Source organism: Magnolia sinica, chromosome 6 (assembly GCF_029962835.1).
Source record: "Magnolia sinica isolate HGM2019 chromosome 6, MsV1, whole genome shotgun sequence".
Classification (NCBI taxonomy): Eukaryota; Viridiplantae; Streptophyta; class Magnoliopsida; order Magnoliales; family Magnoliaceae; genus Magnolia; species Magnolia sinica.
In genome coordinates this window covers 7,136,246-7,186,881 of record NC_080578.1, presented here as the reverse complement: position 1 = coordinate 7,186,881, position 50,636 = coordinate 7,136,246, and the positions used below count along the sequence as shown (strand labels likewise).

Here is a 50,636-nt window from a genome sequence, read left to right as displayed (position 1 = left end):
ATATTTATGTTTTCCTTTCACCCATCTAGGTTTCACCCATCTAGGATTCACCTTATGAACGGTTTAACAATTTTATATATCGAAACTAATTTATTTGGTCAACTCGAATACAAAAGTTTAATTAGTAATTTTGCATTAAAAAGGCAAGAAGTAAATTTATAGTTTAATTTTATATTTATTATTTTTTTTATTTTTTAAATTAAAAAGCCTCATTTTTAAGACTTGCCTAAAGCCCCCAAAAATGTTGGGCCGCCCCTGGCCATGGTAAGGGTTGCACCATGCTATGTTATCAGGGGCAACCTTCGTATATATATTCCTGATTCACGCCGTCCATCCATTTTTTCGGATAATTTTATAGCATGGGTCGTTAGGTGCGCCTTAGCCTTATGTAAGATGGTGTGGCCTTACTGTGGGGCCCACCTTGATATATGCATCGTACATCAAAACTGCCTATCTGTTGTGTGAGATCATTTTAGGCATGTGCCAAAAAAATGATGTAGATCTAAATGTTAATGAACCATAATATATGAAAAAGCGGTGATTGTATGTTTCACTGTTAAAAACTTCCTAAGGCCCACAGCAATGTTTATTTTTCATCCAACCTGTTGTTAAGTTCACAAACACTTGGATGAAGGAAAAAAATAAATATCAGCAGGATACAAGACTTTAGTGGCCCACATAAGTTTTTAATGGCGGATCACCACTGTTTCGTATGCTATGGTGCATCCGAGAGCTGTATCTATTCTGTTTTAAGCCTTATGTCCTAAAATGAACTACCAAAACGGATGGACGGCGTGGATATAGAATACATGTATCATAGCTGGACTCAACGGTCAGTGCCGCACCACCTTAGGTGAACCTGTGGTCGCACCTAAACCGTTACGCCTGAGGGGCGGCCCTGACGTGGCTGTCCTACGTAATCGAATGACGTCACATGAACTGATTCAATCAAATCTCGCCACGTCAGCTCTCACGGAATTCCTATTGAGAAATGCTTTTGAAATGTCTTTTGAAATTAAAGAAATGACCAGATACAGCAGCTGCACCGTTAGCTACATTACAGTTATTGTTTTCGTGCCAATATGTCTTATATTCAGAATATCTAATCCGTTGAAAATGTGGAAGACAACACGAAGATCATTTTCAAGAACAATCAGCCCGTTCCATTCATTGATCACGACACATCTTCATAATCAATGGAAAATCAATGGTACGACTCAGAGAACTAGCGCGGTCCAATCAATGAGTAAATCGTCTGATTTTCATATCAGCCGACAATCATGGTTATGTCCACTATTTTCATGGATTAGATGTTCTTTACATATGCCACGTTAGCAGAAAAATGGCTCAGTATCCGTTCGTTTCTCTTTGAAAAACTTCATGAAATGCTGGTTGGGGGGAGGAGATTAGGTGTTACCCTGGTAATACCTTAGTGGGTGTTACGCTTACCTTGTGGGGGTGACATTGATGGATTTATTGTACATCTACGCCGTCCATCCGTTTTAATCAGATCATTTTAGGACGTTATTCCAAAAATCAATTAGATATAACTCTTCAGTGGACCACACCACTGAAAAAAGTTGTGAATGGTTATTAAAAACTTTTTGTAGTCCACAAATTTTTTGGATCAAACTGATCTTTGTATTTAAACTTCATCCACAAATGTTTGATCTTATTAACAGGTTGGATGGAAAAAAATTACGGATCTTCTTACAGTGGGCCTTGGGAGTTTTTTAATGGTGAACGTTCAATCATCACTGTTTCCTCATGTGCGGTCCACCTGAGATTTGGATCTTCTCAATTTTCTTGATGAGTACTAAAATGAGTTGAAAAAACGGATGGACAGTGTAGATATAAAACACATCATCAAGGTAGGCTTCACGGTAAGGGAAACACCCAACTAAGGTGCTACCAGGGTAACACCTGATCCGCTCCCGCTGGTTGGATTCCTACAAACGGTCAGATATGATAGCGAGAAATAATAGCCGTTGGATTTCACCTACTGAAACGGACCACTGACCATCCTTAACTCTCCATTTGATAGTGCTAATTGGATGGTCAAGATCGCCTGGTCAGAGTGATTTTTTTGGGCCATATCCCATCTACAATGAACTAAACGATTTGGACGGTCAGATTGGACTGAATATATTCCTCAAAATGCATGTGAGCCCATTCGCGTTCGATATCATTCTCATCCCACGTGTACCCAACGGCCACTTAATTTGGAGCCGAAGACCACCGACATTCAATGGTCTCGAGACTGAGTCAACTCGGTTGTTGTAGACTTAGGCAAGCGGGCAAATCGAAGACCGACTCTCGTCAACTGTTCTCATAGAAAGAAACGAGCTGCTAACCCCTGGCACCCAGCGTGTACAATACCGAACTTCGTGGGGTCCACCACGTCTTTGATGTAAAATCTACTCCGTCCATCAGGTGAGGCCCGTCATTATCACCGTACATCTGAAAAATCATCCTGACCCAAGTCTAAGTCAGTCCACCACAGGGAACAATGTAAATCATACCCAAGATTTTTATGTTCACACGGTGTGACCCGCATGAGTATAGAGTCAGGATGGTCAGGCGCACTAGATGAACGGGTTGGATGGAGCATACACGCGATGGTAGGTCCCAGACACCGACCTATGTTTGCCATCCCCTTCTCATTGTTTCCTGCAGTGTGGCCCACCTTAGTTGTGAATCGAGATGATACTGGGCTTAACACCGAGAGGATAACCTTATGGACGGAGGAGATTTCACACAAGCAACACAGTGGGCCCCACAGATCTCAGGTCTTGTACCGGGTGCATACGACAGGTCCAGCAGATGAACGCGGTCCGGAAGAACCCTGGCTTGCCGACTTCCACAAAGCCAGCCAAAAAGAAGTATCTTGCCAGCTGTGGAGGAGTGTTGAATGTAGAAGGCCAAACAGACTTATAAAGCCATAGAAAAAAACGAGGTAAGAGCTACCGAAGGAATTGGTCTGTTTGGGTGACCAAACGAAGATCTAAATCAGACAATTGGGTTTATTGCATTTTACTCATTTGGGGTAAGTCATTCAAACTTTGGGGCTCTTTTCCTTGCATCTGGCCTCCTTACTATTGGATTGTTACTGCTGCTGTTGTGAAATTTGTTTTTATGGGAATTGGGATGTTGAAATCTTCAATGGTTGGCATTAAGAAGGGCATTAGATTTTCAGATGGTTCTGTGATTGATTTGTTGTTCGGTGGACGGTGGGCCTTCCTCGCAACGCCAGTAGCAGGTGGAAGAACGTCTGAAGATGGTTTGGAAATGATTTTGGGGTGTTTATTTCTATGGCATGGATGGTGTCGGAAAATAATGTCATCAACAAGCGCATCAATCATCGACCCAGAGAGAAATTCTGACTCCTAACTAATTGTTCTTGTTTTTTATTTTTATGTTAAAGATTAGAAGTTGGAGAGATCATAAAAGAATATCTCCAATTTAATGTATTTATATCTTTTTATCGATAGAAATTAAATATATAGGGCATGTAGTTAGTAGAGATTTTAAATTTTATAAAGAAAATATAAACTCGTTTTGGATAATAAAGACTAGAAATAGTAATGACTGAAAGATAGTATTGACAACTAATTTGTTACAACTTTTTTGAAATTTAGGGTTAGGATTGGAGATCCATCCTTTTCCAGAAAGGAATCAATGGATCTGTTTATAAATCAACTTCATTAAACATGGTGCGTGGGTCTAGAATAGATTTTATTACAGTGGTAGTTGTTATAGAGTATGACGATCTCGTTCTTCCCGTTACTGTTGTCATTATATGTAATATTGTTGTATAGACTATTGCATTAACTGAATTGAAAGGCTCAACTATAAAAATTAGAGGTGTAAGATATCAAATTTGTGCTTCTAAAGTTCAATTACAAATGCTTAAAAACCAACTTCTTTTGTTAGTATGTTTTGCTACAAAGATTTTGAAATATAACACATAATATTTTTCACTGAAGGAATGAAGTAGTTGGAAAATAATATAAAATGGTGATTAAATAAATAAAAGCTTACATTTTTATTAGCATTTAATAGTAAAGTACATGACTTAGGAAGAGATCTAGCTATCAGCTTCATATTAACAATTATTTAAGTGGTGAAAACTTTAAAAAAAAAAGAAGAAGAAAAAGAAATGAGGAAGACTGAGTGGGTACTATTTAGAATAAACAACAAAGAGTTGTCTTTGTCAAGCCTACTCCATCCACTCATCAATGCTAGTCATGGCTAATCTGCGTTAAGTCTGGGTAGTTGATCAAATCATTATTAGACATTCCTTGTAAGGGATGATAGATTGAAGAAGCCGGTGGAGGTCTTGCAATCGATATTCAACTATAGCTGGAGACTCGCCTCAAGGAGTTGAAGGATTGATCAAGCTTCGTGCAATGTATTGTCAATGTGATTGCTTCTTAATGGAGATGGCATTGCTTGGTATCAGACGTATACAATCTCAAAACTCAATGCTGATTTACGGGTGTTCCTTGTTTTGGGGAAATAATTAGGGCAAGTCACAACCAGTTTGCCTTGCTTTGTAACTTGTTTTAGCAGCATTTATTTCAGTCATCAAAATGTACACTTGTTTTTATATATAAAAGCAGTGTTTTTTGTAATGTTAAGATTTTGTATGCAATGAACAATTCCTCTCATAGTGAAGGGTGGAACTTTGATATAAACCATTTGATTTGTTTTTCATTGTTCAAATGCGTGTGCTCCTATTGCAAGCGAATTCTTGATTGAATTGAACGATGAAGAAAACAAAAGGCGAAAGATGTATTGCAAGCATTGTTTGGAACAATGCAGGGTATACATTGCATTGGGTGTTCTGGTCACTTGGGTCACTTACCCTAGGGACTTTCAGAAGTCCTTATGCTTGCAACAGCATTTCAGTTGAACATGATGTAGGCCAGGAGATGTATGGAGAACCTAAGGTTCTTCTTGTAAAATGCTCATTTAAAATGGTGTCTGGGCTCTCTTGGCTGAAGTGATGTGCCCCACCTGTGTGAAATGATAGGTCGACTTGTACAACGCTTGGACCCTAACTGAAAATAGGTACAACGCATCATTTCAGCTGATGGGGCACCTGAAGGACCTTCCACTGCTAGCTGGAAATGTTTCATATCCAAATAAAATATGTAAGATTTCCATAGAAAACAAGACCAAAACACAAGTTCTTAGAGACTTAGTTACAGTATCTGCAGCTCGTTTCCAGGTGATAGTTTGAAGGACTGCTTAAGGCGGGCCTGGGCTGATGATTTTGCTATTTCACAAGATCAATGCCGACCCATGGATTTAGATAACAGCCAGCATTTGTCAATGCCGACCCATGGATTTAGATAATAGCCAGCATTTGTCAAATTTATTTATTTTAATATGCCAGCAATATTTTTATTGAACTAGTTGAAGTTTTGATTTTGTGTTTGTAAATCTAATTTAATGTCAATCTGGGTTCTCATCTGTTGGATTTAAATCATTATTCTAATCTTATATGCATTTTGTTTTTATTTTGCCATGTTTACCATGCTACCCAATATAGATGTGTATTGAATGCAGCAAGGATTGGTTTACGTAGATATTTGAAATTCAAATTCTAAGGATACAACCGATCACATGGATCGGTCACCACCCATGGTTGCAGATGTATTGGAATACTTCCCTAACAATATCACAAGTTGAATTTGATGTATGGTTGAAAATTGCTATAGTTTCATAATGCAATTGAATTTGGATTCCAAAATACTTGGAATATCCTTTTTCATTACACTTTTAGCGGTATATCTTGTTTGATCATAAAAGAATATCTCCAATTTAATAAATTTATATATCTCAACTAATAGAAATTTAAATATTTAGTCCATTTTGCTCCTTTCTGGCGCTGGTATCCCAGAAACCATGAGAGTTGCATTCCACCTTTTTTTGACTTCTAAGAGTAACAGTTCTCATTAAATGAGGGATCTAGAGAATTTATATAGTAGGGGACCATACTCCAAAATCTCCTCACCTAATGACCTTAGTTGTCCAATTAGTGAACTTGCAAATGGATGGTTAGAAACTATAAAGCCAACAACTTGTGGCTCCATCGACCGGACGGCCTTGATCATCCAATGGTGATATGATTTTAAGTATATCGGTTCGACTCTCTTGAATTTTGGTTATGGAAAGTGAAAGTCGTTTCATTTAGTACGAGATCACTTCACACCTCGCGGTGCTTACTCCTCTCATAAATGATTGTTTGTAATAACATTATATTGATAGAATGATTGCTGTAGATATATTTAGGGTGGCCATTTGAGTCAAGGGAAACAATCTAGGGACTTTAGAGTACCAAGTTATAATTCTTCTAGGGTAGTGTTCATAGTACTGGTATTGTTATAAGTATCGTTGGCTGGGGATACGGAAACATGCATTGATATCATCAATATTGTTGATACCCGAAATTGTATTATTGACTCAGAGAAACATTAAGGAAACATGGGGAAAATGGTGAAATTTTCCAGTGAAACTTCAGAAAATGCTAAAGTGCATATATTTACATATTTAGGAATTAAAAAAATTACAAAAAAGATGCGTACATAATAAATTTTCAATTAATGAAAGCCTCAAAGAATACACTATCATAAGAAATCAATGTAATAGTAACCAAAATGAGTTCATTTCATATCAATAATATTATTAGAAACACAATAATGACTTAAAAGTTGTTTCTAAATAAATAAATAAATAATCATACATCCATGTACACTGTTATGGGGAAAATAAATTGTAACGCCCTGAAATTCGGGGGTCGAGCATAACTCAGCTTCCGAGTTTCAAAACATCACTTATGCAACATATTTAATGATGGATGTATGTTGTCTATATGAGTGCATAAAACATGAAATAGATTAAGCCAAACTGTAAACATAATCCAGGGATAAGTGAAAGATGCAAGTGGAAGACTTAAAGAAATATATGTGTACATGTGCAAGTCCCTGTAATATGTATACTTTGCCAGGTCATAATTACATTCATGTGTGTCTCAAAATGCAAGTATCAAATGAAATAAACCATTATAAAATAAACCCTGTATCCCTGTAGATCAGGACACGGCTCACATGAACCCGCCTGAGAATTGCATAAAAGAAAACGCGTCCTCATCATCCTCATACTCCTGCTCTGCCTCAGGGGTCGCGTCATCATCTGCATCTAAGACAGAGCCTGGTTGGTGTTGAAACACCGTCCCAGAATGTGGGAGTGAGTGATCAACTCAGTGGAACTATACAGTAAAAGTTAACATGATATCAAATCAATCAAGCAGTAATGATAAAACAATACAATCAATCACATCCTAATTACTCTTGTTAATGCAAGGATGTATGTAGAAATGATGCATGCCCTCGCCTGCACTCCCTCAGCGTCTTCATCTTACGGTACGCATGATAACCTCCCGCAATGCCAACGACGCCAACGCACATGCAATGTGATGCATGAACATGATTACCAAGTTGTCATTAGTCCTTTTCATACAGCAGGATTGGGAAGCTAAGGTACTTTCCTCATATCAATTTCCAAACAATAATCCATTCTAGGGTCGTTAGTCATAGACAATCTCATACGATCATACGGTTCTAGGTTGCTGCAAAGGGCCCGTCACCAATCAATGCATGCCTATCATACCTTAGTTACTACCCTAAGACTCGTCGCCTCAATGCAGTATCAAGGTATGCTCGAGGTCACTACAAAGGGCTCGTCACCAATCAATGTAGGCCGATAGCACGAATATAGTGTCCCATACTACCATAATAGGCTCACGAGTCTGGTGCGCTCACTGGTCACTACGGGGAGGTTCGTCACCCCAGCATAGGCCGACAGCTGGACCATGGTGTCCCATACCACCATGTCCGGCTCATGAGTCTTAGCGAATCACGGTACAACGGTTAATGGAATTGCATCGGTAAGTTTGGTACCCTAGATTCAAACGATAGCGTCTATACATGGTATACATCCACCGGGACAATCGGGTTACTTGACGAGTTCGACTAGCACGAGCGCACGTTTAGTTGAACGACATAAAGTGCACAAACACCCCGTGTGGCCAAACCACTGCCGTCAACCTTAATACGACTCGAGTTCGTCCAACATGTTCTACGTGGCGAAAACAACCTCGGCCACGAACTCAAGGTCTGTTACCGATTCCCTGGACTATTTCATAGTCCCAAACACATTCAATCATAATAGATATTCATACTAATAATTGAGAACAATAATGGATCAACAATTCTATCCATACAATATGTGAGCATTTAACGAATATCAACTTAACATGGATTTACACATAAGTAGTGCTTGAATTTAAACAATAAAGAATGTAAATCACATGTAGGAAATCATACACACCAATAGGATAGTTGAGAATCTCTTCTCAACGTCCGTAAACAGGATAATATATTACACACTTGATCATTCAGACATTTCTACAAACACTTAGACTACATATTCCAACATACATGACATATGTTGATGATAACACACATTTAGACAGTTCCTTTCGCCAAGGAGTTGACACACATACAACTAACACAAATATACGACAAATAATCATGACAAACACATGTTCGTATTTCACACATATACGATACTTTCTACACGTACAAGGAATACACAAATCTCAATATAGCTTATATATATCAGGAACGCAATATAAACATCGCATTTGGCATGTGAAATTACATCCACAACAATAATAAATCATTAACCAACATTGAAAGTCTTGAAAACCATATAGTCCGCACCTTAAACCAGAAAAAGCGTACTGATCTAATTCAGATGATAAGTCTTCGTCAACGGCGACTAGATAACCTAAGGCATGAATAGAAATGAGCTACATCAACACTTAGACTATTCTAAGCTCCCAAACAGGTTAGGGTTTGATTGACATACCCAAGAATGAACTTAGAATTGCCGGAATAATGATTCAAAAGTGATAGTTTAGGGATACAAAGCAACAAGGAAGAATCTCAAGATGATTCACCAACTTCTCTCTCACTTTCTCTCTCTTTTCCTCTCTCTCTCTCTTAGCTAGGGTTAGAAAATTCGTATGGAATAGAGAGTGAGGGTTTTAAGGTCTTTATATAGGCCTAAAATGAATGAAAATAGCCCCAGGGCCAAGGTATACTTAGGTTATAACCAAATCGTGTCTATTTCGATCCAACGGAGCACTTCCGGTGGTCCTTTTTTCACGTGCGGTCGGACTTAAGCTCACTGACCATGGATCTAGGTCAGACTGAGTTTTCGTACTGATCGGATTTACAGATCAGCCGTGGCGGACCAATCTCAATTCAACGGTCACCGAAATTCGATCAGGTCCACCGGCACTATGACATGCTAGGGCCATCTTCCCTGATCCGAGGGTGAAATTGGGTCAGAATCCAACGGTCAGAAAGCTTAGAATCGGCGCGCAAGCGACACGACTCAGATTTCACAAATTTATATTTAATTTCTCAGCTTTCTCACACTCTTTACTCCGGACTCAAGCAAATCGACCCAGGACATCATCTGGACTTGATTTTTGAGGTGATGGTCAAGCCCAACCAGGAGATCATAAATGTCTAAGATCATCGCTATCGGACTTTCGACGCGCGGTCCAGGTCCGATACAAAGTTTCCAAGTACTCCCGAGAGCAACTGGATATAGCGTTGAATCCTAGATTTCAGAGCAACATAGCGCTAAAGATTCTACAGGTTTTGAGTCCTGCAGATCAAATTTAAAGTGATTGATGCTAATTTCATAAGCAATCGAGTTTAGCGCTAAATAACCCACATTAAACTTCTAAAGAATTTAAGGTAGTACTTGGGTCTTTGCACGAAATTTTTCGGGTCATTACATAAACCTACCTACTCAGTGATTTAAATAGCAATTAGTGCGATCCAGTGGCCCGACCTTCATCTCTTCGACTAAGGAGAGAGGTCGAGCTTGACCTCCTCGACCAAGCATAGGGAAAGGCCGAGCTTGACCTCAAGGCACAGAGTCGAGATAGTTATTAATCAATTGCGATCTGAAGAAAGCGAGCTAACTCACCTTAGGTCGGCAAGACCCATCCTTAGACGAATGTAACACTGACCTCGGTTGTGAACCAGGTCAAACTACTTCAGAACAGTTGAATCCGCTCCATCTAGGATCCGACCTGACCTCAATCAGGTCTATCCGCATTCTCAACCGAAGTTCGTGGAAACTGACTCCAAACGGATCACCCGGAGATTCTACCTAAGGATCAAGAAAGATCCGTCGCGCAAGAAGTCCGAATCTTACTATAATCAATTTTTGCCAAACAAGGATAAGTGCTCTCTACGACACCGCCTCTCCTCATCTATAAATAAGAAAGCCCTTAAAAGTGAAAGGTATACACAATCTTTAACCTTAAATCTCAATATTCAACTAGACCCAAATTCCTTTCTTGACTTAAGCATCGAAGGGACCTTGCCTGTCCTTTGTGAGGTTGGCTGGTCAGAATGGCAAACCATATTTCTGCATCAACATACACTATCTCAAAGGAAGCTTGGACTTGTATCAGCCATAGCAACTCCAAGTACTTGCATTGAATACTAAGGAGATTTTGTTGATATTTTAATATGATTGCCTATGTATCAATACATAGTGAAGTATAGCCGAACATTGCTCCGGGGTGCATTGGGACACTTGAACATTCCACTTGATCAATCTGGCTAGTCCATAACAGCCGGCTCTTGGGCCACCATTTAAGATTCCTTCGGATTACCGGATTCTAACCATCCAATCGATATACTATAAAATGGACGATCAAGATGACTTATAGAAAGATAGGTCAGACCAACAATTTGAGCCATCCCGTTGTTGGGCCCATCATGGATTGCTTACGGTTCTAAATAATCATGAGGATCTTAACCGTCCCATACATGGGTTGGAAAATGGATAGCTATATGAAAAGGCCAACATATGAATGAATTCGATCAAATCGGTTGTAGCCATATGAAGTGAATGATGAAATCCATTGGACATCCTACGTCCGTTGATTGTACTATCTAGTGTCCCAATTGATCTGGGCTGAACATTGGCTTCATTTGGACATGGTAAAAGTAGATGGGCTTCCATCACCATTTTCAAATGAGTGGTGATCGTAGATGGGCCCCACATGTACGGGTGTCAGATCTATCATCCGAATTTGTGGATGGTCAAGATCCAAATTCAACTGGGAAAATCACACCCAGATCCTTAGCTCAACTGGCACACTGAGGGGGGGATAACTCGTTTCAACACTTCTGAGGTCTTGGTATCGATTCCGCAGCGGGGGCTAAGCTTGATTTTTAGCATCAAACATGCATCATGTACGACCACCCTATCAAAGTCCCACATGCTGCACACATGTGCAAATTTTGGCATGTGTACTGCGTTTGTATCTGGCGCTTGAAGATGGGGCTTACACGGATTAAGTGCGGTCCCCATCTCACTGAAGACGGTGCAGCCCATACCTTGGGGCCCACCTTGATGTATTTATTCTATATCCATGCCGTCCATCCTTTTGAAAGATCATTTTAGTCCCTGGTCACAAAAATAAAGCACATAAAAATCTCAGGTGGACCACATTATAAGAAAGAGTAGTGATTGAAGGCCCCCATTAAAAAATTCCAAGGGCCCACCGTAATGTTTGGTAATGTTTATTTCCCATCTAATCTGTTAAGAAGGTCAAGAAATCTTCGATGAAATGGAAGTTTTCTTGAAATGGAAGTTTTCTTGACCTTATTAACAAATTAGATGGGAAATAAACATTACCAAACATTACCAAACATTACGGTCTAAAACTTGACCTTATTAACAGATTAGATGGGAAATAAACATTACCAAACATTACGGTCTAAAACTTTTGTTGCCTCCCATAAGAAGTATTTTAGGATCAATCACCATCTTTACCATGGTATGGTCCACTTGAGACTGGAACTGTTTCATTTTTGTGTTTGTACTATAAAATAATCTAGAAAAACGGATAGACGGAGTGGATATAGAATACATGCATCAAGGTAGGCCACGTGGTAAGGGCCGCACCGTCTCCCCTCCCTTACAGAATTATCATTCCTTGAGCACTCCAGCTAGCAAAAGTGGCTTGCATTTAGCGTTACTTGATACTTTGGCCTGCATAAAGCGTTACTTGAACAATTCTAATATTTTATTAATGGAACTTGTTTATTGAATTTAGACTATTAGATGGTTTTCATTTTTAAGCGTCCAATTAATATATGCATTTATACTATTAGATGGTTTTCATTTTTAACTGTCCAATTAATATATGCTAATCTAATGTTAATATAAGTCAAATAAGCTTAACACTTGATTCATTGTACATCTAAACCGCTACTCAGAACTTGGACGGCTTAATTTGAATTACTTCCATGTAGTATACAAATTTTGTAAATATTAATAGATACATGTAAACGAGTAGATCTGTACACGAACCGAGTTAGCTCGATTAGCTCGCTCAACTCAACTCAAAAAAGATCGATTTCATGCCAAGTTCGAGCTTGCCTGAGCTTGACTTGGATTGAACCCCAACTCGAATCGAACTTGGATCGAACCAATTTGGTGACTCGGTTATTTTGATATAGATGTTCATCGGCAATTTTTTGATGAAATGATTCAACAAAGTGCCGGCTAGTGGCGAGGAAGGTATGTATATGAAATAAATACCCTTATATCTTAATTTTTATGTTGACCATTGAGTATCCGATGAAATACCTGTAAACTGAAAGCTGGGCATCAGTCCGGGTCGGACCGGATTCAGCCTAATCCGATCAGATCCGAAATTCTAACAGGTGGACCCGAAATCGATCCGATCCGAGACCAAGTCCAGGTCACTGGACTTGGACAGATCCGATGCTTAATTCATTTGACCTGATCTGAGTCTGACTCGGTGAGGGAAACCGAGTCGGATCGGGTTGGACACTATTCGGATCATTTCATATGGTGTGGTCCACTTTAATCTTCAATGTATCATAATTTTTTGTTCAACGTCTAAATTGATATGTCACAATGGATGAACGGCTTAGATAACATATATACATCAAGGTGGGCCCCACATGACTATAAACAATTTGTATAAATGCATGCTGCATGTGTTGTCCCATCGGGTAGGCTACTGAAGTAACGTTACCAAGTTCTGTGGGCCCCACTATGCTGTATGTGTTATATCCACACCGTCCATCAATTTTGAGATATCATTTTAGGGCATGAGCCAAATAATGATGTAGATAAAAATCTGTAGTAAACCATATCACAGAAAAAAGTGGGGAGAATGATTCCCACCGTTGAAACTATCCTAAGGCCCACCATAATGTTTATTTGAAATCCAACCTATTCAAAAGTTGAAAAATAAAGAAATAAGGGAAAACACAAATACTAGGTTAATCTAAAACTTTTGTAGCCTTTAAAAGTTTTTAATGGTGGGCATCGCTATCCATAAAACCTTCTATATTGGGGTCTACTGGAGCTTTGGATTTCATTCATTCTTTGGATATTGCCCTGAAATGATCTCTCCAAATGGATGGAAGGTTGGATACAAAACATACATCATGGTGGGGCCCAAGTAACTTGGTTAAGTTACTTTAATGCATACTCTCACAACCTACCATATTGACGTGCAAAGCAAGTAAACAGCCGTTGCCCGCCTGTTGACGTGCCGTGCAAGTAACCCATTCTCATATGTGAGTGAACTCTGTTGGGGCCCACCGTGAATGCATGTGGTGTATCCATGCCGTCCATTTGTTTTTTCAGATTATTTTAGCTGTTGAACTCAAAATTGATGAATATTCAAAGCTCAAGTGGACCACACCATAAGAAAAAGTAAAAATATTGATTTTTACTCCGAATCTGGCCGGATCGGAACGGTCCGAATCTATTTGGATTGGGTTTTCGGATCGGAACGGTCCGGATTAACCACTATCCGATCTCGATCCGAAAACTAGTCGGATCTAAATGATCTTACCCGATCCTACCCGATCCAGGCCGTCGGTTCGGTTCGGAACGGGTCGGATCGGGTCTGATCGGGTCGGATCCACCGGATCGGTTCAAAAATGCCCACCTCTATGTAAACCAATGCCATTGTTTTACATTCCATGAGAAATCGAAGTTGCACTCCATGTGTTTGAAAAAATGCCGTAGAGGCTTGATCTTGGCTCGAACTGGCCCGAGCTGTTGACTAAACTGAGCCAAGCTGGCCAGTCAGGCTCGAGGACCGAGCCGAGTTCAAGCTGAGGTCAGCTAGTGGCCAAGCCGAGTCGAGCTTCGATTCAACTCATGTACACCTCTATAAATGAGTAGGGGTGTTAACCAGCTAGGCTTCCTTAGGGCCGGGTTAAGCTCTACCGGGATTAGTTCAAATTGTTGAATGTAAGTCCAAACTCAGTTTAAGTACTAAAGGTTGGGCCAGACGGTATGTTCACGGCCAATCCAAGCCCGGTCAAACATCAAACCAAAAGAGGATATGCCTATGTATGCCTGCTCTAATCCAAATAAAACATATATTAGCATTATTAGAGGGAAAGGTATCAATGGCATCCTGTATCTTTATACAGTCTCCCCCTTGTAGAGAAGGGTTGAAGAGGATGAGCCACACCTTTGTAGGTAAGGCATTTCAAAGCAATGTTGCTTTTTCTGCTCGGAAACCAAGTGAGTTTATGAGGTAATCAAAAGTGAAATTGGTGTTTGAAGGTGAGTTTTCAATTAGAGTAGTGGATAATCAAAGAAAATGTTAGAAATAGAGGAAGGATAAGAGAGTTTAGGACTCAATTTTAAAATAAAAGCTATTGTAGCAAAGGCCAGATATTTGTATGTTTGAATGAGGTAGGTTTGAATTTTTTTTTATTTTTTATACCACCTTATTTTAAGGTGAGACTAGTCTTGATGAGCGCATGTAATCACCTGCAAACCATCGTGCGTTAAATAATTTCATAAAGTAAAATCAACCTTACTATTGAAAATTTTTGTTTAGAAAAAAGAAAAAAGAAAAAAAGAAGAAGCTTTCAATTAATGTGTGTACGAAGAGAAAAGGAGAAGTGGAGGCAAACCTTAATAGGCGAGGCTGAGCTTACAAGCTTTCAGACATCTATATCCAAGTTTAGAACAATTTTAAAATGAGCCTCAGTTTAAAGCCCAAGCCCAACCTTAGGTGGGCCAGGACTGAAAGCCCAAAAGCACATTTACACTCAGCTTCTGTTCTTGCGGAGCACGGGAGATTTCATACTCTGTGGCCGTAGGTCACTTAGTATGCGGGCACTCAAAAATTGTAAACGTACCATATATTAGCTCGAGTTAGACCGACTAAATTCTGGAACTAACTGTAGAATCTGATCTGGCGACGTTAAAATAGGACCATTAGATATTTCTCATTTGTAACCGTCCAATAAATGTCCACCAATCCAATGGTCAGTTATGCAAATAAATCTGATTTTTTGTTCATGTTGCATCTAAATCAGGACCCATTTAATGGGCAGTTCAATTTGAGTTACCAAATTTTCGTTAATTTCTAACCGCCTACGTATCATCTGTCTCCCTCCGCCAGAGTATCAAACGGCCTGCAGCTGCGGTCCTTTCCGCATCACGTGATGTGATGTACGACAAAAGAGAATCCGACGGACGAAATTTGTTACTCCAGCGGAATACATCACTTTGTAGGGTGAAGATTAGGGCGAGTCACAGGTCTGCCCGACAAGGTATATAAATACCCTCTTTGCCGTTGTCAAGACAGAAAGAAACCAAAAAAAAAAAAACCCTAGATGCGACGATTAGGGCTGCATTTCTCCTCTTTCTATGTAAGTATAGATAATTCATTTTCATTAGTGATTTCATTAGTTCTGATATTGCATAGGTTAGATAGAGAAGATTGATGATTGGCTCTATTTGGAAGGTTTTAAGTTTTGATCTTTTGAATGGATTTTGTTTTTTTGTTTGCTCAGATGGAAAAGTCTCTACTAATTAAGTTCAAGAAGAAGATGCTGGTTTCAGATGGATTGATGGTGGATTCGTCTTTAGATGATGAAATAACTCTATTAGTAAGACATTTGTTTGTTAAAAGAATAACAGAAGAATTTTTTAAAATGATTTTGACTTGTTTTGTAAATTTAAAGATCGGATTTGCTGGTGTTTATGGCATGAGCGGCATCGGAAAAAGAATTTGTGTTTTTTATGCTAAAAAAATAAAATAAGATCAAATTAATGTTTTAATTATAGAAAGAAAGAATGTGAAGGTCTACCACTTGCAACGTCTTTCTATAAAAAAAAATAAAAAAAATTAAAAGTATTGAAGACGTTTTTATTACCTCTAAAAAATCATTAATTAAAATCAAATGATAGGATATGATTTCGGCATATAGAGATTTAAAGGCAACAAACATTCTCATCATTAATGATGATTATCATACGAAACTTACAGACTTTTCAGTTTCAAAAGAATGTAAAAAACAGGGTATGATAAAAAAGAATATGAAGATAAAGTAAACCAATGTATGAATCTTTAAAGTTGGAATGAGAAAATTAGCTAGTACGAGTGAATTGCATGAGCCAATAAAATCAAATGTTTAATCAAATATGGTAATATCAAATGTTTAATTAAATATACTAGAAAGTGAAACGAATAAGACCATGAGCATATGATTTGACTTTTGATTGAAAAAAAAAAAAAAAAAAACACCATCCCATTTACCAAGATTGATTAGTTGGGGTCAAAGATATGCATTCATCGGGTTAAAACTCCCATTCCAGAAGATTGTGCTATGCTTCCGAAGATTTTGCAATCCTGAATATTGTGTTTTGCTTCTGAAGATTTTGCAATGCATGGGTGTGTCGTTATCATCTACAAAGTCATGGAAACAGAGCTTCTTGAGTAGAAGGTAAAAAAGAAAAAGAAAAAAGAAGAGGAGAAACAATGCATGGAGTATACAAAGTCACCGAAACAGGAGTTTCTTGGGTAGAGAGAGAGAGAGAGAGAGAGAGAGAGAGAGAGAGACTATTTGATGCATTTTGTTTGTATTCTTCTGTCTTATTAGAGAAACAGTATATGAAATATTGTTATTGGAGGAGTTTGTTTATTTCCCTATTGCCAAAACTCATAGCACTTTATTCTCATTCCAACAATCCTTCTTTGCAGCTTCCAAGATTGTTTCACTTTTTACATTCAATGTTCATCTTTTGGTTGTGTGTGTATCATGAATTTGTGTTTCCATTTAACCTAACATCTGTTTTGCACAGCCACCTATTGTTCTAATGGTGGAATGCAAGCTATTTCCATTGCAGGATCTATTGGAAATTCTTTAATGCAACCTTTGGTCCATAAATTTTTTGATTATGAGCTGACGACTCAATAAGCAGTTTGGATGATCTGTATGTGGATGGGTAGGCATCATCTTATTGGTCCATCTATTCGCAAGTTTGTCCCACTACAGCAGGTGCTGCTCATGGCAGGAGGGAAATAGAATATATGTGGATGCTACTTTTCCTACCTATACCATCTCCCATCGCACTTGGTATCACTTATGGCCCAAAAATCTGATTCTGTGATACTAACGAAGAGCATGCAAATGGGTGGTAAAAGGGATTAGTTGATAGCCTTAGTCTGACCATAGAAGGGCAACTAGTTGGATGGTTAGGATCACACCCACACTCACATCACATAGGCACTTGAACCCATGATCTTTAAATAAAGCGGCTACCACTGACCCATGGAGCTGAAGAAGAAGAAAAGGCTTGTCCACATTTTTTGGTTGATTTTTACACTTCCCGGGAATTCCTTCTCCCAAAAAAAAAGCCAGCTAAAATATGGGGAATTTAAATAGAAGTTTAGACAAACCTGGTATATGCTTCCAGTTAATAATTGAATTCATTTTAGTGTGTTTGGTTGCACCAAATATCATGAAATTTCGATTTAGGTGCAATGAAACACCCCCATAATCATAATATCGCAAATGTTTGTACTTGTGATCTTGCTTTCAATATTGATAAAAAAAAAAGAAATATGATCTCTAATACATAATTACAATTAACTAAAATGCAATTTGACATATTTAGGTGGCACCCAAACGGGATCTAACATACCCCATTAAACATAAAAACCAGGGAATGAATTTCCTCAGTTCTTTGATAACAACCGCCCCCCCCCCCCCCCAACCTTTTTTTTGTCTCAATTACCCATTACAGAAACCCGCCACCTTATGATCATTGTTTTCTCCGGTGTGGCCCACCTTGTGACTGGATTGGCTTGATTATGTTAGCAGGTACTCTTCATGGTGAAACCCAGTTTTTAGAATGGCTTGGATGCTGTGTAGACTAGACACTTTTGGCACTTAAACACAAATTGGACTGAATGAAAAGTGTCCTGCTTCATATATGATAAAACATCTCCAAGGCAAATCCAACCATGTTCTTTTCCGTCTGAGAAGCATAGAACCATTTGGTTAAACTGTTGGGGCTCACTTGTAGTATGTATCTGCAATCCAGGCCATTCAAACCCTGCCTGAATGAAAGGTCAGGCAAAAAATCAGGCTGTTTTGAAACTCAGATGAGCCCTGGTTCATATCAAGGGTGGGCTTTCCCTCCCATCTTGTTCCCTGTTTTGTGGTCCACCTGATTGTTGGATTGGGCTGATTTTTCATACTTCAAGGCTAACATGATCTCACTCGACTGATTCGACAATCCAGACCATCAATCTGATGCCTGGCTTTCTTGTACACGAAAGTAATGTTTGGCAAAATTGTTTGTTGAGATCAGTACGGACTCTGTTTCAACACTGAGATCATGAGATCCCATGGTGCGGCCGGCCTGAGCATTGGATCATTGTGATTTTTGGGTTCTATATTTGATAATGAGGCAGAATTCATATAATCACATGATTGTTCATAAAATTCAAAATTTTATTATTTAACACCTTTTATTCTTAATTCATACATTGATCATTACCATAACAGGAGATCTAGACCGTTAAATATAAAAATGGACCGTACCATCACAGGAGATCTAGACTGTTAAATATAAAAATGGACCGTACCATCACAGGAGATGATGGCCGATTAAAGCCCCTTTAAAAGATTCTCAGAATATTTATTTAAGAGAGACAATGGGGTTGCAATCAGGCCTACCAACTTTTATGTACAAATGTGCTGTCCATGTGTCTATTTATAGCCCATGATGGTCCCCACATTATAACACAAGAGGTGAAAAATGGTTTCACAAAAACAATTAAAATGTCTTGAAAAGAGTTAATAGGCCTAGCTCATATTTGGGCCCACTTGATTAATAGTGTTGTGGACAGCCAATTTAGTGGGTCCCATCCCATACCAAAATTTTGGGCCAAATGATGGGTTAAAACCCACTTCCTCAAGCTAAAAAACAAGCCAGGCCCACTCTGCCCATCTCCCAACAAGGTTCCAATGGTGACCGTTGAATCTCCACTGTTTCTGCGTTGCCCACTCAAGTCTTGAATCTACCTCATTTTTGGAGTCTTATCTTTACATGATAAGGTGAAATGGATGGACGAATGGGTGTCGCATAATCATCACAGTGGACCCCAATCACTGCAGGAGGGGATTGCAGGAAAAAGTAGCCTGGGTCCATACAACTCATGTACACGTTTGCCATCATGACACGTAAGTCCAAGATCCAATCCATCCATTAGAAAGGCACCACCATATTGATGCCCCAACCAAAGATTTAGGTTGATCCAACTACTCAGTTGGGCCACAGTTTACAAAACAAACATATGGTTCTTAAACATGGCTGATATTTTCTAACCCATCCACCTGTTTTGAATATCGGGCCCACCTTCTAAGTGGACCAAATTAATCTCAGGCCTAAAAAACCTGTTTTGAGTATTGGGCCTAATCCCAGGCGTGGAAAAAATAAAAAATAAAAAATGGTGGAGATGCGGGGTATCGATCCCCGTACCTCTCGCATGCTAAGCGAGCGCTCTACCATCTGAGCTACATCCCCATTGATGGTAGATCTAACGGTTGGATGTTAAAGAAGAAAGAAGTATGGTGACCAAAGGTTAAGATTTTTCAATCAACCATTTGTGGATGATGATCCGTCCACGTTGGATCCACAATCTGGACATTGCACACGTATGAACCATCATACTCCGCCACTTAGACTTAAGTCCCACCATTTGGACGGTCCCGACTCACCCTTCAATCACACCTGTGCTAAGGAGTGGTACTAAACCGTGACTGGTTACAAAGGGAGCAGTAGCTTTTAATCCGCTGGGGTTTGGAAGGCCCACTCAGCATAAATTAAAATGTGCCATGCAACTTTAGTCATCTGATCTAAATATTGTTTTGTTTATTTTTATATTTCTTTAGCTTTGCTAAGTGCACATGCACGTGCGCCACACATGTACCAGCTACATGCCGGATTTATTCCATCCATCAGGTTGGTCTAACTCACACATGTATTTCCAAATATAAAATTTGATCCAATCAGCATGTGGGCCCCGGTATTGGAAACAAGTGGATGGGTTAGAAAACTTCGGCCAGCTTTGCAAACTGTGGGACCTGACCAGTGGATCAACCGGATTCTTGGGCAAGGTATTGATATAGTGGTCCTAATCTGATGGATGGATTGGATCTATCGTTCCATGCTGGCAAATGTCGCATGTAGACATGCTTTATGCACACACGTGTGGGCTCAGTAAAGCTCTATATGTTTAGGGGAACGACCATGCAAAAATAAGCTAATTCTCTATGTGAAAACTACGCGTAGGTGCACTAACTTATGGTATGGTACGATCATTCAGTACAACACTTGTGTAGGACATCAGTGCCCTGAAAACGTTGGCCCCACCTGCCAAAAAGATCAGGCCTGTCTTCTCATCAGGTGAGCCAAACAAAGATCAATGGACAACAACACATCTGGTGAGCAGATCAGCCTGATTTTCGACAAGGGCCGTCTTCATGGTGGGGTCCACCTCTGTTGCTCCTACGGAAGTGGAATGATGAAAGAAAAGATGGTACAGTGCCACAACCAGGCCATAACATCACCGGTAGGCATGGTTTTTAAAAAAAAAATCCCGCCCATACCCTGGCTAGGGTCCCTATCAGGGTAATATCAGTACATATCCCAGTAGACACTTGTATCAAACAATGTCCAACCATACCTATAGGTGATCATTTATCTCTATCTGCACGTACACATCACATTTCAAAAGAGGCCTGAAATTTTGAAATTTGAAACGCACGCTGCATTTCAAAAGCACCTTTCTTGAAAATGATTGGAGCTCCATAACAGGACTCTTTTCAGTGCTGCTGATGGGGCGCACTATAGTGGTGGGTGCTAAGGACACTGGGTTTTTTTCAGAGCTGACCGTGCACGCCGTAGTCACGGGTGCTAAAGCAGACATGCAAGTGTCACGCCTGTGCTAGAGCCGGAGGAGCACAGTGCGTACGTGTTGTCTAAAAGATAGACCCATCTGCAGAAACCAAAAAACCACATTCAATGTCTAGTGCATACCATCCGAGGAGCACATCCGTCTGATTTTCAAGTCCAGGCCACTACCTGACGGATGCAGCCATTAAACACCACGATCTATCAAACATGTTCCATGCATTTATAAAAAAATTTAAAAAAAAAAACAAACAAAAAAAAAAAACCGTGGATCTGAATAGGGTTCTGGTCCTGTCACATGCTCTGCAACCCATACCTCCTCACGCAGTTCTCACTAATTTCCACAACAGTTTTCTGAGTTGGAAAGCAAAAAGGAATGCCAATCATTTAGAGCGTGCTTGGATGCATTATTGAATTGAATTGTGATGTTAGGTTGCCTAATTAAGTGGAAATAAAGAAATTGTAATTACCTCAGCTTTGGTAGTTGAGGGTAGGGCCACCAAATTGCAATTGCAATACTTTTTTTGTTGGCCTAGAAACGGCTGTAACAGCAGCTTGTGGGCCGCTCAATCATTGTCAATAACATGGTTGAATTTTATTATCCCCTCTTGATTAAACTCAATGTCTGCAATTCGATTTGCTTGTCAAACAAAGGCTTAAGCAATCCATTACGAATTACAACGCATGAACAGTCTGTTGCCACAGATCGACGCAACATGAATGGTTTTCATCATTTTATCACTTGGGACTTTTGAAGCTGAATACAAGGTTCAATCATTTACTGCAGAAAGTTGCTAAAAGGACCCACAAAATTGTGGCACATCAGTACCATCTCTCTTTATGAAGGCAGGCTGGCAGTTAATGCCGAAAATCTATTCAACCACAGCCAGCAGATCGCCAGCTTTACAGAAACAGTGTTTCGCATCCGTCCCCAGGTCCACCTAACACATGAAACCAATACAAATTACAGAACAGTTTTTTACACTGTCATGACACTATCCTAATAAGCCATTAACAAAGTTAACACAATGACACTAAAAAGGGGATGGTATTGTATAAGCCTTAAATCACAGCACTTGTTAAATTCATGTAACCAAGTTATTTATCAGTGAATGGCGGGTGTATGGAAGTCCTGTGGAGACCTCCATAACACACGCCATGCCACATGTCATGGCAGTGATTCATAATAACTCAAAAGTAAAGAGCGACAACATTCTAAGATTTCTTGAAAGATGCAAATAGATAGATGGAAAGCCAATGCAATAAGGTATTGAGAACCTCTCACACTAGTTTTAGATGGGATTTTCATGCAACTAGCTGCATTTGGGGTCACCTTGGTGTTTGTATGGCATCCAACCTGTCCAGTACGTCACCCCACCATGAAAATGGGACACCCCAAAAATTAGGCCGATTCAATTGAAAGGTGAGCAGTAAGCGACACCATAGAAAAACAATGGATAACTGTAGAAAGACCTCCAAATTCGCAGAGGAGGTGCACCTGATAGATGGATCAGCCTGATTTTTTGGGCATCCCATTTTCATTGTGGGGCAAACTTGCTGGACAGTCAGATGCCATCACAGATGGTAGGCTCCACACACAACTGGTTGCACGAATATCTGCTTTACAACTTACTGCATGTGAGACATTCTCAATAAATAATACCCACAGTACGCCAAAAGAAAACAAGAAAATAAATAGCTTTCACCGCAGGCCAGAACCGCCAGGAAATTGGCTTTTTTTTTTTTTTTAGATTCCACGGGTAGATAGTAAGGTATGTAATATGATACTCCATCAATCCCTAACTTATCTAGCACATGCATAGGAATAGAAGTTTTGTTCTGGAGGAGCACCGTTACCTCGTATGCACTGATATCCGAGAAAAGAACCTGCAACAACAGTAGTAATATTAGCTTCTTTTGAATGATATAACCATGATATATCAAAACCACTTATTTATTAAAACAACTTTACTTTTGGCAAATGGACGGACACAAAACATGCATGCACTGATCTGTCCGGTAAATTTCAGTCATTTTTTTTACAAGTTACCCTACAACTAATCTGTATTTTTACCTTCTTCCCAGCTTCAACTCCACCAACTTCAGCACCAACTGAAAGAACCTGTTGGAGAAAAATATGCAATTTTATCAAGTATCATCCCCCTGCATCAGTAAAAGAAAACCGTCTTCTGATTTTTTTGGCTTACCTCACCCATTAGGTACCGCTCAAATTTAACAGCTGATTTCGGCAACAAAACTCCACCTGCTGATTTCTGTGCCACAATATTTCCTCTGTTAGCATGAGTGCTTATGGTAAGGAAAGCATCAACCATACAAAACAAAAAGGGAAACCATAGAGAAAATGTTGACTGGCATAGTTTAGACATCTAGTTCACATACAATAGCTTGAATTGGAAAATTGTACTCTTTCAGGTGCTGGAGAGACATAAACTACACTTTCTTTGGTCTGTTTGAAAGTGTCCAAGTAAAACCCAGTAACAAAAGGAATGAATTTCGCAAATATTATTTCTTACAAAATGAGTTCATCCCTAAAACCATATACAATCATTCATCTTAGTGAGTATATACACTCAAGACATGGTACCACCATAACAATTACTACAAAATGTTGGGATTAAACCATGCAGATTACAAAGAAAGTACTGTCCAAATGACTCAGTTGTTTCATGTGAGGAATTTTTACTCTTCTCCCACAGAAGGCCGATGAAAATAGTTTAGGCTTTCTTTGTAAGATGTGGGTCTACAGACTACAATCACCACTGCTTCTGAATTATCCATTGCAGTGTTTATAGCTTTGCAGCCCAATACAAAGCAATCTGCATTGGAGTTATGCTAACCAACATTGTGCTAACCGCATACAGTCAGATTTTAATTATTTAATCTAGCTTATCCCAACTCTTTGCCTGCATTTCATTTACTCTGCAAGGATTAAGCTATGTAATTCTTTAATCTAGCTTATCCCAACTCTTTGCCTGCATTTCATTTCCTCTGCGAGAATTAAACTATTCAACCACATCATCACGCAGCCCTCATTGCCTGCAGGCTGGGATGCAGGTTCTAGTAACCTATCAATCTTATTAAATTGTCAAGCTTTGATTTCTATGACATGTGTACCTAGCTAATGCTATTAAGGGCCTGTTTGGAAAGAACACAAACAGGGGAATGCAACCAGTTTGCGTCAACAAGACATTTGCACGTGTTCGGGAAGCAGCAGGTGCCACTACAAGGGAGTACAGCCTCTTTTTCAAGAAGTTTAATGGAAGGAAAAGAGTTTGCCTCTCATGTGAGGTTTTTAAATGGCAATTTTGGAGGGAAAAAAGGTTTCCCTTTGTGGGGTTGCAATCCAAGCAGTTTCAATGAAAAGGAAAAACATTTTCCAGGACAATGCTTTAGTCGAACAAATAGGTGTAAAGGGTTCGCTTGCCCTAGTACAGATGTCAGTTTACCTCCTGCTTATATGTTATATCACATTTTAGCTTTCCGTTGCATTCCCCTAATTTACCTTCAACCCAAACAAGCCCTAAAGGATATCAAATGAATGATTCCACATCCCAAAACAGATCTGCATACGTTTTGAATGGTTAGGATTTCTTATGCTTCCCCTTAGAATTTCTCAGTTCTGACATAAAGTACTTGTTAGATCGAATAAGTACATTGGATCTAATAGAATGATTTTGCCGTGTCCAAAATAGTACCAATCCAACCCATTTCATGAAGAAAATATGACCAATTAACCAACCAACAAAACTACTTGTTACACAACATCTTGGGTCCCAAGAATCAGGCGAACCTTATTTGATAAATAAGGAACAGGTTGAAGCTAACTCTGATCAACATGGATTCTCCTATTCATCCCTCACCATCAGCCCTTCATCCCTCACCATGAGAGAGAGAGAGAGAGAGATTCCAACGTCAATCCATGCGAGCACTCAGGATCATAGTTAGCAATTGAGCATATTGCAAAATTTTGGTGTGACAAACATTTGTGGATTATTCAGCATAGACACAGAAACATACGATTATAAATTTGGCCATAAATTGTGGAAACACCAAAAAGTCGGTGACAGATTTGTTCAGGTATAATCAAGGTATCCAATAATAGTAATGGTGGCCATAACCGTTATATTATGGGCCCCCGTACGGCCCTTTTTTAAAATAAAATTTGTATTGGCCCCTTAAAGCATAATGGTTACCAGCGTTATTGTCACATAACAGTCGTCACCTAAACATTTTACCTAGGGTAAAATATGATTTTACTCAAAAAGTTTGGGACCAAAAATTCAGATACAGAGACACACAGAGACCCGGTCTACTGCCAGCTGTACTGACACACACAGATGTATGTGTTTATGTATATATGTGTGTACATGCACGATTACACGTATGTATGTACACACACATATATGCATGTGTGTGCACATACAGATTATACATATGTATGCATGTGTACATACACGATTATACATATGTGTGTGTGTGATCGAAAATAAGCCATCTAAGTAGATAATCAACCCACATACTAATATGCCCACAAAGTATAAACTGTCAGTTCTAAAAGGTTTTAAAAGTACCAAAGAAAAGAAATTTCATAACCACATGACATTGGTTGAAGTTTGTGAAGAAGATCCAATGCCAAGCAAGTTGTCAAGCCATTAGATGTCACTACTGTCATCTATAGTACTTTCTTCATTCTCAAACTCATCACGACCACCGTTAATGACTTCGAGAAGTTTATCAACCTTCTCTGGATAGAATGCCTCACCTTCTCGCATTGTAAGGTTATGAGCATTGGCCATCATCAACAAACTCATCCTTACATAAACCAGATCTTCCCAAAAAAAAAAAAACTGGCAACTTGTATTTCTTTTTTTGGTCTATGCTGCTTCAAATGCACTCAATTTCTGCTTGCACAGTAATGAACTACATGGTTGGCTCAAAATACAAATGACAATTACTCATGGTAAAGGGATTTCACAACATTTAAATCCCACCACATTCCTACATTTAACCCCCGAAAAAATATAAAAAAAAATAGCACACATATTAGAATGTAAAACAAAAAATTAAGATTAATAAAAAATTAAACTTATGAGAATGGGCATTTGTCATCATTGCCAAGGAAAGATTGTTAAACAATTTCAAACTTTTGCTACTACAAAGCACCAATTGTGTGCCAAAATTGTTCATCTCATGTAAGGAAGCCATGCTTTCTGCCACATGATTCATACCATCTCTTACATCACCATGGTCATATCTAATCTTTCCATCATATTTGAAAGATGGATTAAGATGCAGCAGCTGCATGCATATTGTGAAGTACATTCACATATTGTCTTGAATCAAAGAGTCCCTGTAACTTCATGTACTTTGTTGGATCATTATTGGAACGTTGCTTAAATGCTACATTTGCCTTTTCCATCACCTCGTACAAGCACCCCATTGTTGACCCCTCCCCATCAACTAAACGAAGTACCATAATAAGTGGCTCTAAAACTGATATCACCTCCTTCCCTTGGTTCCAAAAAGCCTACATTTTGAATGATTTGAGTAACTTTTTGTGCCACTATTGACTATATTCTTATTAAGACTCATGCTTCTGCACTCAGGTGATGCTACCATTAACCTTTAATTATCTTCAACTTCAATGATAAACTGAAGCATTAAAAAGTGAGAGGCAAATTTGGTTTTACGAGGCTTATTAAATTCTTTGTCACTTGTATAACTCTCATTAGCTTCAAGACAATAATGCGTTTGTACATATAATCTGACATCAATTTTGCACCATCAAAAACTTTTTGTATCGATTCAACCTCTTTATAATATCTTTTAAAAGAAGTTGAATTCCATGAGCATCGAGTTTTTTAGACGAGGATATCTTCCAATAATCATTTCACCTGCAAGCTCATAACTGGAAGCATTATCTGAGAAAATCCGCACACCATTTGCTGGACCGATCTCCTCCATCAGAGATGAATTAAATCATTACAAAAATAACCAATTTTTATTTTTGCTGATCTTTCGAAAGGGGAGACAAAAAACCCTCTGGAGAAAAAGCAACCATGCCAATGAAAGAGCAATCCTTCATGTCTCAATTTTTTTTAGTAGCGCTCGTAGCATAGTGTACGCATGTGGTGCATTTCCCTGGTAGCGTATGCTACATGTAGCATAGCATGTAGTGCAAGTAGTGTATGCTACGTGAAATCTCCTTTTTTTTTTTTTTCTAATTGCTTCTTTGATGTTAGTTTAACACCTATTTGGAAATGGTAGTGGCTCATCCCCATCACACGTGGCACTGCATTATATCAATTTGGACCAGCCAAATTGTGGTCCATATCGTGGATAGAGCATATCTCTATTATCACACCCATAGGACAATCCTAGCCATCTCTATGTGTCCATGAAAATGTATATCTGGAGAGTTTTTCGCAATTTGAAATTGTGTCAAACTCACACAAACATAACCCCATAATAAAATTCATCTTTTGAGATAGGGGTTTTCATTTCAACCCGAAAAAAAAACATCCGCTCAATTCTTCCAATCCACTCAACCATTTGGGAATTTTTTAATGGGTTTGATCAGACCTGTGAGAGGACTGTACGGTTAGAATTTCATCCTGGAGCGTAGGCTATATGTGACTTGAGCTATTTTCCTGAGCTACATAGCATTAACGCTAAGCTAAGCTATTTTCCTGAGCTATTAGCAAAACTCAGCTCTTTGTACCTTTCCTTCCTCTTTAACAACTGACACTGTTAAAAAAAAAAAAAAGAGGATGGGAGAAGGAGGAGAGGAAAGAGACATTACCTGCTGGCAAGAGCAATCAAAGTTTTGGATCATTAGGGAAGGGGAACCAATGGCTAGTACCATCCAATTAGAAGTACGCGGAACTGGGAGATTGGAGGAAAAAGGAGGAAGAGAAATTGTAGAAAAAGGGAAAAGGGGTAGAATTTCTGTACAGGAAGTGTCGGTACTTGCTACTCAGAATTTCTAAACATAACATATGGGGATACATGTAAATCGTGTATTACATGCATTTTATACGACCTGTGCATGCTTGCGTCGGCGTGTGTGTGTGTGTGTGGAACGTTTTTGTAAAAAAAAAAAAAAAAATCAGCAAATATGCATATAATACACGTATTTAGTACCACCTATGCTCTGTATCCCCTGTGCCGCTCTAGTCAAACATAAGAGGTAAATTAGGGTGTTCTTCAAATTCTGTTTGGGTGGAATTGACTTCTTCCCCAAAACAACATTGCTCCCACTTGTTTCATCTACTGAACAAACTAAGCGAAATGGCAATTTCCCAGCCATTGACATAAAAACTATGTTCCTCTTAGTGGAGCCCTGGTGCTCAGGATCCCTGTGCCACTCCATTCAAACCTAAGAGGTGGCAGAGCTGATTTGTGCCCAAAAACAACATTCCACTTGCCTTGAAAAAACTACAAAACCTGAGTGGACCTGCAATTCCAAGCCATTCGACAGAAAGACTATATTCCTCTTAGTGGTCAACGCACTTGCAGCGCATTCACAAATAAAGCGCCTTTTCAAATGGGATGTGACAGGAAAAAACCCGTGGTTTCTCAAATGTTCCGGTATTAAGTGAGCAACTCATTATTATTACAATGTAGAAACAGGTCAATATAATCAACAAAGTTGCACAAGTCACATAGGACACAACCCTCATCACCCACATTATCCAATTCAAAAGCCTTGAATCCTATGAAGTTCTGTTACAAAAGCACGAATGCAATTGCTCGAGGAGCTATGACTATCTCTAAGACAAAGCCAACACTGAATAGATTAAAATCCAGGAACCCAATTCAGATTTTCTCAACAGAAAACCGATCCCTAATTCGCAATTATCAAAAAGCTCCAATCTCATGAAACCTTCAAGAGAACATAAAAATCATTCAAACAGAAAATCAACAACCGAAACTTCGAAAACCCCATTGACAATTCACAGCTAAAATCTTCATTAAAAAAAGGAGACATTTCAGGAATTTCTACTTTGACAGAACCATTAATAATAAAAACCCCAGTCATCAAAATCATATAGAGGGAAACGCAAGTACCTGAGGCAACTCCTCCAAACGAATCAACACTCTATCCGCTTGCGGCACCACCTAAAAAGAGAAATGAATAAATGAATTCAACAAGAATTTTCAAGAAAAGAGAGATTTTAAAAAACCCAGACATGGAAGTTCAAAGAAAACCTTGGAGGGCTCCCATTTTTGTGCCACCGCGTTGATTCTCAGGCCATGTCTCCGGAAACCTGTCAAAGACTCGAACACAGAAACTTACATGAGAGAGAAAGAGAGAGGTAAAGAAGAAGGAAATCAATGGAAGGAGATAAACAGGGGACACTGGCAGACCTGGGAGGGAGTTTTTGAGAGGAGGTGAGGAGAGAACGAAGGGTTTTGGTAGTGTGACGAAGGAAGCAGCCATGGATAAGAAGATGAATCCAGAAAGTAGTCTAAGCCCGTTTGCGTCTATCAGATGTTTGTGTGGAAGTGAGGTACATATAGGACAGGAATCGTGTACACCTCCCAAACCCTGTAGCCTGCGGCCTTCTCGTGGAAAATCCGGAAGCGGATTGGGCTCTGTCGGCCCCCTGCGATGTATGTGTTTTATCTGCACCGTCCATCATTTTGCAGATCGTTTTAGGTATTAGCGCAAGACGAGGCAGATCAGTGAACCACGCCACAGGAAGCAGATGGCCACCGTTAAATCTTCCAAGGGCCCCACCGGGATGTTTATCTACCATCCAACCTGTCATAAGTAGAGCTGGGCATGAGTCGAGTCGGACAAGTTAGGGCTGACTTGACTCGATCCGGTTTTGAAATAGGCTTAACCTGAATTCAATCTAACTCGATACAGAGTCCAGTGTGCCTGACTCAATTCGAGTTTGGCCTGGCTTGGATTGATTCGGACGGTCTTCGAACTGGCCAAAAGTACCGAGTCAGGTCAAGTTGGCACCAAGCCAGATTGAGAGATGAGAGAGAGAGAGAGACTGAGAGAGTGGAGAGTAGAGAGAGGAGGAGGAGGGTTAGGGGTGTACATTGAGTTGAACCGAGTCGAGCTGGCCTCAGCTCGACTTGGCTCGGCCATTCGCTGACCTCAGCTCAAACGCGGCGCGGCTTGGTTCGGTCAGCAGCTCGGGCCGAGTTCGAGCTGAGTTCGCCATTGAGGCATTTCCACAAACACCTAAACTGCAACTTCAAAATCTCATTGTTTTACAAACAGAGGAAATGGTTTTAAAGGTATTTTATTAAACATCTTCTAAGCAACATAAAAACCACGAAAAACAAAGAGAAAAAGGGTATTTGTTTTATGTACATACCTTTCTTGCCACCAGCTGCATTTCATCGAGTCATTTTATCAGACAGTTGGTGAGCAACATCAATAGCAAATTAATCGAGTCATCAAATTGGTTCGATCCAAGTTGAGTCGAGCTGGGGCTTGCTCGAACTCATTTTCGAGCTCAAAAAATCAGCTCGACTCGGCTTGAACTCTATTTTGAACTGAGTTGAATCGAGCTTTTTCGAATCGAGTCGAGCGAGCTAACCGAGCTAGCTCGTTTCGTGTACACCCCTAAGGAGGGTGATGGTGATGGGTGGTTATCAGGCTTGGAAGATGAGGAGGATGAGAGAGGAAGAGAGAGATTTTGGGATCGGGTCAGGGTAGGGTGCAGTGGGTAGGGTTAGAGAGTCGGGTCTAACTAGTTCAAGTTTCGGGTTGAGTCGGATCGAGGTACTAGGTAACTCGAACTCGACTCGGTTCTAGTAACTCGACCCGACTCGATTTGAGTTCAGATTGGGTGAAGCCTACTTGGTTCGGACCAACTCACCTATTCAATTTAGGTCGAGTTGAGTTAGCTGGATCGAGTCATCCCATGCCCACCTCTAGTCATAAAGTCACGGAGAGATGGTTAAAGGGATAGCACAAATATCAGCTTGATCACTCCCAAATCCATAGCTCAACTGGTAGACTGAGTGGAGATACCTCATTTCAACACTTGACTTTGCATCGATCCCTAGTGGGGGTGGCTAACATGGAGTGTGTGTACTGACATGGGCGTGTACTAACAAGCTAAACCATATATATATATATATATATAGCTTGATCAAAACTTGGTGGCTCCTTAGAAGTTTTTAATGGTGGAATTCAATCCGCACCGGGTGGTCAACATGAGCTCCAGATCTACCTTATTCTGGGGCTCATATTTTAGAATGGTCTGGCAAGATGGATGGAAGGCGTGGATAAAACCCATACATTACTGTGGGCCTCTCAGAACCATTGCTTAGACCGAATAGGCAAACCACTCCGTCCATTAGGTGCTTTCCTCAATTCTAGGACCTTGGGACAAGCCATCACGCTCTGCAGCAACTCGGATGGGCCACCATTTGGAAACGGTGGGGATGGATGCCAACTCTGGCCTTGTAGGTTGGGTCACAGAACACGAACCAAGTTTGCTCCGAGCCGAGCTGGGTAAAGATTAATTCAAATCAAGTCGAGCTGATTTCCTGAGCTAGAAAATTTTTTGAGTCGGAGACCAAGCTCGGTTTAGCTTGGACTCGGTTCAAATTGATTCAACTTGGATCAAATTTTTTTAAGATAAATATTTTGTGTGTGTGTGTGTGTGTGTGTGTATATATATATATATAGAGCCGTATGCTCAGCTGGTGCACGAGTTCACATGGAGCTCGATCATGTGAACTTTTTGAGAACGTATAGTACGTTATGTGAGTTCAAAATCTGAATGGTCCACATGATGCAACACTCATCAAACTCTCGGGGCCCAACTTTTACTTTTATTTGAAACTTTGGTAGGCCATGAAAAAAAAAAGTTTACTTCCTTGATTTGCATCTCTCTTTGATATGGCCCATCAGAGTTTTAGATCATGGTGAAAATTGATCGTGTAAGGTTTCATGGGATTCCACATCACATGGACCGTTCAAATTAGATGCCCATGGCACGTGTGCAGAGGCACACCCGTGAGCATGCCTCTCTCTCTCTCTCTCTCTCTCTCTCTCTCTCTCTATATATATATATATATATATATATATATATATATATCAACTCATTGGCTTTAACTCGAACTCAGCTGGAAAGATTGAGCTAAAGCTCGACTCGAGCTGACCTAAGCTATTGGCTGGTGGAGCTAAATTTGAGGTGAGGTAGCCTGCTAGTCAAGCTAAGTCGAGTTAGACCAAGCTTGTCTTAGTTTTGTTGGGATATGGAGTTTGAAAACTATTTAAATAAAATAAAATTTAAAATAAGAAAATTAAAAAAAAAAAAAAAACTCTTATCAGTTTATAGAAGTCGAGGTGTGACTTGAGTCACTCGACTTGAAATTGAATTTGCTCCCCTTAGACAACGTCCCAAGTGCAACAGGTTTCCAAAGCAATCGACTTCCAGGATACGACTATGACTCGGTCCTAGCGGTGCACTTATTGTACAAGGGCTCGAACTACTTGTAATCTTAACTCGAACTAAAAAATATTTAAACAAAATTTTTAAAGAGAAAATCGATTTTCTAATCCATTTCAAAACTTAAAACCGGAAGCCTATTTATAAACTTTGTGAAAACATGCTAAAAAGTGTAGAGACACCCTTTCACAAAGGGTTGTGACTATTGGGTTTAAACCTAATTAGTGCGACCCTTAGGCTTCAAAAGACACAACTTTTCAAAACAAAATATGAAATGATGTAACCTTTTCAAACTTAAGTGAAAAGACACATCTATAGGGTCCTTACGGCCACAACAATAGCCTCACCCAATGAATATTTTGAAACACTAAATTATTTTAAAATAATTTAAAATACAACAAGTTCCACTCCTGTACAACTCCGACCATGATGGTGTGCATGTTTCGTTAAACTCACTAAGAAAGCCGTACTCAATGGGACGCAGAGAATATACAAAAATCAAGACTAGTCCAAAACTTAGGCAAGTCATACCACATGCATGATTGAAGGGATCGCTTCGATGCCTATAATTTAGATCGGTAAAAGTAAAAGTCACAAGTAATGTTCAGAGGAAGAACATCATGACGAAACGCATTGCAGCTCTCTCTCTCTCTCCAGCTACTTCAGTCTGGTCAGTGCACCAACCATCAGCTGAAATAATCCATATTTCAGACAGATGTCTCCCATCGCGATCGTTCCTAGCCTGTCACAGTGCAAGGTGGGCTTCTCCTTTCTCCCTTTTTTTTCTTTTGCATGTAAGAAAGGGAAAGAGAAGATAGCCGCGCCAAGAAAAAGAGATGAGATTTGCAGCTTTAAGTTTTGTGGGCCCATTGCGATGTATGTAGTCTTTTATACACTTTGTTCACCTCAACTCATTTAGGATATCAACCCAAGCACGAGGCAGATCTAAATCTCAACTAGACAACATGAAACAATGGGGAATGACCGCCAGCCATTTATATGATTTGGATCTAGCTAATATTTGTGTTTTACCTTCATCCAAGTCAATGTAATCTTATGAATGAGTTGGATGGAAAATAAACATCACAATAGGCATTGGACAACTTCAAGGTTGGGCATCATTTTCCTATTTTCTGTTGTGTTGTCTGCCTGAGATTTCGGTCCACCTCATGTTTATGTCTATGATTTTCAAGTGAGTTGGTGAAAACAAATGAACCAGTTAGATATAACATATACATCATGGTGAGGCCTAATGCCGATCCCAAAAATCATTTCAATCCATTAATCACATGAGCCGTGTGTGTACCTTGAATGCAAACCATTGGTCATCATTTTCTTAACTTTTTATTTTATTTTATTTTTTCCTTGCACATGTGGCTCATTTGATGAATGGACTAGTGGTCCCTGCTTTAGGGATGATTTTCGGGACCTCTCCTATCCACGACGGATAAAAGCTAAAAAGATGATTAGATTTTTTTTTAATTTTTTTTTTTAAATTTTAGACATTAAATAATAATGCCCATAAAAATATCAAAATAAATCAAAGTTGTAGTTGTTTGAACAATAAAGGTGGCAACTCCCTATTAATTGGTGAGCCCATCATAGCTTGGTCCAAATTTAAAGCAAACAATTAGACGGCAAGGATCACCGACGCTGTATTTTTAGCATCTTTCATTCATGATCTGATCCGAAGAACTCAAATTGGGGGGCCCAAATGTACCGTAAGTTAAAAATATCAAACCCCTACCATAGATTGTACTTCTTTACGGGTATTGCTGTCACATGTACGGTGGATTTATTGTCATTATTAATTTGCTTATTATTTATATTGAGTAGATGCTCCACATTACAGATATTTGAAATTTGTGGGCTCATTTTTGTGGCTCACTTGATGATTGGTTTAGCTTAAAAATCAGTTAAAAAAATCATCATTTTATACGAAGTTTTTTTTTTTAATTTAAATTTATTTATTTAATGCACAATTTGAAGATTTTAAAATATATTTATACTCCAAGCTTTATTTGATATTACCACACAATTATTTACTGGTAACCGACTTCCATCTTACCCCAAAAAAAAAAACTATTTACCTGTAATTTATATCTACACAAATAGTATGTAAGTGACTTTCAAATTGTAACTTAAAAACTCGTCAACATCCAAACAACTCTTTGAAGTTATAAAAGTAATTGTCCATGACTGATATACACAAACATAAACACTAGTACTAGCCCAAAATAGCTGGATACAATGCTATACAGGCTAAATACTTTGGAGATTTTATTTTGTTCAGATGATTCACATAAAAGCTCTGGTAGAATTGATGAAGTGGATTCATAGTCAGCAATCCGGCCTACAGAAGTTTTGAGTATTATTGGTACAGGCAGTAAAAGTAGAAGTAAAAATTCCAGGCTGAAGTATGAAATGCCAGAAAGCTAGAGATATTCCATTCAGTTATAGTACAGTTTTACTTAAAAAGTTACCGAAAAAAAAAAGGACCATTCGTATGACATGCACCTCAATTGCAAATTTTGATCCTCAAATATTAAAAATTACTCTGCAAGTCCTTGTAGAACACCTAACGTTACTTACCTGCATGTAAAAGATAGTTATTTGATCATTCACCTACTAATTCGCCTCCTTGAGCAAATTGCCTATGTGAGGTCCACTGTTTTTTGTTAGTGCCTCTCAATCCGTGCATCAGGTGAGCCCGCCAAGATAAGTGGATGACCCAAAACTCTGACCTATCCAATCGTTACAGGTGGGATACACCGTGAAAAATAATGGATAGCCACTCAATACCTTAAAATTCATTTGGTGGCCTACGTTATGGTTGGATAGGTCTGATTTTTTATGGTTTCTTACTTTCATGGTGGGTAGACCCTGTTAGATCAGTTAAATGACACACACACACCAAGATAGGCATAACATGCAACCATTGTCCAATAAGCTTTTTCTACTTATGACTCATAGAAAAAGCCATTGTAAGAGTTCGTTCATGGAGTATATATTGCCACCCATTCAAGCCTACATGCTGAGATGGTCCCAAGATTTGAATTGTCGGTTTTCTACTTTCAGCTGTATATAATTTATTGAGCTATATCACACTTCTGTGATGGTTACAGCATTGATTTTTAGAGCGACAATTACGCTTGGCTTAATTTTCTCAAAGTGGGGCCATTACTCATGCTTCGGTGGTAGACTCACAAGAGTTTTAACACAAGGTCACAGGTTCGAGTACTCGATTGTGGTGAAATTCTACTGTAACATGAGTAGGTAGGCATGTGGAAAAAAAAAACCAAAAAACCTTAAATTTCTCAAAGTGTCTATCATAACGTGAATTCAATAATGCGGAACCCTGTGGCCCCAAGATAAATTAAACTAAATTGCATTGCATGACTCACATAGCATGTGCTGGACAACAGGTTGGCACTCGACTTTTTGTGCATCCAAACAACCATAGCCTTTGAATCTGGGTCATCTTCCAATGTCGAAACCATCTGTATGATGGGTCCCGGGAAATAAAAGCACTTAGGTAAATTATTTTAACCTTATGATAATTTAGCTCTTTTGTTTTGAACACGAAAGGTCACATCATAACCTTTGTATAATCAAAGGGTGGAAATATTCAACCCAAAAGGCTTTGGGGGCATTTCATCCAAGTGGACTCCTATTAAATAAATAGGTTAGGTCATTCAAAAATTCCTAAATCAGCTGGTATGTGAGCCCATTTCTAGTTCATTTTGGGAGAGTTCTGGGCCTATTTTGGCAACAAAACCCGTTTGAAACTGGAATGATGGTTTTGTCTAGAAACAGCCGTTTTGACAGTGCATCCAAACAGGCCCTAGCTGGACACCAATTCAACTACTCAAAGAAACTTGGAAGGTTGAAAATGGGCCACGTCGAAGCATGGCCAAGACCAAAACCATTATCTGAGGATCTTGGTCAGTGCCAGACCAGCCTGGGATCTGATACATTGGGCTCATGTCTGGCCAAGCCCACAGGCCTTGAGATCACAGCCCACCAATGTCAAATGGGCCCCACTTCGACGCTGGTTTTGTACTATTTACAAGAATTTAAGAAATGGTGGTGACTCATCCTTCAAAAAGGTGAACAGCTCACAAGTGGTACTGATGTACAGCTATCCAGACTATCCAAATTGTGGATGGAGTAAATCTCTAAAACTACATTGATGAAGCAATCTTAACCATCTAATTATCAGTGGCTATCAAATCAATGGTGCGAGTAAAATAGTGAGTGGTCCAAAGATGAAGGAAAAAATAAATAAAATCAGAAAGTAAGCATTATCTTACCACTACAATTTGTAAACGGTTGGTTCAGCAATTTGGACGGACTGGATTGACGAAGAGCTATGCTCCGTGTAGGGTTGAAGAGTCACGCTCACGGACTACATTTTAAATGGTGCAATACTAACACAGGAATCTACCCCTTCAAAGAGAATCCCAAAAGTGAGTGGTGCAATTCGAAGGGAAAATCAAAATTTGATTATCTTTTATTTTCTGTTATGCTCCATCCACAGTTGGGCCAGAGATTTGGATGGTCTGGATTGAAGTTAAACCATGATCCACAATTTTTTAAACGGTGCAAAACAAACATACGAGTCTAACCTTACGAAGACAACTCTCTTACCTTTATCTTTATCTTTTGGGGAGGTATATGATACTCTGGCAGCGCGTGACGCTTGATAAGCAGGCAGTCACAACATGCAAACATATAACATAAACTCCAGTTAAAATGACTAAATCGGGAACCTGATTGTCATAAAATGACGAGATAAAAGTATTTGAGCAATCCTCACCTCTGATTAGTGGATACCAGTTGCTGAAATAGGACAGTTGGATTTTTTGGTTTTGAACCGTTCAATAAAAAGTCGACAAATCTGGTAATCAGATAATTAAATAACCAGTGCTTTTGGTTCATGATTCATCTATGCTGAATTACATAATTTAAATAGTATAATTAGACTTATAAATATTCATCCTATGCGATTTCTAAGTGCATGCGTATCATCCATTAACATCTGCCAGAGTATAAAAAAAATTCTCTTATCATGCTCATTTTGTTCTTCGGCGCTCACGGACGAGGATTGCACAGCTTGTCGGAGGAAATTCCCGCACAGGTAACTAGATGGCTCCCACCGTTATTTTTGTGAGAAATCCATCCCGTCCATCCGTTTTTTCAGATTATCTTAGGATATTTTCCCGAAATTGAGATGGATCCAAAACTCAAGTCGGCCGCACGACAGGAAAAAGTGGGTAGGGAAATTCCTACCGTTGAAATCCCTGGGGTCCACCATGATGTTTATATGCCATCCATACCGTTCATAAGGTCACTAAAAACTGGGATGAACTAAAAACAGAAAATAATTATCCTGATCCAAGACTGATGTGGCCCCAAAAATGTTTCAATGGCTAGCGTTCAATCCTCACTCTTTCCTATCTTGCGGCTCAATTGAGTTTTGAATCTACCTAAATTTTAGGCTCATTTCCTACCATGATCTGTAAAAACAAACGGACGGGGTGGATTTCTCAAAAACATCACGGTGGGCCCCACCTAGCTCGCTGTCCGAGAAAGTTCCTGCAACAGCGCATTCCGCGTGCGGCATGGACCGCCCCCTCTATGTTTGTCTCGTCAGTTTGAAAAATGGAAAATGCAGTTTCAGACTCCCGAGAGCCTTTGATTATAACAAAAGAGCGTTCTGTCCACCTCAATCAACGGCGATAAGGGACCCGCCACCTTCTGCTTTTGTAGCCACTCCCTGCAGCAATCAATCATGAATATTGCCTGCTTTCCCGGAAAGAAATAGAAAAAGCAAAACAAGCCCATTTCAGAAGAACAGGCAAAAAGCAGAAGAACCCACTATTTTTCTGAGGTGAGGTACTTTCTTCTCTTTCTCTCTGCTTTTATTCTCTTTATGCTGAATACATTGGATAAGAAGAACACATTTTCATTACAGACAAACCCATTTAACAGAATTTGAGTTGGGGTTGTATGGTGGCGATGACATCTACATTCATTCGCTGCATGCATTTCCTTCTCTGTTTCTCAATGCTCTTCACCTCAGTTCTCGCCGAACACCATGGTAGGTTTCCTCTTCTTTCTCATCTCTTCTTATTTTTGGGTCTGTATTTCTGTTGTTTGGGCTAGAATTTGGTAGCTGTTTGGATCCAATGTTAGATTTTGCTATTGAATTGTCTTTGAATATGTGCAAGAAATGTAGATGATGAATGGCCAGACTACAATGTCTGCTTTCCATGGATTGATAAATTGGGACTACTCATCCACCGTAAATGTGGCATTAATACATATGCGTTCCTGTCTAGACCCTCCAAATTGGAGGCCCACATTGTTGATTGAACACAGCATGAAAATCATACCAATTAGATGATCTTAACCATCTCATTTTGCAAATTAAATTTGGAATGGTGACCATTTTCTGGGAGCTGCTAATTAAATGGTTAGGACTGTTCTATTGGTGTAATCTTTGGGATATATAGCCTTAATACTCCAATTACAATGGGACCCAGAATCTGGACGATCCAGATTGGCGTGCGTGGGGCCGATAAGTTGCCACAACTTAGTTGTGGCGCTTATTTGGGGGTTGGAAAATTAAAGGAGAGATGGTGACATTTTCTTTGAAAGTTATTTTCCAAGAAAGCATTTGGAGAGAAAAAAGAAAGAAAAAGAAGGGCTGGGATTTTATTTTTATTTTTTTGGGATTTTTTCTATGAAAACACATTCTTGGAAAATGTTTTCCACCAAAAAGTGGACTCCCAATCAGGGGAAAATGTCATTTTCTTGGGAAGTAATTTTCACCCAAATACTTTCTTAGCTCCCAAACAGGCCCTTTGTTTACTCAGTTAACTGCAGTTTACTTGTTCTGCATGCCTGTAATTCCATAGACATGTAAATGATCTTACATCTGTTTATGATTTTGTATGTCTGCATTGAGTGGAATGGGCATTGGCAGAAATGGCCGTTGTGCTCAATTTGAACACTTGTTGCATTGAGCTCACTCGCCATTTCAAGCCATTTGATGGGATTTCTCCATTCTCCTTCACCAAATGGGGTTTCCGCACTTCCCCAGCAAAAGCTCATCTCAAAACACAAGTTAGTCTCTGTTTAAATATGGTGCAATGCATATTTTGGCCCTTTCCAAATTGAGATTTATGATTTTGATACTGTAAGTATTTAATACTGTTTGATAGCATCTAGCTTCCAAAGCTTCTTTCTACTGTAAAAAAAGATAGGTTGTTGCCTGCCATAACAAGCATAGCTACAAGTATACATTGGAATTCACATTAACCATCCAAACCAGTGGGCCACATTGTGGATGGATTGCTCTTGTATCAAATGAAATACCTTATTTTGCTGTTGATTAATCTTATCGGTGAGACTGATGTATAAAACGGAGAGAACATGAAAAATGAGGGTTCCATGATTCAGCAAACAATATAGGATTATGAGCAGTTTATTATGACAACATACTGTGCCATTCTCTTGGCTGCTATGGGTATATTATGCTATTGTCGTTGTTGTTGGGTTTCCATATGCATATGATGTCACTTGATAAAATTGGATAATCTGTGATTGATGATGTTCCTCCTTTATAGGGTTGACATCACAGAAGAAATTTCACTACACAGGATTGAAATTGCTCAATGAAGTTCTGTCTAGATCTCAAGTTCTTTGACCAAGAGGGAAGAAGATGCCAATGGTAGAGCATCCAAAATTCAACATCATTCACTTGGCTAAAGGTGATTTGGGAAGTACTAAAAACTTGTGACTGGTGGGACTAGATACTGACCAAGATAGATTGGCATATGGGGTGGTGCAAAAATGGAATCTGCCCATTGTATTGGCTTCTGTTTTCCCACTTCCTGTTGTATATCATTGTCCAAGTCTAATTAGTCCGGATGCTTAAATGATCCCCCCCTCCCCCCTTCTATTCTTTGATCAAGACAGAAGAAGAAGCCAATGGTAGAGCATCCAAAATTCAACCTCATTCACTTGGCTAAAGGTGCATTTAGGAAGTGCTAAAATCTTGCAGTTGGCGGGACTAGATCCGACCTAGATAGATTGGCATTTGGGGTGGTGCGATAACAGAATCCGCCCATCATATTGGCTTCTGTTTTCCCTTTTCCTGTTGTGCATCATTGCCAAGTCTTATTAGTCTTGTGTGCTTACATGTTGCGTTTGGTTAGTTGTTGGTCAATGAGTTATTAGATACCTTAGCCAGCATGTTAATCTACGTATCTTAGTTAGAACATGAGTCACCTTAATAAGTTGTCCCACGTACCCAGTTAACCCAGCAACATGGTTAAACCCAGACGAGTAGGTATTCTCCTTAGCTTTAGGCATTGCTCTAACCAATCATAGCCATTTTGTACAAACAGTCCCTAGTGCATATCGGACATTTTTACAGGATTTCGATCTATCCTGATGTCTGTTTTTTCATAGTTTTCTTGAGTTAGGATAGCATAGTCGCCCCCCAGTGTGTGTGTACACTAAAGACCTTCCTCTCCATAGCCTTGCTTGTGTAAATTTTGTACATTTTCCACCTCAGTCAGAAGTGAATCTTAACACAGTCACACACCAATATTGCAGAAATGGCGATTTGGCCAGTAGTAGAAGGCAATTTATCAAAGATGAAGGAATTGGGTAGTCTATTTGGTGAAGAAATACAATATAACTAGGTAGAACCATGTCAAAACACTAAACCGCAAAAGAGTAAATAAATAGTCAAGCGTACAGAATCTTTCTCATTGTTCTGCCGTAAATATAACTGACCGTTTCTGTTCATTCATCAGTTAAAAAGAAATACTTTATTCAAGTTCCACTCAGAGCAAATCATAGCTTAACCAGCTTGACCGGCCATGTTAAAATCTCCGTGTGAAGCAATACATCTGTAAACATTATGCATTTGAAATTTTGAATGCTCTACTCAGATCAGGATTCCTGGAGTTCCATGTGCGAGGCTAAAACATCTACTCCATATGTGCCACTTGTGTGCAGGGACCAGGAACAGTGATATGATATGCTGGGCATGTGCCAAAAAATCAAGGCCATCCAATCACTGGCCGCCAAAAAAGGCAGATGTCCATATTCAAAAGTCAAAACTCAATGACCAGATGATCATAATTGTCTAGTCACTACAATTTTTGGGCATGGCCCACCCTCATGGTGGCTAACTAGATCAATGGTCCTGATCACCATGTGGAGTGCATCATATAATCAATGTTAGTGCTTTTCTGTTGTGCTTTTAAGAACTGTTTCAAAAGCATATATTTTCACAAATTTCTATTCTTCTTCGTTGCCTCATCTGTATTATTGGATGTAACGTGCTACAGGAAATGCTGCTAATGAGCTCGTCGATGTTATAAATGAGAACCGAACAGCCCACAAGCTTCCGAAGCTGCATGACAGTCCTGGGCTTGGGTGCATGGCCTTACAGTACGTAAGGGAATGCACGGGAAACTGCACTAGCAATCACACAGTGAGCTGTCGACCTCCGGAAGAAGACATCACTGAAGTTTATGCTCCCAACTGTGGCGTAGAGCTACCGACCGTCAACATTATATCCGGCCGCATCATTGGATGTCAGTCCAAGTATCTTACCCCAGCACAAGCATTTTCTGATGTTCTCGCACGAGACAAGAAGACCCTTTCTCTAGTGCACAACAAAGGAGATACTGAGGTTGGAGTGGGCATAATCAGAGGAACACATCGAGGCCCGTTCTTCTGGTGTGTTTTGTTTAGCAACGGGCAAACGAATTCCACCTTTGTTCTTGAAGGAGGAAAAGGCATCAAGCAGAAGAAAGGCTGCTTCAGTGGAATGGACGTTCAATGCAGTGACGGTCAGAAGCTCTTACTGTCACATGGTTTCTTGACTTGGGTTTTTGCTATCGTAATCTGTTTCATTAGTGGCACTATAATTTATTCATGAGTGATTGAGGGATTTTGACAAGGAATAACTTAATTGCCTTCATTTCCACAGCTTTCACTATCATAGTCTCAATTGCATGTTTTTTCTTTTTATAGAAAGTTATGCATATTGAAGGAGATCTCAATGCCCCAGTTTCAATGTCTTGCATTCTTGAATTGTTAAAATGTATACCACTCTATGCTTTTTTTTCATTTTAATGAAACACAATTGAACTTCCACAGTGCATATCTAAAACTCGTAACTCGAACTAATCAACTCGACTTGCTGAGTTTTGGAAGTTTGTTGTGCTGTGAACTTTGAATATACAACACTCAAAAGTTATTCGGTTGGAGGATAGGTTTTTCTTTTTTGCTCAAAGGACAACTAACACCATCCCTCGTGTGTTTTCCAAATAGCACCTTTTGTGTTTCAAATATAGTCAGAAACCACCTGTTACTGTCCCAAGGGTTTAATAGCCTAACTTTACACATTCCGTCAGTCTTGGGGCTTTTGGCGCATTGGTTAGGTTCTTAACACCAGAGGGAATGCCACCACAACATGGAAAGGGCTACCCGAGCAATCAGAGTGTAGCCGCCAAGTGGAAAGGGCTACCTAGGTAACCAGAATGCAGCCACCATGCCCTAGAAAGGGCTACTTGGAAAAGATGCCAGAGTGAGTGCCGCCACAGAATCAGCCACCGGTAGGGTTGTACATGAACCAAGCTAGCTTGGTTAGCTCGCTCGACTCGACTCGAAAAAGCTCGATTCAACTCAGTTCGAAGCTGTGTTCAAGCCAAGTCGAGCTGATTTTTTGAGCTCGTAAATGAGTTCGAGCAGGCCCCAGCTCGACTCGACTTGGATCGAATCCAGCTCGAATCGAACTCGGATCGAACCAGTTCGGTGACTCGATTACTTTGCCAATGATGTTGCTTACCAAGTGTTTGATAAAATGACTCAACAAAGTGTGGCTGGTGGCAAGGAAGGTATGTACATGAAACAAATACCCTTTTTTTTCTTGGTTTTTATGTTGCTTAGAAGGTGTTCGATAAAATACTTGTAAAACCATTGCTTCTGTTTCACATACAGAGGGATTTTGAAGGTGTCGTCCAGGTGTTTGTGGAAATGCCTCAATGGCGAACTCGGCCTGAGCTGGCCGAGCTACTGATCGAACCGAGCCGAGCCGAGCTAGCCAGTCAGGCTCGAGGACCGAGCCGAGTCGAGTTCGAGTTGAGGTCAACCAGTGGCCGAGCCGAATCGAGTTGAGGCCAGCTTGACTCGGTTCGACTCGATGTACACCCCTAGTCACCAGGATGTCAGCTACGGAGCGTGGTGGAAGGTTACAGTCCCAAGGGTTTATTAATAACCTAACTTTACACATTCTATCAGTCCTGAGTCCTGGGGCTTTGGGCGCATTGGTTAGGTTCTTAACACCACCCTTTCCTTAAATTTTTGCATAGAAATACTAACCATAGTGGGGTTAGTAAAATCATTTTAAGAAATGACAGTATTGCTCCTCTCCCAAATCTCCAAAATCCCAACCCTAACCCCGACCTCTCTTTTCTCTCTCTTCTCCTAAATCCAAACCCTAACCCTACCCTCTCCAAAATCATGAGTTAAAAATGTCTCTGTCATCAACAACCAACTATAACGACTCTAACATGGTTCCATCATGTTTTGTTGATGGATGTTAACCACAGGGTGGCTTTCGACTAAATATAAAAAACTGAAGGGGGAGGGTGTTATTTGTCTTTGAATCAAAAGAGATGGATGTCAAAACCTCTTTTTTAAAATAGACACCACCCCATGTTTTTTTACATTTTGAACACACTCCAACTTCCACAGCAAAGACTACCATCTGTTAAATGGACTTTCTCACAGAATGTGAGCCTTTTGTGTGTGTGGTCCAATCATAAAATATCAATTAAAGGGTTAAGATTGAAAAAAGGACTGTTGGTCGATCTACTTCAACGGTCAATGCCTGTAGCCAGCTTTGCTTTTTTTCTTTTTCGTTTTTTTAAATTACACACGCACACACACCCACACACTCACGCTAGTGAATTTTCACCACAATTGGATACTCGAACCCTTGACCGGGTATTGAAACTCCCGAGAGTCTTGGATCCTTACTCTTTTGCTCGGATGGTAGACTCTCAGGAGTTTCAACACCTGTTGAGGGTTTTGAGTACTCATAGGTGGTGAAATCCCACTCTGGCGTGAGTGTGTGGTGGTGTGTGCGCGTGTGTTTAAAAAAAGAGAAAAAAAGAGTAAGGATCCAAAAAATGCATGTAGCAAGCTTGATGAGCAGTGAGCCACTAGATCAGTGGACCAAAGCTTCATAGAGGTGTGGGCCACTTAGATCAGTGGACCAGTCTGATTATTACCTATGACCATCTCACAGTGGGGGCCACCTTATGCACCTGTCAGATGTCCCACACACTTGCCTTGTTGGCACGTATGTGCAAGCGGCGTGTGGAGTGCCATGTATTTATGAATGTGTCTCCAATGATCTGAATTGTCCATTAGGTGGGCCCAACCATTGATGGGAGACTAGGAAACCACACTATCCATAGCGGTCAGATTTTCGCAGTTTTAACGTGTACTACTGGGGCTGGTAGTGGGGTAAACATGTCACGTCCCGAAATTCGGTACCCGAGTTGGCCAGGCTCAAACCCGAATTCTAGGACCGTGAGTTGTACTTAAACAAAATATAGAACGTAACCCACATTATAATCATGTATTTTCAAGGCAATTAGAGCAACTAAAAGAATAAAAATCATTGTCATTGAATAATGTCCACTAATCAATTCTTGAATCTTTAATTACATTGATAAAAACTAATAATAATAACAAAATGCATTGAATTTTAGGAAATCCTCAAATAGACAAAAGGAAAGTTTTCAATCTTGTCCAATTGGCTCTTCTTACACAGACCTTACAAAACAATCTATAAGGGTGTGAGCGGGACGGCTCGTAGGGTCACATCATTTCTAAAATTGAAAATCCTACTTTAACACTAATACAACTCAATAAAATAAATATGATTAATTACGAGTATTGAATCGACATTTTATATGACAACAATAATAATCTGTTTTTCATAATATGAAAATAAAATAATACAGTCATCTAAAATCCTTTTTGGTTCAATCTAGGACAGAGCACCTGTATGTGTTGATCCTTTTAAGGAATGACCCTTGGCAGAGTACCGGTGTTGATCCTTTTAGGTAATGACACCTGGCAGGGCACCAGTGAATAAACTTTTATGGTAATACCCAAGGTAGAGCACCCATGTCGATCCTTTCGGGTATGGCCCTGGGCAGAGCACCCGTACCGTGCTAATCCTTTTGGGAATGACCCTGGGCAGAGTATCTATAAAAATATAGCGATTCTTTTAGGGCAGAGCACCCATAAATAAATAATATGGTGATCCTTTTGAGGCAGAGTACCTGTAAATTCAAATACATTATACATCATCTAATAATAAAGAAATAATTACAATTTAAACACATAACGATAATTAATTGAAATTAGTTAATAACTCAAATAAATTACCTTTATAATATGCAATTAAGAATCAAATAAAATAATATGCAACTAATGACAATAATCAAATAAATTGAATACATAACAAATAATCAAAACAATTTATATGTTAACGTAAAATTTCCAACAGGGAAGATCACATACCCGATTCAGTGTGACATATCCCATGTATGGCTGAATTATGTAAGAAGATCTAAGATTGATACAACTGCGGTCCATTCGGCCTAATTAGATCAAGTTCAACTTAATTCATCACAACGGCACTTGGTGAGCGTTTCACTCTATGTGAAACGCTAAAGATCTCTACATGAAAACACATATACTAATACTTCTATTATCTTAAAATTTATATATTTTAAACTTGAATCCAACTACATCAACACATCGACTCGCTGAGTCAACTTGGTGAGTCGACTCAATGAGTTAAGCTTTATGAACTACAACTATGAATTGATTCATAAATAGGAAACTTGGGAGGGAAGCTTACTTGATAGATGGCGTATATGGGGTTGGATTTTAACCTTAGAACCGGTACAGATAGATAACACAGTTACAAGAGAACTTACGGTGCAACTTTGATTGACAGGAGGATAGTAAGCTTTAATGACGATTTTCTGTTCTCGGCATATTTCGATGTAGCAATCTTTCTAGATGACATGGATTCATCCTATGAAGCTTTTAAATGGTAGAGAATAATATATACACCCATTTTAATGGTGGTTATATGGTTGAAGAGTTTTTTATTTGCTTACGTTGAAGAAGCAGAGAGAATATGAGAATTGGTGTTTTACGAGTAGTTGGATAAAATGCACTGGATGACTAGGATTATTTAGGAAGATTTCACAAGAATTGCCAGATATGTATGTCATGCGTGGCTTTACTGCTGCGAGAAGGATAGAGTCGTGCAGATGGAGTCTTGTAACGTGCGAATTGCAGCTGGAAATATGATTGATAGATGGGGTCCATCATGCTAGTCAAGAGGAATCAAATCCGTCTATCAGTTTTATCAGTTTTGTAGGGTTGAAATGGTTTAAGAGCTCAATTTGTGGCTCGATCGGAGATTCAAAGTGGGTCACACATGAAATTTCACAGCAAAATGCGTCAATGGATAAGGTTTCATGATGATCCGGTTCAAATAGGCAGTATGGATTGGGTCGATGGGTCCTAGCTTGATGAATGGGGTATGGTTGATGGGTTAGGGCGTGCGGCTACGGGTGCAAAATGCAACCGAATGAGGAAGAGAATGGGAGAGAAGGTTGGGAAGGGAGGTTAGGTCATGCGGTGATGTGCACTAGCATGTAACTACATGTTGTTGTTGTTGTTTTTTTTTTTCTTTAAAAAAAAATAAAATTAATTTTAAATGACGGTGGGCCCTGCAGAGATAGCAATATAAATCCACTCAGTCCATTATTTTTGCTCGATCATACTAGGGCATGGGCCCAAAAATGAGGTCGATCCGAAGTTCCAATGGGCCACATCGTAAGAAACAGTGGAGAGTGAGATGGCCACCATTAAAAGAAATGGGTTGTTACAAAACATGGGTCCATGCGTGGACTTCTAGATCTAGGTTTGGTAGAGATTTTTATATACCCCAGCCCAACCACGGGTCCAGGCCTTTATGACTGCTTTGGGCTAGCCTGTGAGGCTGGATTTCAATCCCGATTATAAATGGGCTAGGCCTGGGATGCCTTTTAGGCCTTTTTGATAGATGAGCCTATCCTGGCCCAGACTAACCCACCTGAGTCTACCTTTCATTATCTGTTGGGATGGGATCTAATTGCTTGAAGAAATGGGCCCACTCATTAATAAAGTATTGCAGGTGGGTCCTATGTTTCCTACCAATGGCTGTTCTTTTGTCAATTAATAATAGTCACGTTTTGAGATGTGATTTTGAATGGGCCTAGAGCCCAGTATCCAGGCCCATGCATCAGCTCTAACTGACTTGGGCTTTGTTAAGAGCGCATCAGCCTCTCCTAGCTTGGCCTGTTTAGGATTTCAAGGGTATTTTTATCATACATCATGCAGACGGACCACACTTAAGGAATAGTCTATATCTTGCACAAAATCGGGTGCCCGAGCTCGCTCGGGCCAAGCTTGGGCCTTTTGATTAGCCCGTCATGGGCCTGGGTTGGTCTTGAGCCGAGGCTGATGGTACGTGGGGCAAGGGATATGATATGGTAGTGCAATCTCCTCTCCATAGGACATGTGGCAGGGTGATATCTCTCGATCAGGCCCACTTAATACACTAGGACGGATGGCTAACAATTTAAAAATTAAACCCATGAGACGATCACGTCCCTTACTTTTTCTACAGTTTATCTCACTACATGACCGATAATTGTTTTTTTTTTTTCATAGTCACTTTAATATCTACAAATAAGATGGATGGGACAAATAGGAGTGATTTTTGAGACATGAACCATCTACACTAGGCCCTGCATGTAGCTTGACCCGATTGATACATCACTCTGCCATGTGTCCCATGTAAAGATAGATCTACCATATTATGGTTCTCTCCTTGATTAAGTGTGTTGTCCATCCTCTTGTGTATGTTCTACTTTAATTTAGTTAGAATGGTGCATTTCTTAAGTACGGAGCAAATATAGTGTTGGGTCCATGTCTTTAATAGTTATCAAACTTGCGTTCCTTTACATGCGTGTGGAGGTGAGTTGCGTCATATGTGCTATTTTTTCCATCTTTACCTGTCATGAAATGAGATGAGAAATGTGTAGAAAAAGCTGTAAAGAATGAATCTTAAAATGTTGGTTCGAAGAGTTAGAGAATTCCCCATTTGTTTTGGAGAGTGACAAGTCTTTTCTTCTTTTTTTTTTAAGGAAGAAATTAAAGGTTTTTGTACATATGAAAAGGTGATCTGAAAACAAATGTTAGTTTGAAAAGAGAACTTGTAATTGCATTTGTGGTTAAGTTGATTTGCAGCTTGTAATTGTTTTCTCCTTGATTGAGAGAGTTTTCCTCATAAATCGATGTCCTCTTCTCTAACTCGTCTTTTGATTATCTTTTGTATGCCTATTTGGACCATTGGTTTAAATGGTATAAAATTGCATTAGATGTAATTAACACTATTATTATACAATGATTACATGTTTGGAATCAAATTCTTCTAATGGGAAATACACTATATTAAGTGAAGCCCGTGTTTGATGGACCATCAAATTGTAATAAACAAACTACCTTTCACAATTGATGCCAGTCCCCGGTACATATGGACGGACTGTGGATAAAACACATGCATCAATGTGGGGGTGCCCACAAATATAGTAGATTTCAAAATTCATAAAAAATTCATGCAGTATTTACTATATCATCTAAATAATATAATATGGGATTAATTCAATTCTTCTATCGTTTCCAAATGTCAGTTGGAATTTATTAGACTAAATGCAATTTTATACTACCTAATACTAAGGACCAAACAGGCTGCCCTGTTGTGGTTGCATATTGGCTTGTATTGTTTTATCGGTGGCCTTGTGTATATGAAATTTCTTAATTTCATACTACCTAATACTAAGGACCAAACAGGCTGCCTTGTTGTGGTTGCATATTGGCTTGTATAGTTTTACCGGTGGCCTTGTGTTTATGAAATTTCTTAATTAATTCATATAAAGAGAAGAATTGCCCATCTTCCCACCGCCCTTGGAGCAGTATTTCATGTGCGTGAGGTTTGATGGAAACACTTCATGAGGCTTTGCAATAAGATACAATGGGACTCTATCAAATGGATTTGGGTTTTTCTAATGATCCAAACCGTTGATGCAGCAGGGGTTGTTGATTGGAGGATGCTAAAAAAACTTTAAAAATGAAATAATTTAATCTTTGATTATACAAAGGTTGTTCATGTTCGAAGAAAAAGACTAATTTAGCGAAGGGTTGAATAATCCAATTAAGAGCTTTTATCTGTTGATTAACCACCATACAAAGTGTGACTCATCGTACGAACGGTTTGGATCATTAGAAGATGACCCAAATTCAAAAGAAAAAGCCCTGATGCATTGTATTGCATTAAGTATCCAAGCTTTCGAACAAACCCAACTTCTTTAATAACTGTAATACCCGAACATGTAGTGTCGTGTCGTGTCATCTTTCCCCGCCAACACCGCACTCATTTAAGAAATCAGCACCATTAAAACGGTAGGCCCCACCATTAAAATCACTGTTTTCGAAAACAAGCCCATGCGTACCCTAGGTGGACCACACCTGTACGTTGAGTCAGATGGTAGTTGTTTATTTATTGCAGCATTGTGGTCCACCAGATGAGCAGACTGGCCTGCATGTTGGGGGTTGGCAACT

At 39.5% G+C, this 50,636-nt stretch overlaps 2 protein-coding genes, 1 long non-coding RNA gene and 1 other non-coding gene across 8 annotated transcripts; 1 reads left to right on the top strand and 3 right to left on the bottom strand.

Annotated features, from left to right (window-relative positions):
- Positions 1 to 19,928: 19,928 nt before the first annotated feature.
- TRNAA-AGC (transfer RNA alanine (anticodon AGC)) lies at positions 19,929 to 20,001 on the bottom strand. Its single transcript has one exon. It is a non-coding gene; the product is annotated as a tRNA-Ala (tRNA).
- Positions 20,002 to 22,002: 2,001 nt separating this feature from the next.
- Positions 22,003 to 29,944, bottom strand: LOC131248117 (10 kDa chaperonin 1, chloroplastic). The gene is made up of 7 exons (XM_058248177.1): positions 29,782 to 29,944; positions 29,623 to 29,681; positions 29,482 to 29,532; positions 23,598 to 23,663; positions 23,465 to 23,512; positions 23,248 to 23,277; positions 22,003 to 22,331 (listed from the first exon to the last, which is right to left on the bottom strand). The coding sequence occupies exons 1-7, from the start codon at positions 29,852 to 29,854 to the stop codon at positions 22,263 to 22,265; spliced, it is 396 nt and encodes a 131-aa protein (XP_058104160.1). The 5' UTR covers positions 29,855 to 29,944; the 3' UTR covers positions 22,003 to 22,262.
- Positions 22,612 to 23,241, bottom strand: LOC131248118 (uncharacterized). The gene is made up of 2 exons (XR_009172145.1): positions 22,889 to 23,241; positions 22,612 to 22,747 (listed from the first exon to the last, which is right to left on the bottom strand). It is a non-coding gene; the product is annotated as an uncharacterized LOC131248118 (long non-coding RNA).
- An 8,498-nt stretch (positions 29,945 to 38,442) lies between the features above and the next one.
- On the top strand, positions 38,443 to 42,923 carry LOC131248116 (uncharacterized). Of its 5 annotated transcripts, none has more exons than XM_058248175.1 (3): positions 38,443 to 38,738; positions 38,835 to 38,943; positions 42,212 to 42,923. In XM_058248175.1, the coding sequence occupies exons 2-3, from the start codon at positions 38,853 to 38,855 to the stop codon at positions 42,805 to 42,807; spliced, it is 687 nt and encodes a 228-aa protein (XP_058104158.1). In that variant the 5' UTR covers positions 38,443 to 38,738; positions 38,835 to 38,852; the 3' UTR covers positions 42,808 to 42,923. The 5 variants fall into 5 exon arrangements, with proteins under 5 accessions (XP_058104158.1, XP_058104157.1, XP_058104156.1 ...); XM_058248174.1 differs by having other exon boundaries at positions 38,444 to 38,733; XM_058248173.1 differs by having other exon boundaries at positions 38,445 to 38,738; positions 38,818 to 38,943.
- The last annotated feature ends 7,713 nt before the right edge of the window (positions 42,924 to 50,636 follow it).

Coding starts and splice junctions, on each gene's coding strand:
- LOC131248116 (XM_058248175.1), top strand. CDS start 38,853: ATGGTGGCGATGACATCTACATTCATTCGCTGCATGCATTTCCTTCTC. Junction 38,944..42,211: donor AGTTCTCGCCGAACACCATG/GTAGGTTTCCTC, acceptor AACGTGCTACAG/GAAATGCTGCTAATGAGCTC.
- LOC131248117 (XM_058248177.1), bottom strand. CDS start 29,854: ATGGCTGCTTCCTTCGTCACACTACCAAAACCCTTCGTTCTCTCCTCA. Junction 23,664..29,481: donor GTTTGGAGGAGTTGCCTCAG/GTACTTGCGTTT, acceptor ATTGTGGCACAG/AAATCAGCAGGTGGAGTTTT. Junction 23,278..23,464: donor GAGTTGAAGCTGGGAAGAAG/GTAAAAATACAG, acceptor CTGTTGTTGCAG/GTTCTTTTCTCGGATATCAG.